Source organism: Protopterus annectens, chromosome 11.part0 (assembly GCF_019279795.1).
Source record: "Protopterus annectens isolate FY-2018-M chromosome 11.part0, PAN1.0, whole genome shotgun sequence".
Classification (NCBI taxonomy): domain Eukaryota; kingdom Metazoa; phylum Chordata; order Ceratodontiformes; family Protopteridae; genus Protopterus; species Protopterus annectens.
In genome coordinates, this window is record NC_056745.1 from 1,108,230,052 (window position 1) to 1,108,302,140 (window position 72,089).

Consider the following 72,089-nt stretch of genomic DNA (forward strand, 5'->3'; position numbering starts at 1 on the left):
TTTGTGCTTTTTTGCATTAGTTCAGTGCATATCTGCAAGTTGCCACTTAGATTCTTAACATAGCTAAAGAAGGCTTTGTGGTTATCTTTTGAATTCTTGGCTATTTTTCTTTCGAAGTTAGCCTTGGATGATTTCATGAGGGACCTCAGTTTCTTAGTGATACTGATTAAGGATGTCTTTCCTTCTTGGGATTTGCTTTTTTTCTGAACTAGTTTCCTCCTTCTATTGTATAGCCTGTTAATTGCAGGGGTCCACCAAACTGGTTTCCTTCTCTTAGAGGAGTGAGTCTTGGTTTTGCTAGGGATGGCACGATCCATGCATCCTTGTAGGTGCTCATAGAGTGCATTTGTAAAGGTTCCTGCATCTTGGGCAGCATTATCATTTAGTGTAGGGGCTGTGAAACTTACCACCTCTGTCTTAAGTAAGGTGAAGTTTGCTTTAGAAAAGTTTTTTTACTGTGGTTTCCTTAGTTGAGGGTGGTGATGGGGTGTGGACACCTAGAGTGATAAGTTTATGGTCTGATCTAACCAGTGACGGGTTGACCTCTGGTGTGGAACACCTGTCACCCATGTTGGTGATGGCCAGGTTTAATATGTTTTCACCTCTGGTAGGGGAGTTTACCAGCTGATCCAGGGCGTTTGAGTTGATGAATTCCAGGAAGCGCTGGTCCTGGGAATTTGTACTGGAGTAGTTTTCCCAGTGAATGGTAGGGTAATTGAAATCGCCCAATATCAGGGTGTTTGGTATGACCTTGATGTTTTCCAGTGTCTCCAGAAAGGTGGAGTGGTGGTCCTGGGTTATGGAGGGTGATCTGTAACAGGCCACAATTTGCATTGCAGATTTGCCCGATGTTAGCTGCACATGGATGATCTCAGAGGTATCAGGCTGTGCCAGCGAACATATGTGGTGCAATCTTACTACTCCTGAGCAGTCAGACTTTTGCTTAAAGAACCCAGCGAACATATGTGGTACAATATTATTACTCCTGAGCAGCAAGCCTTGCATGACTTCTGCTGTGACAGCAATCTATGCATCATGAAAGCAGATAAAGGGACAGGTCTAGTCCTAATGAAGCAGGAAGTTTATATTGGAAAAATAACTAACCTACTGCAAGATCAACATTTTTACAAGACAGTTTCCTTAACAGAAGTTAACAAACACTTCTCAGCATTAGACAAACTGCTCAAAGCTTTGGAAAGAGAACAGCAACTAACACTTGAAGAATACATCATTTTGTCAGTACAAAACCCCAGTCTAGGAAAGGCATTTGGCACCCCCAAGATACATAAAAATCCCACTGACCCCCCCTTCAGACTGATTATCTAATAAACGAACCATGACCGAACCTATTTCAGGGTACTTGGACAGTGTTTTCAATCCACTAGTACAATCTACTAAATTCTATATAAAAGACTCATGGGACTTTTTAAATGAACTGCATAACTGTAAACTTGTTTGTCTTTCGACTTTTTCCCGGTAAGGGGTCGCCACAGCAGAACTCCGGTCCACTAATGATTGGCAGTAGATTTTATTACGAAACACCGAGGTGCCAGCTCGATGCCCAACCTTCAACGAAACTGAACTTTACAAAATGTATCTTGGTCACACTTGACATCATAGCCCTGTACACCAACATTCCTCACCATGAAGGGTTACAAGCTGTAGAATTATTTCTGAACAAGTATGCCCATTACAGTACATTCAGAACAGAAATTTTGATTTCACTAACCACTGCAGTATTAAAAAACAACTTTTTCCATTTCAATGGCTTGATCTATCAGCTAATAAAGGGGGTGGCGATGGGGTCGAAAATGGCCCCGGCCTTTGCAAACTTGGTGCTCAGTACTTGGGAAATGGAGACATTAATTCACTTAAGAGATTTCAACAAAGTCCACCTTTATCGTTGTTTTATTGATGACATTTTTTTTGTGTGAGAAGGGCTCAAGACAGAATTGGAACTTTTTATCAAAGCCCTTACGGACAGCATCCCCTATCTCAAGTTTGTCATCTCAGGCTGTGGTTCGCATATTAACTTTCTGGACACGCAAATTTCAATTGATGCTAGCATTGGGTTACTTAAGTCTAACGTCTACCATAAGGACACATACAGAAATAACTTTCTGGACTTTGGCAGCCAGCACCCCTTCTCCACCGTTAAACCTGTGAAAACTATAACCTCCAGAAAGCATATGATATGTTGTTGTTGTCTTTCAGCTTTTCCCGGTTAGGGGTCGCCACAGCGGAGCTCCGGTCCGCTAATGATTGGCAGTAGATTTTCACATTGCCGAGTTGCCAGCTTGACGCCCAACCTTCAATGAAGGCACGCCCATTTTCGCATGTCTTTTGGAACGCCACTTGACCCTCAGTGATGACATGCAGACTCCACAAGGCACTCCCCGCACACTAGCTGAGAATCGAATGGGAGAACCTCTTGCTGTGAGGCAACAATGCTACCGCTACACCACCGTGGAATCAGAAAACATATGATATAACCATTTAAAAATGTCAGGACTTGCAATGCCAAGTCTGGGAATGTGGAGAATGAATTAAAATGCAGACTTACATACACTAAGCCCAAGGTTACCATTTCTCAGAATATTCCCTTTTCTCTGAGGTGTAGTGATTTTGGAGTTGGTATGTATAAGTTTAGAGGTATAGGGGTCGCTTCAACATTTGGGGTACAGGAGACCTTGCCCTCTGCAAAAAACAACTAAAAACAGCTAAGATCAAAAGACAAATCTCTGCTTGCCATAATGAAATCTTACAGTTCTGCTGGGGATGCCCTATATTCAAAAAAAAAAAAAAATGTGAACTTCAGGGTCTATATTAGATCAGCGAACACTTATACAAGCGAATGCTGATTGATCAACCTTATTTTAGCGAAAGTTAAAAATATCGAAGCAACAGAAACTCAATTTTTTTCCTAGGGAAACAATTCGGTTGTCCGTTTCTGTTGCTTTGGTATTTTCAGTGCTGTGATGGAAAGTTACGGGTTGGATTCAGGTAAGTGTGCGATTGTGTGGATGTGAGTGTTAGGGTGGGTTAGGTGAGTTAGGGTTAGGGCTCGGGTTAGGTATGTGTGCGATTGTGTGGACGTGAGGGTTAGGGTGGGTTTAGGTGCATTAGGGTTAGGGAGTGGGTGAGGTGAGTGTGCGATAGTGACGGACCTTAGGGTTAGGGTTTGAGTTAAGGTTAGTGGATAGTTAGTGGTGTGTGCATAGTTTAGTGTAGGGTTAGGTGTCAGATTTTAGGTGTATGTGTGTGGATTTCTGTTTGTTTGGTGTGCTTGTGTTGTGTGTATGTGTTTTGGATCAGCGATTTTTTTCCCTTGGAAAAGAAATCGCTGATCTGACAGTTCGAGATTGTAAGCTTTCATTTACATAAGGTCGATCAATCAGCGTTCGCTTTTTTAAGCGTTCGCTGATCTAATATAGACCTGAACTTCATCCCTCTAACAGTAAAAACAGATCAAAATGGATATTCCTTCAAATACAATTAAAATATCACCAGAGTCTAAATGTTTGTACTCCTACATTTCAGCAGGTTTAATACTAACATATTTAAATCTTTTCCCCTCCCGAGAACTATCCTGACTGCAGTCCTTTACTCATTTCTCATTTATGATTTTTCATTTCAATAATTTCCTCCTACGTACTCTCACTCATCTGTATCTTTCTTACCATTTACTGTCTTTCTAAAGTAATTTTCTGTCCTCATCTAAATAACTTTTCATAAAAAAAATTATTTTACTACACCAAGGACCTATACAGAGACTGAAGTATTTCCATAAAGTAAAGTCATTGTGCTCACAAACTGTTCCTCTGTATAAATATCTCCTTCTTATATGCATGTGGTTCATAAGTTAGATGTGGATTCTTGTACTGTATATGTCTGACTTGTTTTATACTTAATCTCTTTAGTACGTAATTTTATGCTGTATATAATTTTTTCAATTTCATTTAAACTTCATGATTGCTTTAATGATTGTACAATATAGGGAGCTTTTCTCTCTGGGCCTCCACTGAAAAGGGGTTCATGATAAATCCAGTCAGAATATCATGGTAAACAAAGGCAAAACAAATAAAATAAACAAGTTTAAAGAAGAAAAGCAATGCTCAATATTTACTCTTCTCATCTATTTTTGGCCTCTTTTTCTGTGTTTCAAAACGGCATTGCATGTCCCCACATTTCAACATGTAGCTGGTGTAAACCTCTGGAATGTGATACATTATCTTCTGGAATGGCTGAAACTGCATTCTGTTACTGTGCAATTCCTAATCAAATTAATGCAATATCTTAACAAATGGCAGAAGACTGCAAGGACTATTAGACATAGGAAATATAATACCACTTAAAAGAGCAATATGTAGGTAAGAGGAAAACTACTACAAACAAACTATTAGAAGTAGTACACATTCGTGGTGAGAAGGCATGGCCTATTAATCAGGTACAGGGGCAAACTGAGTTTGGAATAGCCCATCCACTTGCCATCATTCCCACTTTAACACATGGTATGATAGCTGGGACAGATTTTGTCTGCTTCAAACAACTAAACAGCTGTGGAGGGAATGGGAAGAAGCAACTTCTTTTGATAACTATCCTTGCCATTGTGAGGAGGAGAATTATTAGGTTAATATGCCTACATACGTGCCTCTGCATAACACAGGAAAAAGGGGTGGGGCACACCTGCCAGATGTATTCATTATAATGTAGGAATCCAGCTAAGATCAAATTGGATATCAGTCACATGCTGGAAGGTCACGCTGAGCTGTCCGAACCCTGCATTCTGACTCTTGTAATGTTGAATTCAGGCACTAACGACTGAACACCCCCCCCATGGAATTATATTAGCACTTGATCCTGGGTCCAGTATTTAGGGAGTTTGGCCATTAAAACTAGTTTTGGGCTTGCTGGTATTCAGCATGCTGACTTTCGAGGATAGGTTTTGGTGAATCCTTCTGAGCATTGAGCATTCAGTAGTAAATCAATCAAATCATAATATCACAAAGCCGTAAACATTCAAAAATTGACTAAGATTGCAAAATACATGTCTATGAGAAGCAGTAGAAAGAACGGTCTTACACATCAAAATATTGCAGCTTAAAAAGTGTTGCAAAACAAGGGGAAGAAGTGTTTTTGCTCCTTAAAAATATTACAAAAAAAAGAAAAGGAACTGAAGTGACTGTCAGAACTGAAGAGAATAGAATACATATAGAAAGGGTTCATTCTAAGGAAATTAAATAAGGAAGCATAAAAATGTACCACTTCAGCTAAAGCCTAAGCTTTATGTCAAGCTAAAAGGGAAATAACCAGAAATGGATAGCTCTATGCAGCAGGTGGGATTGAGATGGAGAAATGTAACAATAAAAAAAAAATGCAACAAAGGTCTGAGGATTTGTTCAATTTTTTAAAAAATTGATCATCCACTGATACCAGTTGCTTTTGGGATACCGAAAGCTCATAAAAATATCCACCAAATCCCTTACAGAGTTATTGTGACAGCACAGAATAGTATTACTTACACTTTGGGGGGTTTGTAGATAGAATACTTCAGAATTCTATTCCTGAGATTACTTATTCTTTCAAAGATAAAAAAAGAATGGTACTGTCCGACTTATAGTTTTACTACTATAGATGTCACTGATTTATTCACCTCAATTCCCCACGAGGAGGGTTCACTATAATTTTCTAAAGCCATTAGAATTTTGACAAGCCTTAATAGCACTATGGTGAATTTCATCATTGAAGTGATGAGAATCATTTTACATCACAATGTTTTTTCTTTTGAAGGTGAATTTTTTTAAACAAATAGAAGGTGTGGCAATGGGGGAGAGTTGTGCCCCCATTTCTGCCAACCTAGTTATGTATGCATGGGTCTAAAGGTCTGGTATATATTGCAGTTTGTCATAAATGCCAAAGTTATTATGTAGGTAGGAGGAAAATGAGAAGGTGATTTACACTAAGGTACAAAATAACCTTGAGCAGAGCCGCCATGATATTTCTGCTGCGCTAAGATAAAGGAGTTGTAAGCAGCAAGAAAAGGGTTCTTTGCATCCTGATCACAAAGACAAGAAAGAAATAAAGATGCCAAAGACAGCAACTGACTCTAAAGAATACTAGAATGAGTTGCATTTTCCAGGAGGAGAATTAGATACTGAGACTCTAGCTCTTGCACTGGTAGTTGAGGAGGTGGTCCCTCTGCCTCATAAAGGAACAACCTTGAGTAAACCACAGGGTTAGCCATACTTAAGGTAGACCACTTAAAATTTAAAAAGGCACAGTGAGAATATGACACTTTGAATATAGCATGGAAAACTAAGTAGGGTTTTGGAAGAAAAAGCATTATAAGATGTTACTACTTCTTGCCCCTAATTTGGGTTACAAATATAGAGATGGTTATGTTCAGGTCTCCTATCGTAGCCATGTTATTACGTGTTCGAGACATGGATGCTAAGAAATTCATCTTGGGAGAGAAACTCAAGGAATGAATCATGGCATCCATGTTCAAGACACATAATAAGTTATGATCAGTGAGATCCAATCCTAACTTTTTAAAGTCCGTGCAGCCTTATCTACTCCATGTACTATCAGTTACAAAAGTAAAAAATGTTAATTGCTTTACATGTATTCAAACCCAGTAAAGCACTTACTGAGTGCTCTCACACAGACAACAAGTAAAGAACAATCAGGGACAGTTTTTAAATACTGCCCTAATTTAAATAGTTTGCTTACAGACTAATGTCTGTAAACTTCCATGGACATAGGAGAAAAGATATTCAGGGACCAAAGGCACATCTCTTCCCTTATACCCAACTGTTTGTCAGCTTTTGAGAGGTGCCAAATTCTGCTCTTCAATTTTTCCCTTAGATCTGCTAGTTCTCTCCTCTCCTGCACTTTTACTAGCTTATTAGTCTAGCACTTTACCAGACTTCTTGTAGCAATTATTGTAGCACACAAAACTGGTACCAGCACTAAACATTATACAAGGAAACAGCTCAAGTACTTATTATTAATGCCCACCCCTCCAGGCATATCTAAAGGTCAGTTCCATGTGCTTTCTCCTATTAACCTGGTGAACTTGGGCAACCTGAGGCAATGTAACTGCCTCATGTTCACCAACAACCTTCTCCTCTTACCTCCCAACACTCAGACTTGCGAGAGATGCACTTATATATCCAAATTGGAAGCCATGCACTCTCCAGACAAGACCAGAATAGCTGGTCAAGAGGAGAAGGTCAACACTTACACCACACCACATGGAACACATATCTCTCCAGAACACACACCAGCACTGCCTTCACATAAAAACACAAACCACACACCCACCTTCGTGGAGGCTCTCAATAAAAATCTACCCAAACAGCAAAGACCTCCAAGGCAGCAAAGACCTCCAAGGTAGAAATGCACTCAACCACCACAACATAACACTAATTACGAGACACATAACTCTCCTAAACAGTGTGCCACTCAACCAAAACCCCCTAAGGCAAAACAGCATGCCCAACACACTAGTCATAGGTGACTCAATAGTGAAGCACACTGATGTCCCACTCACTAGGCTGAATAAGGAGAAAGTAACAGTCAGCTGCCTGTCAGGTGCCAGGATTCACCACATAATGCCTGCTCTCAGGTCCCTCAACAACAGATACAAATATGACTCTGTCATTGTACATGTGGGTGTGAATGACCTGAGACATATCTCCCTGTACTACATGAAAAGAGACATGGAGGAGCTCTCGGATTATGTAGCCCAGGTGGGTATGGCCCTAGCCCTGAGCAGCATCTTACCATCACCCAGAATGATACCACAGTACAAGCAGAAAATGATTGATTTCAACAATTGGCTAAGTTTCTGGTGTCATTCTAAAGGGATCCAGTATCTGTCTGCCTGGGATGACATGATTGACAGACATTGATGCTTTGCCAGAGATGGCCTGCATCTGTCACCCCTGGGATTCTGGATATTGGCCAAGGCTCTTGCCACCCCTATAGTGTCTTTTTTAGACAGCGTTCCAATGACCAAATTACCACCGTAACAAATGCAATCTGAGGGTCATGCTGCTCAATGCTAGAAGTCTAAATCTCAAAATGCACTCACTTGAAGCACTCATTAAAATGGAGAACATTGACATTTGTGCTGTAACAGAAACCTGGTTCAAGGCTGCAGAAAGCACCCCTGCACTACCAGGCTATAACCCATTCCACACCTTTCAGCCGCAGAACTTGGACTGAAGTTCCATAGGCGGTGGTGTTTCCATATTCATAAAGGATGCACACACCTCCAGACTGGTAGCCCAACATAATGCATCAGAGATACATCAGGTGCAGCTAAAATTGGGTAACACAAGTGATTCAGGTCGTAGCCTGCTATACGTCCCCAGCCATGTCCCAAGAATCACACTCCACATTCCTAAGCTCCCTGGAGTATATCAGCATCAAACCTAACACTCTCATACTGGGCAACTTCAACTAACCCTCCATTTACTGGGAAAACTACTCATGTACCAATACACGTGCCCAGCATTTCCTGGAATTCATTAATTACAATGCCCTGGGCCACCTCGTTCTTACCACCACTAGAGGTAACAACATCCTTGACCTGGTCATTACTAACATGGGTGACCTATGCTATAGACCAATAGTCATCTCCTCCCTGGTTAGATCCAACCACAAACTAATCACTTTGGAAATCCACCCCCCCCCCCCTGTAAAGGTAACCACCATGAAAAACTTCTCCAAAGCTAACTTTGGGCTCCTAAAAACAGAGGTGGCTAACTTCATGGCACCCATGCAAATGGAGAATAGTTGCATGACCGCCGAATCATACACCAATGCACTGTACGAACACATGCACATATGTATGGATGTCGCCATACCCAATAGAACCATGATGCTCTCTTCCAAAAAAAGAAACCCAATCTGGTGGTCTCCTGCAATAAACAAACTCTACAACAGAAGGAGGAAACCGATGCAGAAAAAGGTGAAGTCCCAAGACTAGAAAAGCTCCCTTTCAGCCTCAACAAAAAGTTGAGATCCCTCATCAAATCCTCTAAAGCTAGCTATGAATACAGAATTGCAGCAGATAGTAAAGACAACCACAAGGCCTTCTATAGTTATGTAAAGAATCTCCACCGCAATACCCAGATATGTTCTGAGCTACTGCACAGTGGTACTTCCTATAACAAGCCAACAGATATTGCCAATATACTGGCCGACAGATTCAGTGCCAACTTTACCCCCCCCCAAAGGATCAATCACAATACCAATAGATTGCCATGCAGCCAGTATTACTGCTGCACAGGTTAAAAGAGCACTGTCCAACTCCAAGAATACAGCTTCAATGAGACATGACAATATCCCTGGCTGTGTTCTACATGAACTACAAAGTGAACTGGCACCTCACCGGTGTGCCCTGTTAAATCACAGCTGCACCTCAGGCTTTGTCCCTACTGAATGGTGCACTGCTACAGTCATCCCTCTCCACAAAGGAGGAATGACTGCAGACACTGGGAACTATCGTACCATTAGCCTGATGAGTCTGATATGCAAAGCTATGGAACGCATCATCATGGACCTAATTAACAAGTATATAGGGAATCTCCAAACTCTGGATCCCACACAGTTTGGTTTTGTGAAGGGTAACTCATGCCTGCTCAACTTGGTCGACTTCTTTGAGTCAGTCACTAGAGCTGTAGATGAAGACAAGGTAGTTGATGCAGCCTACCTTGATCTGGCCAAGGCCTCTGATACCATTCCCCACTCAGGAATCATAGAAAATCTCACTAAGCTAGGCTTCAACCATTATATCACTAGGTAGGTTGCAAACTGGCTCACAGATAGAACCCACAGTGTGAAAGTAGCTGACTCCAAGTCAGACTGCCAACTAGTCATGATTGGAGTCCCACAGAAAATATTCAAAAGATGGTAAAACTGGTAAAAATCCCACAAATATTTATTGTTAGCGCTTTCATACAGACAATACCTTGCACTTCTTCAGATTTTTACCAGTTTTACCATCTTTTGAATATTTTCTTCAGTTTGGTTTGTTTGGACTTTTTTCCTGAAGTCCCACAGGGTTCGGTCCTGGGTCCTCTCTTGATGGGTATCTACTTCTCTGAAGTCCAGGCCAACACAAAGGGGCTCTGGCTGACAATGTTCATAGACGACTACAAGTTGAGAGCTATTATTAACTCCTCATGTTATGTTGACATCCTACAGAATGGCCTCACTGAGACCAACGACTGGTGTCAGAACCATGACCTTAAGCTCAATGCCAAAAGATGTGTCGTCATCCCCTTTGGGAAAAACTCAGTTTCCATGAATTACCACATCGATGATAATCCACTGAACACAGAAGGCACTATAAGAGATCTGGGAACACAGGCTGACAGCAACCTCTCTTTTGATCACCACATTGCCACTGTGGTCAGAAAGTCCTTCTATGTGACACATCTCATAACTAAGGGTTTTGCATCCAGGAAGAAAGAGGTCATCGTCTCCATCTATTCTTCCCTCATTAGGCCAATCATTGAGTACAATTCCCCATTTGGCATGTACCTTACTAGACACCTGCAACAACTGGAGAGGCCGTAAAAGTACCTCACAAAGAGGATCCTAGGCCTTAAACACTTGTCCTATATGGACAGACTCAAAAAACTCCAGCTATTCTTTGTCTCATATCACCTACTTAGAAGTGATCTCTGCTTCACTTACAAAGCCATGTCTGACCCAGCTCTGTTAGAAATGCTACATTTAAAGAAAACCCAATCCCCCTAATCCACACACTCCAGAGACCTCAACCTCATTACCACAATCAACAGAACGTACTGGAGGGGCAGGCTTATAACCCAGAGACTGCCCATGCTAAGGAATAGACTTCCCATACATGTCAAGCAGTGCACCTCACTGACCCTTTTCAAGAGAAATCTTGATCATGGATGGGAAATAGAAAATTCACCCTGGGAATAACTCCAGTGGCTCTACTTGACAGAGGCACTGGGAGCTAAGGTTGGGTGGCATGATGCCAGGGTAATCCTATGGCTAGGCTTCTAAATGCCCCAGGGGCATTAGCCTAGTACACACCTATGAACCTATGAGTCTAAATTGGAGATGGTGGGATAGGATGATGGTTCACATAGGATAGAGTGCGCAATATGTAGCTGGGGTATAAGTAGCTGTTTGGAGAATTCTGGACATTGGAGTAACTTTAAGGCAAGACAGTGATGAGATTTGTAAGGAAGGCTGGCAGCAGGTCTGGCAATTTTGTTATACGTTTGCTCTAGTTTAGTGATAAGCGATGTTTGAACATGAGTAAGGATAGGGGCAGCATAAAGAAGGCAGGGTAGAAGTAGGGCCTGAGTGAGGGAGGGTTTGGAGGAGGGTGACAGAAAATTTTGATTACGAAAGAGAAGTCCAAGTTTCTGGTGGGTCTTTTTATACTTTGTTGAATATGAATATCAAATTTTTATTCATTGTCAGTGATAACTCCAAGTAGTTTAGTATGTGGTTCAGGTTTAATAATGGTGTTGTTGAGAGAAGATATAGAGAAAGAGGCTTTGTGCTGGGCAAGTGTTTTAGGGAGCAAGAGCAGGAGTTTGTTTTTTGGGGATTTAGTATGAGCTGGTTATCAGAGAGACATGTTTCAACAGAGGAAAAGGTTTATTGAGTGAGAGCTAGTAGATGGGGGATGTTCTGGACAGAGGTAATGAGGGTAGAGTCATCAGTGTACTGTAGAAGTGTAGAGAGGTTGGTAGCAGAGTGAAGTTCATTAGTGAATATTATACAGGAGGGGGCCCAGAATTCATCCTTGGGGAACTCCAGTATTAACAGGGAGGAATGGAGAGTGGACACTTTGCCAGCAGACAGATTGCTGCCTGCCGGAGAGATAGCTAGTGAGCCAGTTGATGGAGGAGGTAAAGAGATGTAGGTCTGAGTTTAGTTAGAAACTTGGAATGAGAGACAGTATCAAAGGCCTTTGAAAGATCGAGGAAAAGACTGGAGACAAGGAGGTTATTGTCACTGACTTCAGCTATTATTTGAGTAAATGACAGTAATGCAGTAGAAGTGTTATGGTGGGGCCTAAAGCCATGTTGGAAAGGAGTAAGGAGACTGTTATCGAGAAGGTGTTTGAGTAGCTGAACATGGATGCACTTTTTCAAGATTTTGGATAGGGGGGACAGGATAGCAATTGGTCTAAAGTTAGAAGGATCTGTAGAGTTGCCGCCTTTGTGAAGAGGGATAGTATAGAAGGATTTCCAAATGTCAGAGACCAGGGCTTCTGAGATGGAATGATTAATAAGAATAGACACAGGGAAGGCAATGGATTATGCAGCTATTTTTAGGAAATGAGGGGGTAGTTGATCTGCTGAGGGTGAGCAGGGTTTAAGTTTGTTAAGGAGAGATTTCTGGTTGGGACTGGTTGGAAAAAAGAAGCACTGGGGATAGTTTTATTATGAGGTAGTGGAGGTGTTGAGTGAGATGTACTGTTTTGTGTATTAAGTGTGAGGTTTTGAGTAGTTTCTATGGAATAGTTAATACTTATAGTTAATTTATTTTTATTTTATTTTACATTTGGTGACCGGGAAAATCCGGCTGGACACATGTCCATTTTCAGTGGAGGCCCGGGGAGAAAAGCTCTGTATACATCCAATACACTATTGTACTACCACAGACTATTTACTATTTAAAATACAGAGATAACACACTTCTAGTACATAACGGTAAATAACACAGTTCTAATACATTATGGTAAATTGTAGATTGATAAGGTTTGTCTTGCATTTCTTTAGAATTTTATAGATACAATATTTTGCAGTAATGCTTTCATAGGTCACATTAGGATTTATGACTTGGTGGGAGACTTTGGTTTGTGGCTATGTACACAATTGTTACTTGTATCCTTGTCTTTACCCAGGGGTATTACAGGAGCATAGCCATTTCTTTTCAAGGTGGGTTTTCAGGAGTTTTTTAAATTGTGTAGTGGAAGTGTTGGATATAAGGGTGGCTGGAAGAGTGTTCCAGAGTTTGGAGATGTAGTAGCTAAAAAGAGATTTACCTGCTTCATTGTTATATTTGGTGACTTCTAGAAGATTGAAGGTGCTGGATCTCAAAGTTCTTGTTGTGGTGTGGGGTCATATAAGATGTTGGAGGGCTGGGATTTTATCTGGGTAGTAGCATAGCTTATGTGCTAGTGACAGTTGATTGAGTTAAAATAGTAGAGGGAGTTCTAACCAGTTTAGTTTTTTGAGTGAGGTGCAATGATGTGTCCTATATGTGGATGCTGTAGTAAATCTAGCTATCTTATTGTAGCAAGTTTCTAGCTTGTTTAGGTCTGATTTACGAAGGTTGATTAAGACTGTGGATGCATAGAGGAGGGTAGATAGCAGATGTGACCTGGCTACTGTGGTTCTGGATTGGTTTGTGAGGAATTGTTTGTTACAATAGAGCAGGCCAAGTTTTTTATGGACTTTCTTGATAGTTTGGGCAGTGTGCAGGTCAAATCTTAGGTTGTTGTCTATTTCAATGCCTAAAAGTTTGGTGTGGGTAGTTGGGGTGATTATTGTTTTGTTTTCAGAGGTATTGTGAAGTTATCTTTTGGGGGGGGTTCTATGAGAGGAAAATAGCAGTCATTTTGTTTTATTTGGGTTAAGAATAAGGTGGTAGTTAGAGAACCAGGTTTCTGCTAGTGAGAAGGACTCTTGTGTTTGTGAGTGGAGATGGTCTAGGGTGGGGGCTTCACATATGATTGTGGTATCATCTGCGTATTGAATAACTGAGGCCCTTGGGGGTGGAGGCCCTGGGGGTGGCTGTTTTTCTGATTTTGGAGTGTAATCATGGAGCTCCGTGCATTACAATCATATTACATATGAAAATAAATAATTATATTATCAAGTTTGTAACTATAAGCCCATTAAACTATCCATAGCCCATATTCCCAATTTTATATCTGAAAAGAGTAGTACAAGAGGTGGACCAAGTACAGAGCTCTTTAAAACACCATTGGTAACCCCTGATGGTACACTAAGATAGATAGCCCCAACCCTGAATTGCTGCATCCTGTTGCTTATCCAGTGTTTTACAGATTGAATTACACATGAATTGGCATCAGACATTGAGACTTTAGTGTTGATGTCTGCAGCTTGGTTATTTTTATTCTTTAACAGGGATGTTAAGACTTGTTCCAAGGTAATTTCATGGAGGAACTAAATTTTGGAGGAACTAAATTTTTAGGAATATTGCAGACAATAATGTGGATAGATGAGGTAAGGTTAACACTAAATTAAACTATATGGATTTTATCTGAGGGAATGGAATATGTGATATCATTATAGATGACCTCAGTGCATTGTTGGACATTATTTCTTAATTTCCTGACATAAATGAAGAAGGATTTGTACTTTCCTTTGGTATCTGTAGAGACTTTAAGCTCATACTCTGCTATACAATTTCTAATAGTACTCTTACATTCCTTGATGATATGTTCAATGATGTCCTGAGATAAGGAGATGGGAGTCTCTTTTCTGTTGACCATTTCTTAATGCAGGAGTGTGACCACAGTAGTTATTCTTGAATTTACCATTATATTTAGGGCAGGTAGATATTGAATTTTCTATGAGATGTTTGGGCATTTTTAAAAACTGGAGGTAAAAGTGGCAGCCCTCTTACCTGGGTACATTTGCAGGGGATTATTGGTAATTTTGCATTGATCTTCTACAGGCTGAAGCAGGTTTTCATGGTAAAGTCCTTAAAATGGTTTCAGTTGATGGTGGGGTAGTATTATTAGGCCTGAGAGAGAGGATGACTGATCAATTGTCTTCAGATTAGGGTGTGATGCAGGCAGGGGCTAAGCCAGTAAGGAAAACATCATGGATGTTAAAGCCCATACTGGGTAGTTTTATTTTGTGATCTATCACATTGGCATAAAAATAGTCTAGGAAATGCTGAGCACATCCAGTTTTAGAGGTGCAAGTGCGCCAATTAATGTTTGGATTATGGAATCCTATAGCAATAAGGTTTTTACAGCAAGAAGATATTTAGTTGGATAGTTATCCTGTTAATGGTGTTAAGGTAATTTCCATAATCTTTGGGAGACATTGACTGGGATCTGCAGTTAGCAATGAAGTTGTAGTTGAATCTGTTGATGGTGACTTGGATCTCCCAAGATCTCCAAATCTGTGTCATGGGTAACTTGACATGAGATGATGGCATTTCTGACAAATACAAATCCACAGTTTCCCAAGGGCCTAAAGGAATATTACATTTTAACTTCCAGTACAAATGTACTGTCACCAGTTTAAAACTATGTTTCAGTAATGACACCGATATGCGTCTTGAATTGCAGGAGGGCCTCAAGTTCAGAAATATTTCAGTTTGACTCCTTGCATTGAGTAGTTCCACCATGATGTTGTCCAAATTTGGTTTTGAGTTTGCTCTGTAAGAATATCAAGTAGGATATCTCTGCCTGAAACAGACACTTTGTGGGTAACAAAGAATTTAATCATTTTATGTATGCCCTGTTAAAAGGGGTATAAGCCACCCCTGACAAAGCAACACGTCTTATCTATGATCTCATCCCTGATTGACACATATTGGATCCCTTTAGAATGACAACAACAACTTAACCAATTCTTAAAGACAATTATCTTGATATCAAATGGTTCAATGATTCAATGAATAAACTAACAATCTCAAGGCCTACATTGGCCAGTTTAAATTCTGCCTAATAGACATCACTAGATAATACAGAATTTTATAAAAAACAGTTATATAATGTCCATTTAAATATAGATAAATTGTTTGCCAGATATGTAGACATCATTCTTGCTGAAGGCAAGATACTAGTGAAAAGTAGTGCCCTTCCTGCTTCTAACAGTAATACTGGCTTCCATCATGTCTCGGTGTATGTCATTCTAGGTAAAGTGCCTCAGGCCATTCTCTCCCACATCAGCAACTACCAGGTCATAGTCATATCTGTCGTGTTTAAAGGCCTTTATGGCCCTTGTGATATCATGAATTCTGTCACCAGAAAAGCAGTCTACAGTTACCTTATTTTTTTCCAGTCTTTTGAGAGTGGAGTTGGTATCCCTAACAACATCTTAAACAGCTCCCCATACAGAAGTAGACATAGTGGACTTTATGGCTTAGGTATGCTTTCCTGGTAACTTTTAGTTGAGCTGTATGGATCTGCGGTATGTGTAAGTGGAGAAAGATTAGGCATTTCCCTATGTGCTTGGGGCTGGAAGCTTTTAGAGTATGTTTTGGGATGCTTAAGCAGAATTTTCTTTACAGCCTCAGCATAAGTTATGGGTCTAGTGATGCATTGTTACTGATGTGGTATTTTGGAGGTGTGACGCTTACCAACACTGAGTTTTAGCTAGAGGTTTGCTTCCATGCTTCTTAAATATCTACATCTGTTGCAGGTTGTAATATCAACTGGTCAAAGCAGTGAACAGGAGGTAAGTACAAGGCAGCTGCTATACTACCTTAGAACACCTTGTGTGACCAGACTAGGAATAGCATACATGAGAGCAGACTAATGAGCCATGGTGACAGTGAGTGGAGCACTAGGGCTTGTTACAGTAACATTGTGCATGACTAGTGAACAGATGAAAAGGGTTGGGAATGCACAGGCAGTTGGTGACACAGCAGAGGTAGTGAGCACACAGTAGTATGATGTTGCAATGTTCATCTTTGCCACATGTTCATAGGCAGTGCACCATACCACTCTCTGACATGGGGAAAAAGTGTCTCAAATGGTTACTATGACATTTTTAAACCTTACAATATCCTTCAATGATCATAAACTAAGTCAGCAATGCTGAACAAAGTAATATGTTGCCCTCCTGCAGAACCCATGTTAGTACACATTCCTGGGTCAACACAAGTAAGGAGATTTGATGCTTAAGATTTTTAGTTGTTGTAATCTTTATCATTGCTAGTTTATGATACAGTTACCAAGGTACTACTGTTCTAGATATTGTATGGCATGAAAATTTCTTAGTAAACCATATTAAACACCTGCAAGATGTAAAGCAGGGATTCTTTCATTCTGTCAAATCCAGTAGCTACCACCCACCTCTAATACACTACGAAATTCTGATAGCTCCAAAATAATTTTTCCAGTGAGGCCGCTTATAAATTTAGTTATGACTGCTGCTGGGTGATGCCATTATAACCTCCTGACCTCCTCCATTATGCTTTGTAACAGGAAAGTGTGGCCTTCATGAGCATATTGCTTAGGACCAAAGTACTATGGCTGATGTAGTTAGATTGTTTACAGCCACAGTACCAAGCTGGCATATTTAGAATGCTCAGGGTCAGACTATCATGGCTGGTGTAGTTAGATTGTTCAGGGCCAGAGTACTATGGCTGGTGTGGTTAATTGTTTAGGGCCAGAATACCATGACTGGTGTAGCTACCTTGTTAGGAACAGAGCATAATGGCAGGTGTAATTATATTGTTTAGGACCAGAGGCCACGGCTAGTATAATTATATTCATGTGAGCCAAAATTCTGTGGTTGATTACATTGCTTAGGGCAGGAGTACCATGGCTGGTGTAATTACATTGTTTAGGGACAGAGTACTATGGCTGGTGTATTGTTTACAGTTAGTCCACCAACCAAGTCAGTCTTGTTTCATTGCACTGAACATCACTTTGCTAAAGGATGTAACCATGCCAACCACACTTTGCAACTAAACAGTTTTGTGAAAGAATAGCTTTTGCCTAACAGTAACAAAAAAATAATCTGTGAGCAGCTTCATGGGAAAAAAATATTTGAAGGCAATTAGGAGTCTTTGGGGCAGCACTGAATGATTTTTTGCTCATCAGGTGGGAAACTAATACTCTCTGGCCACAGCACTCCTTTAAATGATACAGCCAACACTGCACTGCTTTGCTAGACTTACCTTATAACTCCACCATTTTTACCCAGCTGACCAATTCATTCCATCCGGGGTGAGGGCCAAACATCTCTAAGACAGGTAAGAATCCTGCAACTCATTCATTCCTGGCCAGGGTCAGACCATTTTTCCCCCTGTGCAGAAAGTTAAATAATAGGAAAATCTACTGTCCCCATTGGTACCCCCTCCCCCACACACACTTCAGCAGATCTCTCGAGTTTCATTCTGTGCTACCTGTGGTGGGAGATCATAACATGCAGTCACTGAAGTCCTAAGCCAAAAACCACAGTTACCACCCCCTTCAGGATGGGTAAGCCAATCAGCAGCTCTGCACACCCACTCATTTCATCCTGGGTATTCCACCATATGTTTATCATCTCTTTCACTGACCATTTGGTGAACCAGGGACTCAGAAGGGGCTATTCCAATTGGTTGTCAGCCTATCAGTACAAGAGGGATGTGGCTTTCAGACTTCACAAGAATCTATCTCTCTCTCTTGCTAAGATAAGTTTTACCACTGTAGCATCTTACATGGGTCAAGTTCTCTGCCTTTTTGTCATATTCTAATTAATTAGTAACTTTTTTCACATGGAAATGCCGATGTACTATGTCTTCACAAAAGAACTTTCAAGGTATGTGGAACTGGTTTGACAAGGATAAACATCAGCTGATATTGGAGAAGACTAGTGTTAGCACACACAGAACTTTACAGGAGGACTGTTATAGAACAGTGTACTAGTTTGATCAAAAGAATCTAAAAGGCAAAGACTAGCAAAACCTGTATGATGCTGCTTAGTTAAGTTGAGTACTAGATGAAATATCTCTTCCTTCTTTTACGGACATCCACAACTCTGTTGTGACACAGAGACACAGTTCCCATAACTCAGGTGCTGGGGTACATGGCTTACCTCATCTTGTCATCTAATACAGATGAAACTATTAAAGTGTCAATGAGATTTAATAGGCAGGCCTGTGTTTGATTCCCTTAATCTACATTTCATACTGTATGAATCTCAACAAGTTACACGATCAGTTAGTGCCTCAAGGCCATCCCTCCTAATGTGCTTGTATATCATGAGTTTACCCAGTTAACAAACATAAAAGACATTTGTCATTGGGTATATACTGTACAAGCTATGCAAAATATTATTTCTCAAATTCATCTTCACCATTAACAGGCTCTTGTCTGAGGCTCATAGTGAAGTTGGGAGAAAGTCTTCATTCCAAGGAAGGATTATGGGCCTCCATTGCTGTCCACTGCTGGACTATGTTACTATACAAAAATGTTGGCAGGTGATTCTTAGATGAAATGTGAAGGTTATTTATTCTTTCCAGTTCAAGTCAATACCAATTTCCAACCTTTGAGAAGGTCAATTGGTTTTCATTACTGAATATGCAAGTTTTGCTTGGTATCTTTCATTTACAAACTTCTGTATAACAATTTCCACCCATCCCTGGATTAGAACTTCATATTCCTTCATGAGATCTCAAGGCAATTGAGCAGTTTTATTAACTGGACTACATATCATTCAATTCAGTTGTATTATAGGCTTCATTAAGTTAGCTCCATTTATCTTCAGTTCTTTCCCTTGCCTCACTGCAAGAGGTTTTCTGGTTTGATTCTCGGCTGGGGTGCCTTCTGTGTGGAGTCTGCATGTCCTCAATGTGGTCGCATGGGTTTCCTCCAGGTGCTCTGGTTTCCTCCCACATCTGAAGACATGCTGTAGGTGGATTGGACACTCTAAATTGGCCCTAGGTGTGAGTGTGTAATGTGTGTCTTCTGTGGAAGGTTGGGATCTGGGCTGGCAACTCGATACCATAAAACTCCACTGCCAATCGTTCTGCGGACCACTGTTCTGCAGTGGCAACCCCTTACCAGGTAAAGCCGAAGGAAGAAGATCTTCAGCTCTTTCCCTTCTGACCTCAGAATTATTGAAATTCATACAGAATTTCAGGTGAAGGTCACTAACTTATAGGTTCATTGGTGTTTACTAGGCTAATGACCACAATGGACTTTTTAAGCCTAAGCCATGCATCCAAAATCTCTGACAAGTTCTGATACCCTTGATAAGTGTAAGCATGGGCCTGAGAGATGAACCATTTACAGGTTACCTGTTTGCATATGAGACATAGGTGCCAAACCAGAGATGAATTTCCGGTTTCCCATTCAATTGTCCAAGTTGCACTTGAATTGGATTAGGGAGGAACTCTGCTTCACATGGATGGGGAGCCTGTTCCATAGATGGAGTAGTCTCTGGGATACATACCTATCTCTCCAGCAGGTCCTATTTATATCACAGGGAAGGTTTAAATCTTTAGAATGGGTTATTCTGATACTGTTTGTTTTGTGGATATGCAGGAGGCCCATCAGAGTGGGGTCTGACAATGCCCTGTATGCCAGGGATAGGTCTCTCCTCAAAAGCCTGTAGGAGACAGAATACAGAGATAGGGCCTTGAGGTGGTCTACATAGGACATATTACTTACACCTTGAATTCTTTTAGTGAGGAACCTCTGTGGACATTCCAGTTGTTGGATAAGCCTGGTTAGGTACATATGAAAGGGGGCATTGCACCCAATGACAGGACTGATGAATGCCGAATTCAGTGGAACAATGACCTCCTTGGATTTAGATGCCATACCTTTATTTATAAGATACACAACATAAAATGATTTCCTCACCACTCTAGACACATGATGATCAAAGGCTAGATTACTATGTATGTGTGCCCCTAAGTCTCTGACTACTGGGTCAACTCTAAGGGGTGTGTTGTCAATATGGTAGTTAGCAGGGATGGATGACTTCCCAAAGGATACTATTATGCATTTCTTGGCATTTAGTTTTAGTCTATGACTCTGACACCAGCTGTTTGTCTGTGTCAGTTCCTCCTGGAGAACATTTGTGTCAGTGTGAGATTCAATGGCAGCTCCTAATTTGCAATCATCTGCAAATTTAATCAGCTAGAGACCGCTGACAATGGCCTTGACTTCTGAGAAGTAAATGCCAAAAAGGAGCGGTCCAAGGACTGATTCCTGGGAGACTCCACTTGTGACTGGCCTCTTTGTAGAGGTGAACTCTCCAACTCTAACTTCCTGGGTCTTCTCTGTGGGCCAGCTGGCTATCCACCAGGTGACATACGAGTTTGTACCTAACCTCTTGAGTTTGTCAGCAATGCCTGAGTGGTGGCATAACCTTTAAACACTCCCCGTGTTAGCAGTTATGGACAGTTACAACCATTCCCTTTTTACTGATATCATGTCTAACTGTTCTAACATCTTGATTACTTATTATCTGTACTGCTGAATGTTTGCCATTAAATCCTTCCTTTCCTTACCTTGTCTAATCATTAATGTTTTTGCCACTGAACTAGTATTCCTCGACATTTCCTGCTGAAAGTGTAGTACGTGGTGCCTATATCCCACTGCTATCGTCTTTATGGTGCTGTAGAGATGATTTTGATGACTTTGTATAACAGAATTTAATGTAGATATCTAATCAGTGCATTTGAATAAAGATGTAATGTTTGCATCATGTATATGCCTTTTTATATTTATGTAATATTTTATATTATATGAGATGTCTGCCATTAATGTGATTTTGTGGCAGCAATGTTGCTAAAAAGAATTCCTGTACTTGTCCACTGACTTGGTTAATAAACGCATTTTGAAATAAGCCTACTGTGGTAAAATGTGCATGCAATAATTCTCAATTCTGCTCCCCCACCCCCCAACATTCTGTAAAGCAAATTACAGTATGGTGGTTTGCTGGAAAAAATCAGGTATTTAGTGCACAGAAAACTAAAGTCATGATATTTGGAGGCTAAAGATTATTGTCTACCAAAGGGTGTCAACTAAACATTTGACAACAGCAAGGGTGAAGCATTCAAAACTGTCCTCTGATTCTAGCACTGTGGCTTCTGTTTTGACCGATAACCAAACTACTTCTGAAACATAAAGAATGTTGTTCCATCTCTCATGCAAATGTTATGTGTTATATTCACAAAAAAAAAAAAAAAGATTGTTAGTGGCCCCCACTTACTTATTAAAGATTATCATTTCAAAGAGGCTTTTGGCTGAAGAAATGCAGGTAAATGTTCTAATGCCTATTAAAAAAAAAAAAAAAAAAAAAAAAAAAAAAGCTTTGTTTTCCTCAAGTGGAAAATAGAAAATATAATTAATTTCATGGCTCCCAATAAATTGGGAGTAAGGAAATATCCCTTTTGCTAGTGACTTTGATGAACTCCCCATTTGCTCCTGTATTTATGAACTGCATGAAATGCATGCAGTGGGAAAACAATGATCAAGACTGTGGTTTCCCAGATTGAGGCTCATTCATTTAAAATCTAACGTTATTCAAAGATACTCTATAAAATTGGACATAACTATTTGTTTATCTCTAAAACTAGGGTCATATTTATCAAATAAGTTAATTTAGTGGTACTCACCTTTATGCAGTACTGTCCTGGTCATCCTATATAAAAGAGACTGGATATAGCTTGTAAACATATAATGCACAAAGTGTAATGATAACTCCACTTTTGTGGCAGTGGACAGTACTTACTGCTGTCACCTGTTTGATACCACATGATCCATGCAAATACCATCAGCTATTTGATGCCTGCATACAGGCAGACAGACAAACACGTGCTAGAATGGGATGTTGTATGTCTTTTCAAAGTCCTTTTCTGCAGAAATATGGAGTTCCCAACCTGAGTACCTAAGGTGTACTGAAAATGCTCTTCATTTGCTTGCTGTTAGAATGAGACAATATGTTACATAATTTGCCCTTTAAGTGTATTTATTTATCTAGTTTTTTGACTTGGTGGATTAGTCCAATGAGGACTAAGCTTTTGCAGCTGCATATAGTGCAGTATTTTCAGGGAAGATCAAAGGTGGTATTTTTTGCAGTTAACATTTTTCCTTTCCTGTATCATACTTCAATAAGTTATTTTGTAATGAGCAAAGCCTTAATCTCCTGACTAAACTCTGAGCCTTCACAACTCACAAGTAAGGGACATTAAACCATTCTCTACAGTTCAAAGAAATGGGTTTGGATTTGTGTATTCTACATTAACAATTTTGTACAAGCTGTACATTTCCCACCAGGAGTTTATACTTCATTCTTGACCTCCTGATACTACTTACCTTGAACTGCATTACCTTACAACAGCATCACTTTTGGCTGTGTGCTATATTTACATTGTTGCTTAACGTTGCCATTTATGGGCACTAACCGACCATGCAGTTATCTTACATAAATAGTAGCAAAATGAACGAACAAACCCCAATGGCACCATAGTAAACTATAAGAAATTTCCCAAAGTACTAGGCAGAAAAAAATGCTGATATTAAGGAGGCAAGCACAGCCAACAAATCTATAAAATACAGAAATTTTAAAGCAAAAATACGTGACCGCTTTCATGGTATAACCTTATCGCTTCATCAGACAACTATAACAACACATACTGGAACCTTTAAACAAATGACATCACTCCAATTGAATTCTGCACCAATAAAATCAAACAACATGGAAGATATAAGCACAAAATCATCCCCTAATCACATAACTTAAAAGTGCAAACCCCAAATAAAATTCCCTATTCTAATATGGATGTAAAAACAACAGTATATAGGTCTAACTGTCTAAACAATAAAACTATAATGCAAAAATATAATGCAAAAATAAACATTTCACGAGAGCAACCATTTATACATAATAACACTGTATCCTATAAATAGGTAGCCGACCGTTCACTTAAGCCATTTATTTCTCAATAACGGCTTCAATGGGATGCTGTCATTCAGCCTCATGGCCTGATGTGCCCCCAATCTCAAGATCCATTCTACCTCAACCACCTCAGTGCGAGTTACTATATAACCCCCACATAAATTGTGACTAGTGACATACAGTACTTGAAAGACAAAAATGTGATCAGGACATGTAGACAAGACATGCTTGACTAAAGCACTAAAGTCATGCCCCTTCTTGATACAATACATATGATCCCTAACCCTTTCTTTCAGGCTGCTGTTGGTCTTTCCTGCATAAAAATGAAAACAATGTTGACAGTGAGCAAGATAGACATAAATTCATCTGGACATAAATTCATTTTTCAAATCAATTAAACTTCTATCAAAATCCAGTGTAGCACAAGACAGTCATGAGACTCTCAGAGCCTGTCCTTTGACAATGATGCCAAATACATGGTGAGGATGCATGCTCTGCCTATGAAGATAAGATGGTCTATAGCATTCTTTCCTGTGCATTTTAGTTAATAAACTCCCACCTTCCATCCAGATATGAACATCAAAAAATCAATACTCTCCACAGTGCAAGATAATGTGAATTTCAAGAAATCACTACTGCTGTTCAAATAGTGAAAGAATCCATCAAGGTCATGTCTGTTACCATGCCAATCAATAAACATGCCATCAACAAAGTGTCTGTATATGACTATGTGATCTCTCCGTTGATTCACTACATGTTGTTGTTCCCATTCAGGCATGACCAAGTTGTCATATGAAATAACACAACTGGTTCCCATTGCTACCCCAGTTTGCTGCCAGAAACACTTGTCCTGAAACATAAAAATGGTATGCTCTAGAACCAACTCCAGCAACAGACATGAGACGTCAACCCGCTTAATGTCAAACTTGTTGCTTTTGATCAAAGCTGCTCTAACCATGCCAATTCCTTCCTGATTAGGAATGCAAGTAAACAAGGATGCAGCATCCATTGTTACTAAGAGCTGAATGGTAGAAGCATTCTTGTCACTAGTCATCCTATAAAGATCTCTTAGAAAATTCTCAGTGTCCTTAAGGACAACGTCACTCATCTCAAGGACTACACGTAGCTGTTTGTACAAATATATGGACATGGCTTCAGTGAGCCAACCACTACCAGCTACAATGGGTCTAAATGCTGGTAAAGTGGGGTGCTTATGGATCTTGGGCAGGCCATGCATTTGTGGAATAACTGGATATTCAGTAACAAAATATTCCAAAAGTTCCTTCGTGAACAAACCTAGTTTAAAATATTCAGATAAACAATTATCCACATGTGTTTTCATAGAGCCTACGATATCTACATCAACCTGTACATATACATTAGTATCTAATAACATCTCATTCATCCTGTCATAATAGTAATCAAAATTTAAAATCACTATACAACCGCCCTTGTCAGCTGGGTGGATAACTATTGTTTCATTCTTAATCAGATCACTTAATGCTTGTTGTTCTGATCTTGTCAAATTATTACAACTCATTTTAACTTGTTCCATAGCTACATACATTTCTTTATCACATACAGATAGAAATACATTAAGGGCTGGTGAAAAAGCAGGTGTAAAGTTGCTGTTTTTTTTTAAAAACCTTCGGCTCACTCAGTGTTCTCTCATTCATTCGTGATTGATCATGAAACAACATTTGTAAAGATAAATTATGTGCAAACAAATGCAAATTAATCATTGAGTCAATAAAGTCTACCTTGGCTGTGGGTATAAATGTCAGCCCCTTGGATAAAACTGAAAATTCATGCTCTGTTAGCCTATAGCTGGAAATATTCCAGACTAAGTCATTGCCTCCATTCTCCACATCTTCTTTAGTGAGCGATTTTGATGAGTGGAGGGTGGGTCTTTGTGTTTCTGACCCTTCTGTGAATCATTTTCGAATGATTGTTTCCTCCCTATCCGAAAAGGGAGAGGTAACCCTGGAAAATCTTGCTGAATCTGCAACGGTAAAATTTTCCTTCTCACAACAGGACCCAAATCAGTGGAGATTACTGGTTCATTGATTTTATTATATCCCGAGATCTCTGTAGTTGGTGTAGAATAAACAGAGGTTTGAGGTTCCGGTGAAACCACACTGGTATGCTGATCATCAAGCGTTGCAGCAATGTTAGACGGCTCGCCATTGGTTCCCTCAGTGGAATTCGAACATCAGGCAGAAGATACCAATTCCTGCTGAGCCATTCCCTTATTACAGTAAGCAAGGAATCAGATGAAACCCATGATGCTTAATGGGTGAAAGCGCTTAGTCAAAGTGTATGTTTGTCATTTGTATTAAAGGAGTTCGTGATCCGGTCAAGGTTTCCTGGTTTTTTATTTTACAAGTTTTTTTGCCTCATTTGTATAAAAGTTCCAGTATGGGTTGTTATAGCTGTCTGATGAAGCGGTAAGGTTATACCATGAAAGCGCTCATGTATTTTTGCATTAAAATTTCTGTATTTTATAAATTTGTTGGCTGTGCTTGCCTCCTTAATATCAACATTTTTTCTGCCTAGTACTTTGGGATATTTCTTATCATTTACATAAATAGTAGTCAAAACAAGAAAATATCTCAATATGTTCATCCATATTCAAAACCTCTCTCGGAATGACCATGTCCATAATCCAAATCAGTTAGCTTTTAACATCTCTGTAAAAAAAAAAAAAAAAAATCAACTTACTCACCCTGATAACTGTATATCTCTCTGGTAGCTGCATATCTCTCTCCCTCAGCCAGCTGTAGCAAATTCAATTCCCTATTCAGTGATACCATGCAGCACTGCAAAAAGAGCAAAAACACATACTTAAACTAGGTGATCTTAACATAAATATTGTAAGCCCTGCAAATATTGATATTTCCTACTGCCTTACTAATCAGGGGCTTACCCAAATTGTCAAAAGTCCTCAGGACCCAACTTTACATCAGGAAATCATTGTTGGCAAGATCTAATAATTACAAATAATCCCTACTCATTGCTCATCTGTCAGTCCTGCCTCATCCATTGGCAGCCACTGCTCAGTCATCTGCAGCCTAAATCAGGTAAACAAGAATCTTGCTCCTTCTTTAACATTCTGATGAACAATACAGCAGAAGACTGCAGTTCTGTAAAATGAGCTCAGCATTTCAGGCTGAACATTTGAATTGGCTGAGCAAAACCCTGCTATTGTACTTACTTGTCTCATCAACACTCTGCTTACTCTACAAGAGAAATACTTCCCCAGATATCCAGAATCATTAAACCTTTTCAAAATGAATGTCTAACTGATGAACAAAAAACCCTTTACAAGATGAGAGATGAAGCCTGGCCAGTGTGGAAAACAAATCTCTCATGAGAAAAATAAGGGAATGCTTCACACAAGAAAGAAACCTAGCTCAAAAAGCAAGCAGAAGACCCAAATCAACTTCCTGAATGCAACCCAAAATGTATTCCATAATATCCAGAAAAAGTTTTGGAACATAGTCAACAAAATTGCAGAGCATGACCACATAAAAAAATGTATATACTACAAGACACTACACTTACAACAACCTAATGGTCACTGACCCCACTTGACTTTCTTAATGAATTCTCTGCTCTTCCAGCAGTAGATCGTCAGCTCCCAGTATACATACCATCAGAATCTACACCTGCCTCCCCCATGGTTTTTCAAGAAAATACAATCAAAAGAAGAAATAGAAACACTCCTGGAAAAATCTTATCAGATATTCCCATGGGTGCTGATAGTTTACACCTATAATCCTTTCTTCTATACTACAAATAAATGCTACAACCATTCACAATGTTTGCAACCTCTGCTTAACCAAGGCATGCCTAATTAATGAAACACTCCAGTCATTAAGCCAATACTAAAAATACTCAAACTGGGCAAAGCCACTAACTTCAGTCAAATATCTTATTTATACTAGTAAAATATTAGAAAAAATAGTTTATAACTAGCTGACAGAGCATATCCAAAATATGTCATTCTGTCATAACACCAAAATAGAGTTTGGACAATCAGCTGTATTATGATAGAGATGTACACTCTCAGGGATAATATTCTTCACAGCTTGAGCAAAGGGCAACTTATAGCCTCCCTATTCATAGTTCTAACAAATGCATTTGATGCAGTAGGCCTGATCAGCTCTCTGCTCTCATCAGGAATTAGTCTCTAAGAAATGCACGGCAAGTGACTGCTCAAACACAAATAGAAGCCTCCACCCCCCCACCCCCACCCCACCCCCTGCATCTCTGCATACAGGAGTACCTCAAGTCTCAAGGCTCAATTGTGTGCTCAGCCTTGTTCTTTCTCTGTTCATTAACCAGCTCAGAGACAATCACCTAGACTCCCCAATCAACCTTTATGTGAAGGATATGGTCATATGCAGGTCTAAGTTTTGACCAATGATTCACAAAACACCTTAGAGAGTAACCTTCTCAAACTGCTTAATTAATTATTGGCTTCAAAACAACAACCTCATCCTCAGCACTGAAAGAAAAAGGCCATCATTTTGGAAACCACCAAGAATTAAACAAAATCACAAACAACTTGGCTATCAAGCAGCATAACCAAAAACCTAGTGAAATAGTCAAACAAAACAAGTAACTAGGAATATGGCTTAAGCTTTGCTTCATATATAACATATGCAGATTCATAACTCTTCCTTCATAAAGGCAACAGTAGTGTTCCACACCTGCTAAGATCAACCTACCAAACACATATTTTCCCTGCTAATAGCCTCCCAAATATTTAAGTTTTACAACTTAAACACCTTCTCCTTCTTCAATGGAAGACTCTCAGAGAAGTTAATACCTTACAATCTCATATTAATCTCTTCACTACCACCAACCTGCATACACCACATAATGAATTACATTCAACTTAGCACACATTCTTGGTTCTAATTCTAGAAGTATGGGAAGCTCCGACATAGCATTTCAAATCCAGTTCACCCTTTGACTAGAACTATCTGTTCAAACTGACACAATACAAGTGCTTTGCAAATGGAGAAATCACTTATATATACTAGCAATGTAGTCATCTATAGTCAATTAGCTCCACATCTATTTTTTTCATTTCCTAGTTCACAGGCATGCACCCTTCAGCCAAATCTGCATAGTGCAACCATTCTACCTGCTAAACTCTACTTACTAATATTTCTCCTCCATATTACCCTCCTTCCTACTATTCACAAGGGTGTCCACAATTACATCTGCCTTGTGCATGTACTGTAAGTATTTTTAAGTATGTTTTATCTTTATATTTTTCTTGCATTGTCTCTAAAGTTTTGCACAAACACTCTCTGTACAGAACTCCTGAGACTGATGGCTTATTCTGTTTGCTTTCATTGTACCCTCAGGATGAACCTGAAAATGCTTTAGTCAAATATGGTTAACAAATATAAATAAAAAAGAAATAAGAATATTGGAAAGGAGAGAAGGAGGTTGTTAAATGTAGGAGAGGAAGGACAAACAGTGATACAAAAGAATAGGAAATGGTAGGTTTGTTGGTTTAGGGGGATGTCCAGGACAGGATGATAGTTGCTGTGTTATCAAGGTAGAGCGTCACTGTATTGGGGTAACACAGTCCCTGCTAGAGGGCCTGAGTTGTACCTTTCTGGAGGCCCCCAACTGTTAATACCAGGCTTTCTTCTTAAACATTACATTTAGCTATATTCACCAATATCCCCTAGTACTCCCAAAGCTCTTTGTTGCCATTTTGCTCCCACTACCTGTTTTGTTTGTTGTTTTTATATAATTTAAAGGTACCTTTCTTGGCTTTGCAGTTACATTTTACATGCCAAATGTCTTAGTCTTAATACGTACTTGGATGGTCACTCATTTAAATAGACTCAGTAAGTGCGTATGTGTGTTTTTTCAGCTTAAATTTGTAGAATTTGTTAATGAGTAGGTTTAAAATTCATGAGTTCTTCTTTTATTCTTCTTTTTTTCTGCAAAATGCATCTCAACAAAAGCCTGCATGGTATAAAAGCATTTTGAGGGGAAAGAGCAATTCACAACCATCATTCCAGCTGCAGCAGTTTTGTACTACTTAAACAGGTGTATCAGGATTATTTCTAGTTAAGCTGTACAGGAATGTTTAGCAGAGTGTGATGGAAATGAACATTCTGCCAGGAAACACATGCACTACTCCTAATGCTAAAAGACAGGGGCCAGAGAAATGCACAGCACTGGAGTAGGCTGCACATTTTCTAGTTTGACAGTGTGACGCCAGCAGCTATGTGTCTCTCATCTGCTTCCATTGTAAATGCAATAATTGTTGGTGGACAGCAGTACAGTCTCAGTGCCAAGTGTACCTCCATGCAGTTCTCTGATTGTGGCCCTATGTGATGTGTAGTAGTACTACACAGCATTCAGTGCATATCATTAGGTCACTCCCAGCAAGTGGCACAGACTCATCGTAGCATGCTTTTGCATTGCATGTATAATGTTGTTGTGGGCCAATGTGATAACTGGTAGTACTACACAGCATTCAGTACATATCAATGGGTTACGCCAAGCAAATGGCACTGACTCACTGTGGCATGCATGATGATTATATGTATAATGAGGCATCTTTCTGAATTGCAGCTGGAGTAGTACGGTGCAGACTTCATTGCTGCAGTTTAAGGGTTCAATGCAAGAGAAGATGTGACCCATCAACAGGATTGCGTGATTGTTTTATAATTTAATGTACACTTTTTATTTATTTATTTGCAGTTTGTTAACCAGGAAAGTCAATTGAGCCAAAATGAGCCCGTTTTCAATGGAGGCCAGCCGAGAAAAGCTCCATATACAATTATTACACAGCTAATATCAATAAAGTTAAGTACAGTATAATTTTCAAAACTGCTAAAAACACAGTCATTATGGGAAGCATCACAAGTCAGGCATGTATATGTAATGCTAATGCTGACTGCAGCCATCCACTCTGGAAAATCACCCTACATAATGACAAGTATTTTTACACCTTCTTGTAGGAAACAGTAACTTGCAAGCGCAATGGCTGGGGAAAAGTAGGGTCCCACATATCAAAACATCAAAACATCATTTCATTTGAAAACGGTATGCTGCAGAAAGTATTCTGTTTTCTACTAACTAAAATATACTGCATAAATGGGATTTCTTTTTGTAGACTACATTCTGAGAAAGAGGGACACTCCATGCTCTGAAACTGTGGGAAATTATGACTGCCTCATGCTTAAATTTTTAGAGCTTGTGTTTCATAAAGATGCACATTCACCCCTACAGCATCTGTTCAGTCAGTTAAAGGAATTGTCAGAATAAAAATTAAAAATGTGTAGATTAAACATACAAATAAATGGTAAAACAATGGTGAGCTTCAGGAATATAGTAGAAAAGGTACAGAAGTCAAACACTTGTTGCAGTTGCTGCAGAAATGGTTGTGTAAAGGGATACCTACACAATTCTAGCCAACTAATAATGAGATGAGTTAAAACTATGATAAACCGTGTCATTTCATAGATGGAATAATTACATCTCTGGAAGAAAGCACTCCTTGGAGTGGATATGAACCACTCTCAAGACAAACTTTTGAGATCCAGATGTAACAGTTTTAGATGGAACTGTCAAAGAACTTTGTCTATAATTACTTTAGTTGTAAAATAGTCATATGTATAGGTTTTATGGCTGGGTTTAATGGAGCCAAGTGACCTTTGGGACGCTCATATAATTTTCTGTGTGGATCTACAATTTCTGTTTATCTAACTGCTTATAATGCAAAGTATCATTTAGGTGTGATACTAGTTCCCACAATGTATGGAATTTTGTTTAAAGAACTATTACTAAAATATGGGGAAATGCCCACTTTGGGTAATAAACAGAAATAAGAATAAAAAGCATACAATCTGGATACAATTGCATGAAATGAATCATTCTTCTTCCTTAATTTTCTGACATCTAATTTGTCCTAATCAGTGTTATCGGGGTGTGTGGCATATGCACACACACACACAAACACACACACACACACACACACACACACACACGCACACACACACACACATGCATGTATACATACGTATGTGTAGTTTTGCAAGACTACCTATTCAGCCATCTGCAGCTCCTAGTAAAATCTCATACAGACACAGTGATGATATGTAAGCTCCAAACAAGGACCCTTAGCTTGGAAATGAAGTAGAAAACACAGTGCTCTGTGACTGCAATGCTACCTGCTGCACTACTGTGCTGACCTAAACCAACTTGTTTGCCTATGTTGCTGGCAGTTAAAGTGCTGCAGTGAACAGCAGGAATGTTTCCTGACTGTCATTTTTAGAATTTTTATAGATACCAGTTAAACTCTGACTTGGAAAACCTCATATGCTTGGCAGAATTTAACTGAATCAATAATAATAACAGATGCAAATGTTCAGGATTTAATACAGTGCAGAAGTAACATGATATGGATTATACTCACCCAGTCATTTGAAGTGCAGTATTCTATACAGACACAACTTGTGGTATTAAAGTAGAATTTGGTGAATGTCGTACGAATGACATTACCTGTATGAAAGTTGGCTTTTATAGAAAGGGAATTTAGCTTTCCACTAGATAGGATATTTCACTACTTCTAAGGTGTAACAACCTCGGTGATAATGTGAGTCTGTTAGGTTCATAGGTTCATAGGTTGGTACTGGGATATCTGCCCGAAGGCATATATTAGCCCAGCCATGTTGTGCGGCATTCACTGCCCCTTTAGTAGTTCCCTAGACCTTTGTACTAGCAGCTAGTACCCTTGGCCCCTATCTAGTAGTGCTGTTGGTGTGATCCATGGTGTGAACTTTCTGTTACCCATCCACTCATCAAGGTTCCTCTTGAAGAGTGATAGTGAGGGGCTCTGTCTTATGTAGATCGGGACCCTGTTCCATAGTAAGGGAAGACTCTGCGAAGGGAATCTATCCCTCCAGCATGTTCTATTCATTGTTGTGTTGAGGTTTATATCCCTAGAGCGTGTAGCTCCAGTAGATTTGGTTTTGCTAAGATGGAGCATGTTCAACAATTCTGGGTTGGACATGGATCTGTACGTTAGACAGAGATTGCCTCTGAGAAAGGGGTATGCAACAGAGAACAGTCTTAGCTTTTTCAATCGTGCTGCATAGGGCAACTGTTTGAGGCCAGTAATCCTCTTGGTTAGGTTAATCTATCTGTCTATGTCTTTATTTATCTGTTAAGGTGTGCATGTGGGGATACTGTGGGGTCCAATGGCTTGCAACTGCTATAAAAACTGAGAGATTTTGCAGCCATGTCTTTTAGCTTCTTTTTGTTTAACTTGCCACTTAAGATTAAAGCTCATTCAATTAATGTCAGTTAAATAAATTGAGCTGCAGCCTTCTACACTGGCTTCATCTTGCATTATCTATTACAACTATTTATTCAGCTGGTACCAGGTACACAGAGTGTTCAGCAGAATCAGTGTAAACTAAGTCCTCCTCTGAATATTCTGAAAGATGCCAGGCTCCTAAACATATGGAGATATCTGAAATGGAGATAAGTCTTAACATGGTGTAAATGTGTATCTGATAAGTGAAGAAAAACAACAGTAAGAAGTTAAGGGAATGCTCTGAGAACAAGAGGTTTGAATCTAACTTACAGAAAGATGCAATGTAATTGTTTTGCAGCTCAGAATTCATTATCCACTGCCAGAAGCCATATGAGAGGTAACTTCGGGGGTGGGTATGGCAGGTTGTGGCTCGTGGAAGCTGTTGGAAACAGAGGACAGGCAAGGGACAAGTAGCTGCTACAGCTTAAGGGCATGTTAACAAGAATCAAAATAAATTCTCAGGTCACATCGCTCAGGCCTGCTCAACCACAGGCTCAGATGAAGTATCCAATTCTGTTACAAGCCTTAGAGCCACAAATGATAAACCCAGTTTATTTCCAAAAGCTAACCAAAAACTCATCTTAAAATGTATTAAATGAAGCCATTATAGTTTGCAGACTAGCAGCATGATTTCTGCTCCAAATTCAAGTGGTCAGATCTCGCAGACCTATGCTCGATTTCCACAGCCTCACCTTCTTTTATTGTGTGACTGTACAAAGCACTCCTTCTATTAGTCCTTAAAATAGTTGTTTACGTCTATTAAGATTTTATCTAAATAACAAAGGTCAAGACAAAAATAAACATCAGTCAGTAATCCAGGGATGTTTGCTTCATCTGCTAGCATAGCCCTAGTTATCAGAAGCATCAGGGGAGATGAATACTACAGTATTGGTACTAAAATAAAATGTAAGACTTAATCAAAAATGTACATAATAAAAAACAAGTTACAACCGATGCAAAGCTTGAAATTTGTCAGTGACAAAAGTGCAGCAGGATGGAAAGATAATAACAATGACTCAGTTTGGGGTTCATCCTATTGTATGGCAATACAGAGGATTATGGCTATGAGTTCTTAATAAGCTTCATTGTGTTTTTCTCAGTTTTATCCTTTCCGTCTCTTTTTTTTGCTAAATATTTGTCTCTGAGCAAGTCACTTAACCATAAAATGCTTTCCCAGGTCACTATGAAAAGAGACACTTCTGCCTGGTTAAGAAATGTATGCGAAAATAAGGTTACCAAGTATGTTTACTGGTAAAGAAATGGATGAGAAAATAAAATAAGTGGTATATTTAGAACACAGAGATTGTCTGATGTCAGAACTGATAAGTGGGCTTCTACAAATATGCTCACTACATTTTGCAATCAAAAATACCCTTAACTAAATGTAACCCGTCCCAATAAAAACCAAAAAGGAGTTACCCCAAGACAAACTAAAAGAGATACAGTCAGTATTAGGCTTTGTATTAGAAATGTACCTCACAGGATGTGCAGTAGTAGGTCCTGCCCAAACCCCGCCCACCATCCAACAATCACTGAAAGTAAAGTAATATTCATACCGATGGTGGCATGAATATTTATTGTCTCTCCATAGTTTGTCCTTTTCCTCAAGATAGTGAATCTCAGAGTTGGTATATTTAATTTGCAGGGGGGGGGGGGTGCAGGGGGGCTTGCCCCCTCCAAAAAGGAAGGAAAAAGAAATACTTGCAGTCTTTTCCATACCATTGACAATGACACACCCATTTCAACTGTCAGTCACTGAGGCTACACCCACTTCTGCTCAGACCAGCCTGCGAGGTACTTTTCTAATACAATACCCCAAATTAAACACCACGACTATGCCACGCAATGCCAAAAGAAGACACAGGAAAAAAAAGTACTGTGATTGAAAGGACAAGGAGAAGATCTATGGCACAGGTTTGTGGAGGCTAGAAATGTTAATGGCAAGCATTAAAGTGTTAAGCTGGGAAAAGGAACAAAGTAAAGCAACATATATTAAAGGAGGGAAGAAGGCGTTCATGTATGTTGAAAAAATGAAGAAGGTAGATGGGAAGCTGGAGAATTAGCCTGGGAAGGGCGGATACATATGAAAGTTAAGGTATGGGTGATAAATCCTAAATGAATACTTTACATCCATTTTAAATATGGAAAAGAAGGCAGGGTATAACTCTGGAAAGATGAGAGTGTTGTTTGAAGGTTGTGAGTAGACAGATGTTGAGATAACAACCGAGGATGTAAGAAGGCAATGAACGCACTGAAATATGATAAGGAACAGTGTCATGATGGCATCTCACCTAGGATTCAAAAACATACCAGTAATTTTAGTTAAACCAAGTCCATTAGGGATGGGATGGTCTCAGGGGGGTTTAGGTGCACACAGTGGTAATGCCCATCTACAAAGACAGACCAGAGATCAGACTAGGAAACCACAAGTTAATGAGACTGACTTCAGTGGTGGGCAGAATGATGTTGGCAGTTCTGAAGTCAAGGTTTACAAGACCTCTTATGCAGGATGGACTCATAAAATGAACTCCAACCTAAAATCATAGGGCATAGATCCTCTTAGACTTATCTGATCCTGCTCTGTGATTGCCTAACCAGGAAGATGAATGGAGACAACACATGAATGTGACTTCCCTGGTTTCAGCAGGCCTTTGACTTAGCCTCACACAGCAGACTCCTTGCAAAAATGAGGCAGATACAAATGGCTAGCAAATTTTGCAGATATGTGGAAAAACATAGGGTTATAGTTGGGTGACCTCTGAGGTTAAATATTGACAAATGGTGCTTCACAGGTGTCAGCCCTGTATTCGAGCCTATTTGATAGCCTTATGTCAGACCTCACACAAGGTGTTGAGAACTGTATCAGTCTATTTGCTGATGGCAATAAGACGGGGTAAATGAATTTGGTTAGGAGTAAGCCTGAAGCGGGATGTAATGAGATACATGTCTAGGCTAATAAGACACAGTTTCACTTCAACCCTTCCATGAGTATGGTCCTCCACCTGGGCAATGACAACTGTATCTCTCCTTTGGAAAGTCAAAATGCAAAAAAACTCCAGAGCAGAAAAAGTGAATAGGGATTATAATTACAGCAAACCTTAGGAATAAAGGAAGAATGAGATAACAGTGCAAAAGCAGCTCCTGTACTGTGGTACTTATCTGGGTAGGGGAGACAGAAAGAGGCACACACTGCGAAGAAGGTGATAATGTCCCACTATCAGTGACTGGTAAGGCCATAGTTAGAAAGCTTTGTGCAGTTCTATAGGCCATATAGAAAGAAAGCTACTGGGTATGATATTGAAGAAGTCAATTAGGATGGTGATGGGACTGGAACCCTGAAGAGTTAAAAGCATGTATGATCTGACCAAGGTTAAAGGATCTTGTTTTTTCATTATTAAACAGGAGAGATGGGGACATGATATGGACATGTAAAATACCAAGATGGGAAAGGGAAGGGATTATTACTGAAAGTAAGAACAGAAAAGGAGGATGAGGCATGCCCTGGCCAATGGATCAAGCAGCTGCATTGTAAACTAGAGATGAAAAATATTTTTTTCATGGAGAGGGTGGTAGACAAGTGGGCAGCTGGAATCAGCTGTCAGGATGAGTATTTGAAAACAGGAAGTTAAGTCCTCTAAAATGCTTGGAATTCCTGTGTAATAAAAGGGATGTGGATGAGAACCTACTTTAGGCTAACTGCAACACTTGGGCAGGAGTTCTGTTGTCTTATGTAATACAACAGCTAAACAATATGCTATATGAATAGATAGTCCATATGTGTATATTTGGTGTATACTTTTTTTCTTCTGGCACCTTCATATGAGGTGTGTGCCATAAATATGTGCTTATACCAGATGCAGAAGCACTTCAATTATAGAAAAGTAATGGCTAATGCAGAAAGAAATCATAGCTAACAAATTATACTCAATCTATCTAAAAATAGCCAAAGGTGTTGTCTTAGAACACATCAGTCTACAATATTAAAAACAATGAAGAGGATGACCCCAGAAAATAAATTAATTAATTTTTGTTCATCTAGCCTACACACGACTCCTACTTTTACATAGTAAATTCCCTTCACTTGCCAGCCTACTCTCCTGGTATTTTACCGCTGAATGCATTCGATATAGCAACACATTCATACTTCACATTAGTAAAATGTTTGACAAGGGTCCTCCTAGTCCTCATCAGCCAGTGAAATGAAACTCACTACCATCAAACACAAGATCAATCCCAAACTAGTCATAGTTAAGAAATGTGAAATATACCTCAATGCACCAACTCAATTTAATTTATGTAGCAGCAGATGATATTAATGAGCACAGTCTAGGTCGCAAGTATACTGTAAACTGTAAGCAGACAAGTAAAATGTTTCAGCAGCTCTATAAAACGTGAATCATTTGTATGTAAAGAGTATATTTTGTTGCTATTTAGACATTATAAATGCCTTTGTTTTACACCCAGTGTGTAAAAATGTACCTGTCCATTCTTGTTCCCTGCAATATCTAACCTTTTCATATCTGTAAGTATCTATAAGTAATACTATTGAACAATAACAGCTCCGTACATTTTGTAATATGTGCTTTTATAAAATGATATGCTTCAACATTAAAAAACTGAATTGTCTTAAAACATGTATCTTGTCATGTATGTTATAGAATATGTTTAAGGGGAAATTTCTGGGTCCATCGGAAATAGGCCTGACCCAGCAGGGTTAACCAAGACATCAAAGCATAAAGAAAGAATTCAAGAAATTACTTATTTATTGTTATTTATTTACTGGGAAATTCCAAATGAGCAGTGTTGTTTTTCAGTGGAGACCCACAGAGAAAAGCTCCATTATGTAGACATTATGGACATCATTTGCATTGTTTCATCATTTACAGTCAGTTTCATTCATGAGCAGCAGTTCCATTATTCAGACATCCTTGACATCAGTTTAATAATTTAACAGTTTCAGTTAAAAATAACAGTTATATTGTTTGTATATGAATACATTTTTAAATACAGGCAGGTATATACAGTGGAATAATTATCTATGTATGTATCTATATATCTTTCTCTCTATCTATCTATCTATCTATCTATCTATCTATCTATCTATCTATCTATCTATCTATCTATCTATCTATCTATCTATCTATCTATCTATCTATCTATCTATCTGTTTATATATCTATCCATCTATCTATCTATCTATCTATCTATCTATCTATCTATCTATCTATAGATGTAGGTTCATAACCATTATGCCAACCCATTTGTAAAGCCCCGAGTCCATCAGTCTGCATAGATTGTCAGGTTTTATGTAGGAATATTTGTTATTATAAAGACCTATTCACAATCTAGGCTATAGGAAGATAAAATAAAAAGATAGAGCAGTCCAAAGAAAAGAAGGAGGGGAGGAGGCAGAAGGAAAATAAAGGAGATGAGATGATGGAGGAGGGTATGCTTGTGATAATGGTACATTAAGATCTGTGCAGCAGAGAGTCGTGGCACACATTTATATAGATATATTAGTACTAGTTTAACCAGGGGTGGTGCAGTCGCAGAGCCATTTATCTGTCAGTGGGATGGTATTCCAACTATTACTAATGCAGTGTGAGTACAGGCAGCATCCTGCACTGTTGTTAGATTTAGTTACAGAGAGTAATGGTTTGTCAATGGAGCGTAGAGGTCTCGTAGTAGTGAAAGATTGAATGATGGAGTGAAGAGATGGGAATATTTCAAGAAAGAATGAAATGAGCAAGCATTTAAGAATATGAGTGATGAACTCAACAATGAAAAAAATCCTCCAGTGCATGGCAATATTTTCATATAATGTGTCAGGTGAAATAATGATAGATGTGATTCTTAGTATGTCCTCAAAAATGCTGAGATGCTGCAAGTGGCAGCCAGCTCTGTGACACAGAGGGATGTGACTGCAAGGGAGACAAACTCAAAGCAATCAGCTAGCCAGGTGCTGGAGAAGGCATTCAGGAGAGAGAATGCCAAACAAGAAAAGACAGTGCGCTGCAGGCCTGGCACCTAGCAGATGCTACATGTGCCAACATGTACCGTTAGGATATAGTAGAAATTCCCATAAAGCAATTTGCATGCTGTAGCCTGGTGATATGTGCATGCACAGAAGTGACCATCAGTCGAGTGGCCAGATACTGTGGGAGTTCCACTCATACAAACTCTTGAAATGCTTAACTGGAGTTAGTCTAACTGGAAACCCCCATGGCTGCCTGCATAATACCCTCACTCCTAGAATCTGGAGTAACATGAGTAAAGGGAAAGCAGATAGTCATCTGTCAATAAGGAGAAAAGAACCAAGAAAAAAGATGCTGCAAAGTGACTAGTATAGTCATAGGTTATTTATTTTTTCTTTATTCATCAGTTTTGTTTTTATTTATTGTAGTACCAAGCAGTGGTAGCAGTAAACTTGAGTCATTGCAAAGGGTGCTTTTAGCTCTGATGGTGTAAGAATCTTTTAGTGATACACACATCTGTGTGTTGCTAACTTGAAGTACATCCTTGTATTCCAGCTATATTCACTGGCATTGCCTGTATTGGCACAGGTGCCAACTGTTTGCTATCATTATGAGACATATGGAGGAGCAACAAGTAGGACACATGAATAAAATTATTTTAAAAAATTATCCATGGTATATTTCCAGTTATTCTGATTAAAGGTACTGTATAATTATTGACCAAGGGATGAGCAAGGTCAGTCTATAACCAAATGGGATAGGTTATTTTCAGCACAAAAAGAAAAACTGGCTAAGCTTAAAATGGCCTGCAAGGGCAACTAGCCTAGTACTTACCTCTGAACCTATGAAACTATAAATATACAGTAGCACCACTGGCTCCATATGGTGGACAGGCATTATGAACCTACATATGGCACTATATATATATATATATATATATATATATATAACTATATATATATATAGGTGAATGCATACATGTTCTGATTCACCACCAGGAATAAAGTTCTGTGCTCAGTACTTTGTGACGTTTTATGTCATGTGCTGATGTGTGTATCTATGTGTGTTTGTGTGCGTGTGTTTGTGTGTGTCTGTGCACACTGTGGTGCTCTGTGTGTATTAATGCACACCAATATATTTTGCAGGTTAATGCCAAAGCTGATCTCCTGCAGGATCAGTAAAGTGATCAAAATGTTTTATTGAAAGCTTAAGATCTAAAACATGGTATTCTTTAGACAGCAAGTATGTATGGCCCAAAGACATTAGTGTCATCTACTGAATAGAAAAGATGCTTACTACCAATAGCAAATGTAACCATGGCAAATACATACTTTATCCTAATATTATATTAAAATTCAAAAAGCAACAGTTTAATTAGAAAATGGTATAGGTAAAAAAATACTCAGCCTTTTTCAAAATAGACTGATTTATAGCCGAGAACACATCATTGCACAATATTAAACAAACTGAAATGGATGACCCCATAAACAGCTGGTGTACAATATATTCTCTGTATTTTATGACCTTCAAAATTAATGCATTTCAAGAGTTCTAGAGTCCTCCATTTAATTTTGTAAAAAATACTGCCATTTTATTGCTAAACTTCTATGGATTTTTTTCTTCCACATATACCATAAACATTGCATTTGTTTCAGAACAGAACATGTTACTTGTACCCCCAACACTTTGTTATTGGCTTTGTCACATCATCCATGGAGGATGCTAACATGTTAAAAAATAGGTTTTCTATTAATATGTGCATATTATGTTAAAATAACATTTGGCTGCAGCTGAAACATCATGAAACAAATAACATATCTTCTAATTTTCAGACTAGCTGGGTATCCAGCAATAAGTCAATAGTCATTCTAATCATTACTAACAACCCCCCAGTGGTCTAGACCTTTACTCATATCCCTGCTTCACCTCTGTAAAACCCCTTTCCTCTCAGTTTCCTTATCTACATTGCATAATAGTCTGAATCGTCACAAAATTCACTTGTTAAACTCTATACCTAACTAATTTCTGAAGCCCTCCACTCCTATTTCATTTCATCTACCTCCTCTCTATTTCATATACTCAGTTTTTCTCTTAAACTTTTCCCCTTTATATATCTGTCTCTTCCTCTCTCTCTTCTATATATATTTTTATATGGGTCCCCTTCTAAATAACAACATTTCAAAACATCAAACCTTTGATTACTGAAGACAAGAGGATTGAAGTTTTGAAGTATTGGACCTAGTCAATGGAGATTGCCAGACAGTGCGGAATGGGAACTTTACCATTGCCTTCACTGTAGTGCAATCTCGGAGTTGATATATTTAAGTAGCAGGGGGTGTAGAGGGCACAGGGTGGCTTCAACCCTGCAAAAATGTGAAATAAGACATTTCACATTTTAGACTTCTTTTTTTTTTGGTTCGATATTTCAAAACTTTGATCCTCTGGTCTTCAGTAATCAGAGGTTCGATGTTTTGAATTGTCAATATTTAGAAGGGGACCTCTCATACACACACACACACACACACACACATATATATATATATATATATATATATATATATATATATATATATATATATATATATATATATGGTCATATAGCTATTACAGCAAAACTGAGAAGTAGGAGACTTAGGAAATAATGTAGATTTTATTTGAGTTATTATGTATTTTTACAATGTTTTTTAATATATTTCCGGGTTATATTTTAAATGTGTAAGTACATCTTTAATGTGTAAATGTATAATTGGTTAGTTTAAATTTAATTGAGTATAAAAGGAAATGACCTCATTTGATCAGTTAGGTCTGATGAAGCAAATTTATTTGTGAAAGCGCTTACCATTTGTACAATAAACTCGGTGGATTTTATACAAATTGTGGCTCCTGCTCTTCAGCTTGCTTGTTTGTTCACATTTTTACTTGCTGTGGTGACTCTTGTGTTGTTTGTATATATATATATATATATATATATATATATATATATATATATATATATATATATATATATCTATAGGTCACCTTCACATTGTCGACATTTCACAAAGCTGAAGACCGAAACCATATGATCTACTTTTGAGATATCAACCATGCGGAACGGGCATCTCCATACATTGCGGAATGGAAAGATTTACATCTTCCACACTGTAGTATGATCTTGGAGTTGGTATATTTAAGCAAAATGAAGGTTAGTGATTGTTGTGTTTTTCTCTGTTTTTATATGATCGACATTTCAAAAGTTGATCATATGGTCTCGGCCATATGGTCTTCAGCTTTTTGAAATGTCGATCATGTGTAGTATACCTATATACAGATATATCTACAGTATCTATCTGTATATATATATATATATATATATATATATATTTATATGTATTCCTTTTAAACTGTAGCAAACTGCTTCCTACATTCGTAACATGCAGATGCTACAGTTTATACCATGCGCAGAGTGCTACAACTCTCAGATTTTTCCTAAAAACCCTTTTTCCCTTTAAACTGTAGCAAGCTGCTTACTACATTTATAGGAAACAAATGCTACAGCTTATATCATATAGCATTTGGATTTGCCTCAAAAAAATAAAGCTATTTACTACTACTACCCACCACACACTTTTCATCACGCATCTCTTGATGGAATTAAACTCAAAAGCTTTTGTAATGGCTGTCCCTAAATCTTGGAAGTACCCCCTTTTGAAAATCATGGGTTACCCCTGCTTTCTTTCCTTGTCTACACTGCTTAACTGCTTCCCTCACTAAAAATGCTGACTGCCATTGCTGCATAACTCTCCATATCTTTGCTCAAGAATTTTTGACAAAGCCAAAATTAATGGGAAGACAAAGGCTCAAAATAAGGGATGACACATTTTTTTGAATATGAAACTCTAATGTTTGACATCCTCAGGGATTTACTAGAAAAAAAAATACAAGGGATAGGGCAACATTATGAGGCAAAATGAGGGATGTTCAGTGTTCTACAAAAGTAGGGAAAGTTGATAGCTATGGATTGCTGCACTGTAATCAAACACTCTTGAGTATATAACAATACAGCTTTCTGTTAATACATTAATTTGCATTATTATTATGTCATCCTGGTTGCTGAATGTTTTATTTATGCAGTATCTTCACCTTAGCATACCTGTGAAATGCCTGATTTATTGCAACTAGGTTGCGACTGAAAAGGGACCACTTGGTTCATTCAGTTCACCTGCCAGATGAAGAAAAAATAAATGCATACCACAGTACGTAACAGCTGCTGCATGTGACAGGTACAACAGATGCAGTATAGGTGCTCCATTAGAATACTTTACTTTTAATAATGGAGAACACTGAACCTTGAGAGTGTCCAATGTTCTGTGCCATAACAAAAAAGGCCTGGAAAACAATGGGCAAGCCTGTTCTCATATGCATACTGCATGACTGTCACCAACACTTTTAAGTGACAGCTTTTACTTTAACTCCATGCTTTTGACACTTACAGAAATGCAGTAAATAAGCTTTTCCATGGTGTTTTCAGCAGCAGCACAAGACTGAAACATATGCATTTCCAAGCACTCTGAGAAAAATAAATAAATAAAACATTTTACTGCTCTTTTTCTGATTATTACAGAAAACACTAGACCTTGTATAATGACATCACTTGCTATATTTGACACAGACTTATATAACAGCTGATGTTCTTCATTATTGTCAATTTACTTACACATATCCAGTGAAGTTCACTAGCTACTGACATCAAACAAAACTATTTTCTGACTTGTGTAATACAGCGGTGATAAAGTAGCAATGCTATTGCTGTTATTCTATAGTACCCCTCTTTAATTTGTATAGTGATTTCTACACCTCCACATGCGTGAGTGGCCATAAGGCCATAACATGCACTGCATTTGTTAAGGTGAGTTATATGCTGCTTCTACAGATATTGATTCAGAAAATATTGTTTGGTGCCTCAACGGGTTGCTGTACTGCACTTTCTGGCATTACCATTAAAGGTAAAGATGGTAGCATTGTCCATGCATTATTATTCAAGATGAACAATGCATTGTAGTTTGTGATTTTTGGAACCTGAGGAATATCTCAGTTGTTAAGCACCTGTACATATTTGGACTAATGACTGTCTGTGCCCAATAAATGCAAAGATAACATTTATTTTGTAACCCTTACATCTTGGTAATACTTTACATATATATATATATATATATATATATATATATATATATATATATATATTTTCATTGCAGCCATTTGCCTCTGTTGGAAAAGGTTTGTCCCACATAAACATTGCTGCTTCTAACTCTAATGGGTTACCCTCCTTACTGCAGGAGAATGCGTAGTCATAGCCTAATTTCACATCCCTTGGATCCCCTCAGGATAACAAAGGAATTAATAAATCTATAGGTGTCTACCTGCACGAAGTCTTTGACTTTGTTTTTATATGATATTCTCTTTCGCGTTTTTTATTTGAGTTCTTTTGATACTGAAGGGACTAACCTCCTACCAGGGGCATCGGCTGCTCTTCTCTCTAGTTTGTCGTCCCCCACGAAACATACTGTCCCATTATCCAAGGACATCATATAATTTTTTTTCTCTGTTCTGTTTTGCAGGGTAATTTTTTTATCATGTATTATTAGCTCTATTTTTATAGTCCTTTTTCTGGTATTTAGGACTACACTGTCCTCTTATTTATATCTCCCCCTCTAAAACACTCAAAACATGATATTTGTGTTGAGCTAATTACCTGTTCTTTGAGGGAGTTCTGATTGTTTTTTTCTTACATCTCTCTTTCATTTCTTGGTTAGGGAATTTGAAGCTCTTGCCATTTGGTTATCCTACTGTCATTTACACCCTCCCCTTTTTGCTCCTGTCCTGTAATGGATTTCCTGAGGCTTTAAGTCCTTTGAGCACCATTTCTGAATTTCATTGCAGATGTTTGTCCCTGTTGGAAAAGGTTTGTCCCACAGTAAGTGTAGTATATTGCCTTAATAATTTTAACACTTTCTTTGTAGTTTTAAATAGTTTATTATTTCCTCATTTGTTTTTGTTTTTCTACCTGGTTGGAATCTGTAATCCATTCTTGTTATGTCCATTATAACTTTGTTAGCTGCACATGCATTTGATAGTATTCCTCTGTATGTGGACTAAGTAACTTATGATATGCTGGTTATACCTTGACTATAGTTAATGCCTAAATGCTATTGCAGTGTAGCGGTATCCATTGTTGTTAATAACCATTGGAGGACTCTGCCAGGAGTCTTTATTTTATTTTATTTTATGGAAGTCCATTCAACTACAGTTTTCTATGTCTCCATTCTGCTTAACGCTAACACAGAGTGAGTGTTTTAATCTCCAATGGCTTGTTTAGATTTTGTAGCCTTTTTGTAAGGGTCTTTTATACATGCTATAGACACTTGACCCTCATATTTGGGTTTTGTTTATGCTGTGTATGTAATATGTTATTTTTTTCTTATTTTTGTTAGATAATGCAGCAATTGAGACATGTTTTTTCTGTGTTTGAGCTTTCACTCTTTTTTTCCTTTCCTTTCTTCTCAATTGTTCCTTCATCATTAATACTCCTCTAATGTATTAGCATTTTAATTTGCTTAAGTTATCTGCCCATTTTACTTAATATTTATTATAATTGTCTATGCCATGCCATATTTTATATGGGTCTAAACATCAATTGATTGTTTGTTGAGCATTACATGTGCTAACTTACTTTTTCACTCTCTTTCCTCCTTAGTAACCATTGCCATTTCTAACTCTAGAGGGATGACCTCCTTACTGCAGTACAGCCTAACTGTACATCCCTTGGATGCCCTCAGAATAGCAAAGGAATTAATAAATTTGTAGGTGTCTACCTACACATAGTCCTTGACTTTGTTTTTATATGATATTCTCTGTCATGTTTTTTATTTGAGTTATTGTGATACTGAAGGGACTAACCTCCAGCAGGGACATTGGCTACTGTCCTCTCTAGTTTCCCCCCCCCCCCCAAAAAAAAACATACTGTCCCATTATCCAATGACATCATATATTTTTTTTTCTCTGTTCTGTTTTGCAGGATCATTTTTTGCCATGTACAATATGCTCTGTTTTTATAGTCCTTTTTCTGGTATTTAAGACTACACTGTCCTCATATTTATATCAGCCTCTATAAAACATTCAAAACATGATATTTTTGTTGAGCTAATTACTTGTTCAGTGAGGGAGTTCTGATTGCTTTTTTTCTTACATCTCTTTTGCACTACTTGGTTATGGGGTTCAGCCCTTTCCATTTCGCCCTCACTGCGCTCAGGCTCACTCCACTTCCCTGCCCTACCCCCATTTCCACCCACCCCCACATTCATTTGATTCAGACCTAGACTACCCACACCCATACCACACCCCAGCCAATCCTCAATCTTCCCAAAACCCCCTGCAATACTTTCTACCAACTCCTCCCCTCTGTTTCTCTATTTTACCCTTCCATCCTCTACCCCTCCTAACTACCATGCATTCTCTCTACACCATTCCCACTAATACTTTTTTTCTATATCTGACCTACAACTCCACCTTCCCCCACTCAGTCCATGTCAAACACTGCCAATCACCTACACTCCCACTCTCCTCCCTCCACTCTGAGTTCCACACATATAGTAACATAAGCCCTCAACTATTCAACCACTCAACCTCTTTCCTCTCACCTCTTAAACACTTTTACACCCACCATTCTACATTTCCATCACCCAAATACCTCAAACTAACAAACAAACTTAAACTTTTTCTCCTTCACTCCATTATCCCAATACAATTTCAAGCAGACAGCCATCCCAACCCAGGCTCCAACAACAGCAATACACAACATATACTATTTTCCACAAGCCCCACTCCCACCACCTGGACTCAGTCTATTTCTCACACAAATACCTATCCCCCATTCCATTAAGCCTCTGCCTCAGACTTACTCCTGTTAAACTTCAACCCCTGTAACATCATAAACAAGAACAGAGAATTCCACACTACCCTTTCCATCTACTCTCCAGATATAGCTGTGTTAACAGAAACTTGGTTAAAGCCCCACATTAAGGACAGTGAATTCTAACAGTAGGCTATAACATCATAAGAGCAGACAGAATCAATAAACATGGAGGCGGTGTTGCAGTTATGTTTAAAAATACCCTCAATGTAGCCCAACTAAGCTGTACTCCTCCTGATCTACCCAACTCTGAAATATTAATTGCTCACCTTGAAATCAACCAATACAAAGCAATGTTGTTGTGTCTTTCGGCTTTTCCCGGTTAGGGGTCGCCACAGTGGAACTCCGGTCCGCTAATGATTGGCAGTAGATTTTTATGTGCTGGCTTGCCGGGCCTAATGCACAACCTTCAATGAAGGAATGCCCATTCACGCATGCCGCCACACAGAAGACGCTCTAACTGAGAATCGAACGGGCAATGTCTAACTGTGAGGCAACAATGCTACCGCAGCACCACCACCGCTGGTAACCAATACAAAGCAATAATAATAATAATTGCCACCTATCTCCCTCCTGGCAATAACCTTCCCACTATGGAATACCTACTATTCTGGGCAGCTACTAAATTCACCCAAGAAACTATTGTTCTGGTGACTTCAGTTGAGACTGGCACTCCTGCACTACTGATAACCCATCCAACTTTTTAATCCCTTCAACTTCTCCTAAACAAAAAACTGCCCAACTCGGGTTGACAAACACTCTAACAAGCAATCAGCATTAGACTGGATCCTAACTAACAAACCAAACCTAGGCTTCTTGGCCGGGTGCTGTCCTGACTCCCTCAGTGACCACTATCCAACTTTTCTTTACAGGAAACGTGTATACCCAAAGCAACATCATCTATAAATACATCATTTCCAAGTAAAATTTCTCCCCCACTACTTTCAACCTTCTACTACAACAATGTAACTGGTATGCACTTAAGCACCTAAAATTAGATGAGGCTGTTCAGTACTTCAATGAAACCTTCCTCACAATTCTTAATAATCTAGCCCCCACAAGAAAAGTTCATACTAGGACCAAATCCCTTCCATGGCTAACTAAAGAAACCAAACAACTAATGAAATGTAGAGACAAAGCTTGGTCAGCTTATCATACATCCAAAGACAACTCCGGCCTCCTTAACTACCAATAATTAAGAAACTCAAAAAAAAAAAAAAAAAAAAAAAAAAAAAAAAAAACCAAATAAAAAGTATACTTCCTATCCTATCAGCAAAACAACCCTCAAAAATTCTGGCTTTCTATCAACCAACGTCTAAACCTAGGATGTACATCTACCCCCTCTTGCTACCTCAAATGACCCTATCTCTATCTTGACTCAATTTAACACCCACTTCATCACCACTGTCACCTTTCTTCTACACAACCAACCAACCCAGCCGCTCACTGTCCCCACCCCAGCCATAAACTATCACAGCCCTTTCTCCTTCTCACCCATACAAACTAAGTACATAAAAACTCTATTGTCCAAACTCAAACCTTGCTGCACTGCTCCAAACTCCCTAATGAATTTCTAAAACTTGCAGCCCCTTCAACTGCTTACCCCATTTCAATCCTGATCAATCCCTCTATTAAAGAACAATATGTTCCACTCATATGGAAAATATCTCATATTATACCTCTCCACAAAGGTGGCCCCTCCAAAGAGCTAACCAACTATCATCCCATAGTCATACTTTTTCCACTAGCAAAAATCTTAGAAAAATGCATCCACAACCAACTCATTTACTACTTTCTTACCAATAACCTCCTTTCCAACTCTCAGCATGGTTTCAGGCCTAAGCATAGTACCAGCACTGCCCTCCTAACATTCACTAACACCATCCACCACCTCATGAATGAAGGCTTGCATGTCTCTTCCATATTTCTCAACATGTCTAAAGCCTTCAACACAGTCTTCCTATGGCTTTAGTCTGTCCTCACTAACTTGGTCCCACAGCTACCTCTCTAACTGTCAACAGGTGACAAAGTTGGAAAACTCTCGCCCCCCCTACTCCCCATCACCGTGGGTATACCCCAAGGGTCCATTCTCAGTCACTTCTCTTCATCATATTCACAAACAATCTTAGTACAGCAACCCAACATGCCTCCATAATACAGTATGCAGATGATGCTACCCTTATATGTTCAGCCCCCTCACCCCAAGAACTCCAACTAAAAATGCAATTTCAGTAACAAAAAACCCAAGACTTCCCCACCCCCTGTATCAATTATCTCTGCAAATGGTACCAATATCAACCCTACTAACCACACTAAACTTTTAGGTGTTACCATAAATGACAACCTCAAATTTGACATACATATTGCCCAAACCATCAAAAAGTCCACATCAAACTAGGTACCCTTTACAGGCCCAAATTTGTCTAACTCCCAAAGCCAGGCTAGCTACTGCTTGCACACACCTTCTATCTACACTTCTCTACAGCTTTCTCATATTTACTAACCTTCAAAAATCTGACCTCAACAATCTAGAATCATGTTACCACAAGATTGCTAAATTTGCCACTAATCTCCCACACAGATCCCACCACTGCTCAGCTCTCTCAATATTAAACTGACTTGAGCTTCCCAACCGTCTATCTCTCAATCAACTATCCTTAGCTCATAAATTAATCTATTATCCCAACAACTGGCCTGCCATCTCCTCTTTAGTTCAACCTAATACAAATAGCAGATAACTCAGATCTTCCAACAAACTCCTACTAAAGGTAACCAAGTCCCACAACCAACATGGCAACTCCCTCTATTCACACAAAATAGCCAAACTCTGGAATATCCTTCCAGACAAAATAACAAATAATCCATTACATGACCAGTTCAAATCACTCTTAAAGGAACACCTTATAAGACACTGGCTGTGCTCCTGCCTCTCCTCAGGCTAATCTATTTTCCACACTCTTTTTACCTTCCGCACCTTACCTTCTAACCTTACCTACATACTATCTACTGTTTTGCTCATTCTATACTGCAGTTGTACAGTTCTACAGATTATATTATAGCTACTGTCTCTTGGCTGTTTCTGAAACAGTATTTTTACAGTTCTACTGATTGTATTACATATACTGTTACTTGATTTTTTTGTTGTATTTCTGGGTGTTGTGTACTACAGGGAAGTTTTTTCTCCCTGGATCTACTATATTTATCAGGACCTTGCATTGTCTCTTGATGCTGTATATAATTCTATTGTACTAATGTTGCTGTTACTATGTTTGTTTGATGTTTGTATGTCTGTGGAGTTTTTCTCCCTGGGTCTCTGCTGAAAATGGGCCTCTGGCCCAGTCGGACATACCTGGTTAACAAATGTAATAAATAAATATGTATTAATGTTAATAGGACAGAAAGAAAAAAAGTAAGATATCATAAAGTACCTCCCTCAAGGGGTGGTTTGAAAGAAGTGACAGGGGATAAATTAGACATTCTGCATACTTCAGCCGGAATTTAATGCACCCCTCATATGAGTTATATCAGAGAAGAAAATTCATGCTAGTAACCGATACAGACTAGTACAGAATACATTTGCACTTAGTACTGTGTTCATTATTGGGGATGCTTGAGTAACAATATACCATCATGTTAAGAAACAGTGGATGTCTACAGGAGATGCACCAGATCCAAGTGAAAAACAATATTGTATAGTACTGTCATATATTTGCGAGAGTATGTTATATGCTGCATCATATGCAAGGTACAAATTAGCTGTATTCAAAATGTGTTTTGAGAAATGGAGTATCACTTCAAAGAACATTACATAGTACCATAACACACAGACTGCAATGGATGTTGTAGTTTCCGAAGAGTGAATGATCGTACAATTATAATATAACATATAATATGTTTGACGTCTGAGATAGATGCAAAACAGAACTGTGAAGTGCCCTGTACAAACAATGCTTGTGTCCTTGCAATGCATCTGTGCTGAGCTAATGTTTGTGTATTTATTAAAATTAGGATATCAGAAAAGATGCACATTATAACATATACCATTCACTTAGGTTATATATAGAGGAAAGCACAACAGGTACAAATGAGAGAGAGATTCTGTTACTTTAATCAGCATAGACATTTGCCACGTATACATGGTCTTTGAGTAGCAAATGTTGCACTGTAGTAAATAGGAATAGTGCAAGATCTTACCAGAACTTTATCAAAGAAAGCTGACAAAAACATCCTGAAGGGACTGACAGATACTTGTTAGGTAAAGGTCCAAAAATTAAATCTTTATATCCATGGCTGAAATCATCTTGAAAATTCTCACCAAAATTGCAAAACACATTTCTCTAAATGTAAATTTTTGTATTTACTGCAGTTTGAAACTCAGTACCAAATGAAAAATACTGTGTATAGCTATTTTTTTACTCAATTCTTTCTCCAAAGCATTTTTATAGGCTGTAGTACTAGCAAGCTAGATAAAGCGGAGCAGAGAAGGCTTTCTCGTCATCAGTAAAAGTGCCCCTTTCATTCTGTGGGATATTCAGGCATTCCCAAAAGAGCTGAGTGTTATAAATTCTACTTTTTCCTTGGTCTGCCTAAGGTCCTCCTCTCATCAAGCTGTCCTCTTACCTTCCGTGGAAGATACCCAACCTCATTAGTTGTCCAAACCATCTCAAACGGTTCCAGTCAGTCAACAGGAACACTGGGTCTTTTCTGATTACAAAACTCCCCATCTGTTATGGAGGATAAACCCAGCAACTTTGCAAAGGAACATCATTTCTATTGCTTGTATCTACAATATTGTGCATTTGGTCACTGCCCAAAGAACATATCCAAAGTAAGGGTGGTTACATAGAACGACTGAACCCATTCCAGTACAATGCATGTGGTAATGCTGCCACTGTACCTGTCTCCTTTTCAAACTACTTATGCTGTCTCCTGTGAACAAGACCTCAAGGTAATTAAACTCCTTCACCTGAGATAGCTGTAGAGCCTCATCTGTGCACAGAAATCCACACTTTTCAAGACAGAACAACAATCTCTGCTATTGTGGTACTCTTTTTTTATCCCTTTTGCATCACACTCCACATCAGACTGCTCTGATGCATGCTAAAGATCAGTCGCATGTCGAAGATCAGATAGTATAGGCAAAATACATTCTTGATGGAGTCCTATGCTGTCATTAAACACATCTGATTTACCACTAAGAATACACTAAATGCACTTGTGGCAAGATAGATGGGAGTCAGTGAAATGACTGATAGCAGAACAAGATTAGTCAAACATGTTATTGTTACATAAATCAGCTTAACTTCATCAAGATTGCAGAACGTTGGAATAAAGAAGGTTCCCCTTATTCCCATGGCTGCATGATCTTTGAGTTTGTATACTTAAAAAAGTAAGGGTGAAGTGAGCCTTGTCACTATATTAAAATGTGTTTGTCGTCTTTTCATTTAAAGCTTGCCTTTTCCACTGTCAGCTTTACTTTTCTAATCTTTCTTAGTGTGATATAATTTAACTTGTTGAGTCACTATGACTCAAGACACAACTCGTGCTTGCATGCTATAAGCTCAATGGCCACAGCAGCAGCAGCCTTGGGACTTCATATTGTTACTGCATCTCCCACAATACATTCTTGCATATGTGATCATGTGATATCACCAAATACATTGATAGCATTGGCAAACATCCCATAACCCCACTCCAATTCCCACCAATCCATTCCCTCCTATTCTACATTTAAACTATCCCAGCTCCACCTCTACACTTCTCCCAACCTATCTCTGCTTCAACACAATGAGAAAATAACCCAACAGCAATTGTCCTACAAATAGCATTTCTAACTTATTCACTTAAAGTATGTCAACCCCAGCATGTCCTTTTAGAAGTTATGATGCTGTAGCTATAACTACTCTTGCCCAATATCATTTTACAGTGCAAACTAACATATTCAGCAAAATCTCACTTATGTCATAGAAATTTACTTTGACTCCAACCCTACTTCTATGCTTCCTCAGTATATTAGCACTCTTTACCATCCAGCACATCTCCCTAATAAATGTAATTAATAGCCCTACAAACCCTTATTTACTACACCAACAGTTACCAAGTCTGTAATTCACTATACTAAATCACCACAGCACCCACACTGTACCAGCAAACCTTCCAAGAGTTTTCCAATCACATGTAGCTTAAATCTAAGTATATTAACATATGAAATCTAACAAAACTAAAGCACAAATGTATTTGGCTACATACTTTCCTGCATAAAATTTTCGCTGAAAATATCGATGGAGACACTCACTCAAATCCTGACCTCATATAACAACCAAAAAAAAAAACTACATAAACACCACAGTATTAATTGTACCATTCTGTTTCCCTGTCTTCTCCCTCATTTCCAGCCCTCTCATCCTAAATATCAATCTTAGAAGCATATGCAATAAAATCCAGGACATACATGCATATATTGCTACATATTCCTCAAATGTAATCATAGCTACAGAAACTTGTTTCTAAAAAGACATAGCAGACAATGAAATTACCAACCTGGTATCAGTTTATTTAGGTATGACAAGACAAATAAACAGGCAGACAGATAGAACTGTCATCATCTACAACAATTCCCTAAACATAACCACATATACACAGGAGATACTACAGTTTAATAATGCAGAAGTACATATGTCACACCTCAACATCAGTAATTGGAAAACACTTTGTTTAGCAGCCATATATTCCACCAGATAAAAGAATTACCATCGAGGGAAGATATCTTATACTGGATATCCCACCATATACAACACAAAGCAATAATACCTGAAGACCTAAATATAGACTGCAAGCTTATCAATAGCAATACTCCATATGATTCCATAAATCTGTATGGCTTTACAAAGTTAATTAAATCACTTACTACAGTCTACAAAAGTATTGATAGTCAATCAACCGTAGACTGGATTATTATTAATAAACCCACCAAAATTAGAGTAGCCTTCCAGACAATTTAAATGACCATCAGCCTACTTACACTCTCAAATGTTACAATATCCAAGATAAACATATAATTTACAGTCAAGCCCATAATTCAAAAAACTTTGATAGGCATACTTTTCTCAAGTCCTAAAGAGAATATAACTGGAAAATACTAAAATCTGTGCCAATAGACTCTGCTGTCATACAGTTCAATGAGATATTCCTAAAAAATTCTCAATAACCTTGTCCAAGTACATACCAAAAGGGTTAAATCCAATCCTGCACTATGGCTAACAAAAAAACTAAGAAATTCATGCTTCAAAGTGACTACGCCTGAAAAGATTGGCTAAAAAATAAAACACATTTCAACTTTGCAGGCAACTATGGAATAGGACAAAATATCAAATAAAACATGGCAACCAAACCTGGTGTAACACACTCCGAGATAAACATCTAAATAACAGAAAACTCTTCTGGACATGCATAAACAAGCATTTACATCCAGGCCAAACTACAACCCCACCCCCACATCCACCAATACTACTGATTCAGTTCCAACACAGTTTAACAACTAAATGTAAAACACTTGTACTCCAAAAAATGGCAGGTAGTTCCAGTGTAAAAAACTCTTCTTTATTCAACCACAGATGTATAAGCACTTACACATGTAACTTCTTCTTCTTCAGATACAAATATGTATCTGAAGAAGCAGAAGTTATCTGTGAAAGTGCTTATATGTCTGTGGTTGAATAAAGAAGAGTTTTTTACACTGGAACTATCTGCCATTTTTTGGACTACAAGTGTTTTACATGTAATTGCAGTTTTCCTGGTGGACTGAAGCCTCTAGTAAGGAAGGTGTGTTTTTTTACTTGACAGTTTAACAACTATTTTATGCAAACTATATTTCTCCTCACAAACATTAATACTTCCACTATTCTCTCAGTACCTGCAGCCTCTACTTAATAGCTTCATCTTTTTATCTTCAGTCCAGTACCTACCTCGGCCATTAAAAAACTCCTACATAATCCAAAACCAACTACCTTAGCTGCTGATCGATTCCCTTCTGAATACTTAAAATGACTGAAGATGCAATTGCTTTTCCAATCTCTATATTCATAAATAGAGCTATATCTTGAACATATACTCCTTCTATCTGGAAAAATCTTCTATTATACCTTACACAAAAGTGGCACATCCACAGAGTTTAATAACTACAGGCCCACTGCAATTCTCTTTCCCCATGCTCTACTTTTACATCACCTAAATTCAAATAATCTGCTTATGGAAACAAAACATGGCTTCACACCCAACCATAGCACAACCACCAGTCTCCTTCCCTTTGCCAACACTATAAACCAGCATAGGAACAATGGTAACTAGTGTCAACTATGTTCCTAGACTTATCCAGAACTTTCAACACTGTATCACACCAACATTTACTCACTATCCTCTCTTCTATATGTCTTTCTCAGGCCTCTCTGAAATGGTTTCTTACTTATCTGTTTGGAAGGCAACTAGCAGTCAAATAGCAACAGGACCTCTCTTCCTCTCTTCCAGTTACCATAGGTGTCCCTCAGTGCTCTCTACCAGGATCCCTTCTCTTTATTACTTTTATAAAGAAGCTTCACCACACCATAGATCAAGTAAATATATTACAATATGCAGATACTTCAATTTTAATATGTTTAGCCCCTACAATATCCAGTCATCAAGAAATCACTCAAATGTCTTCCTCTTCAATCAAAACCTAGCTGAAAAATTCAAACCTATTGCCTTAATTCCAATAAAATAAAACTGATACTCTTCACCCCAAAACATTATCTCAGCCAAAAACAATGTTTCTTGATTGTACCTGCAAATAATACATAAAGTGAGGTACTACCACATACTAAATCAGTCAGCATTGTAATAGATGACAATCTAAATTTGATCAACATATTCAATTGAAAAGACCCCTCTGAAACTTGGCTCCTTTTAGAGGGCAAAACAGTACCTTAAAGACCCAGAAAGAAAAAAACCCTGTCCTCATCCTATTTGCTTCCAAACCCTCTTATATCTTTTACCTATCCTTACAAACCTTGTCCTCATCCTATTTGCTTCCAACTCTCTTATATCCCTTACTATCCTTACAAACCTGACCTCTAAACTAAAATCCAAATTAGCCTCTTGTTATAACAAAGTAGCTAAATTTAACAGCAACACTGCATACCAAACACATAACTGCCAAGCCTTAAAGCAGCTACACTGCTATAGCTTAACAACTATACAACATACTCTTAGCTATATATGGCTACAAACTGATATATTATCCTGAAAAATGCCCTGCATGATGAACATATTATTGCCCTACACCCTGACAAAGGACCTCTGTTCTGATGATAAATTTCTGCTAAGTACTACTAAAGCAAATAATTCATCAGGGGATTCACTATACTCCTGTTACATATCAAAACTCTAGAACACATTTCCTACACAAGTAAAAATTATTAACAAACTCCCAAGCTATAAAATCCATTTCAAACAATACCTTACCCAATCCTGATCATACTCATGTTCATCACCAGGTTGAGTCCTCTAGTGAAAGCACAACATACTGTGACAATGTGAGGTATTGCCAGCTATGCCAGAAGTAGGGCAGTGGATGTGTAATGCAGCATATGCCAGCAGAGCTAAATGGAATTTTATAAAGAATCTTCTTCTTCTTCTTTTGGCTTTTCCCGATTAGGGGTCGCCACAGTGGAACTCCGGTCCACTAATGATTGGCAGTAGATTATTACGGTGCCAAGGTGCCAGCCCAATGCCCAACCTTCAACGAAGGCACGCCCATTTACCCATGTCTTTTGAACACTTTTCAACCATGGGGAGGACATGCAGACTCCACACAGAAGGCGCTACAGCTGAAAATCAAACAGGAGAACCTCTTGTTGTGAGGCGAAAATGCTACCGCTACACCACCATGGCTTACATTGTATATCAATCTGATTTGTATAAATGCTTTTATTGAAAATGTATTACAAAGCTGCTTGTGTTAAAAATGTACAAAAAGTGGGTCCTGAATGTACTGTAACTGATTAAATTTATATATGTTAACAGAGGATACTGGAAGAGAAGAGGTTAATCTCAGTCCAGCTAACTTTGAAAAATAGTAAGACATTAAATTATTTAATTTAGGCCATAAAGACTGTATCTTACAGTTCTGATTGCAACCAGAGATTAACTGCCTGTACCAGAGAATGGTTTATTAGCTCCTGTAGGAAGAGTGAAAGTATTGTATGGTTTTATAGCTTCTAGATGCTATAACACATCTCAGCAAAGCTCTATCTGTGCGTATGGTAACACATATGTGTTAAATTTTGGTCAGTTTCTAGCAATGGGGGCAGCATGGGAACCAGAAGTCAGATGACCAGATGTATAGGATGTCATTCTATAATATAGGCTAACAATTATGTTTTAATACCAGATGAGAAAAAAGTCTCAGGGCACTCTGTTTTTGGAACCTAACAAGGAAGGACCGCTCACCTACTTCATCTTGTCTTGCTCTAGGAAATGAAATTCCTTAGATCCATCAGGAAAATACAGTAAGATTTAGTTAAGTTCTGTTTTTCTGTATCTGTGTGAATCTATTCATCTGTTTATTTTTAATATTTCCTGTAATTGAAACTCTGGTGTTTATTGTAAGTAGATATTTAGCATTTTCGTGTTCTTTTATCTTCTTCTTCTTCTTTCGGCTTTTCCCGGTTAGGGGTCGCCACAGCGGATCACCTGTCTGCTCATGATTGGCAGTGGAGTTTTACGGTGTCAAGTTGCCAGCCTGGCACCCAACTTCCACAGATGGCACACACAAGCATGCACTCATGCCTAGGACCAATTTAGAGTATCCAATCCACCTATAGCATGTCTTTGGGATGTGGGTGGAAACTGGAGCACCCAGAGGGAACCCACACGACCACAGGGAAGACATGCAGACTTTGCACAGAAGGCACCCCAGCTGAGAATCGAACCGGAGAACCTCTTGCTGTGAGGCGGAAATGCTAATCGTTGCACCACTGTGGCCGCCCTTATTTTCATGTTCTTTTATCATTTATTATTAAATATATATATATATTTAAATTGTCATTGTGGCTGGTCCTTTAGAGAATATTTTAAACTTTGAAAGGACTTATATCTATTTGGTGACATTCTGGCCACTCCTGAAAGCCTTACTGCATTGATCAAACATAATCATTCTTATTAATATTGATTTCACTCAGTATAATTGGGTACTCTTGTAAGAGCCTTAGAATAGCTGTCTTTGGCATGTCTGGTGGCAGTGTAGCTACCTTATAGTCTAGGCAGAAGGGGGTATAGCTAGTAAATCTGTGCCAGCCTTTCCCAGGTGTGTGTATGTGGGTGTGAGTGTTTGTGTATGTGGGTGTGAGTGTTTGTGTGTGTGTGTGTGTGTGTGTGTGTGTGTGTGTGTGTGTGTGTGTGTGTGTGTGTGTGTGTGTCAGCTGCTTGGAGCAGGGACACGTAGCACAAATTTCACAGAGGGAGTGGTGGAGGACATGGCTTGAATACTTGGCTGAGGACTTAACTCTGTAGCTGTGCCAGCAGGGGAATCTTATTGTGGACCTGGAGAGAGACGGAAAACCAGCCCCCCCCCCGGACTGAGTGTGTTCCCTGTGTGCTCTTAAGGGAAATTGTGCTTGATGCAGAGAACTGCATCTGGAAGTACTGGTTGTATCCATTTTTGCTGCAAGTGAACATCCCTCTCCAGTGACAGTGGTGAGGATTCAGGCTCCTTGTTACTGGTCCAAAATGGGGACATCACACTTACCGCTAACTTTTTGCTCTCCTATATTTGAATCATTACACCCCTAACAACTTTCCTCCTGTACATAAATCAATACACCTCTTTTCACCCCACTGTTAAACAACACTTCTTATCTTTCTCTTTTTCTAATTGCCCCAATCCAGCACTCTACCCCTCTCATACATTTCCCATATGCCATATGTTATAAACCTTCTAGTTACATCAGTTTTGAACAGGCAGCCTAAATAGAAACAATTCTATACTATGATCTCTTATGCTCTCATATGCTCTCATATGATCTCATATGGTATTGCCACCATCCTCCTGTACATGACTACAATCTCCCCTCCCTTATAATTTTATAACTTACTTCATTATATCTCTTGAACTCTTTACAAACCTATACAGTTCTGAAATCTCCCTTTCTACATAATTTTATTACTAACTTCATTATGTATCTTGAACTCCTTGCAAACCTTTCTTTACTGAAATGTAAGAACACTAAACTTCTTTACAACAATGTTTTCTCTTCAACAGTATCAGTTCATTTACTTCCTGAGGGATTTAGAGCTACAAGAACTGTATAGACTTACAATTGTTGATTTAAATATTTTACAGTATATACCTGTTTTGTAATTGTTTTTTTTTTATGAGCAAAATAACTGATGTTTTTTCTGAGAACTGTTCACTTGTTAATATAAGAGTATTGTGATGGACTTTTTCACCCCTGGCTTCTGCTTAAAATGGGCTCTGTTCATTCGGACTTTACTGGTCAACAAAGATGAATTAATAAATAAATAAATAAATGTCCATGGAAGGTCAAAGAGCTGATACACACTTCCATGTGGGGCAGCTCGAGTGCTACTGCTGAATCAGAGAGTCAGCTAAAGGATGATGCCGCTTTTTCATTTCTTCAGCATAGACTAACAAAAGTATGCTTAACATGTTATTTCTTTATAACTGGAGCACATCCTACTGACTCCTTTTTTGAAAATGGGGGTCATCATTCCAGTTTGGCAGCCCATACAACACTGAACAGGCATACTATCAACAATACTCCAAGGATATCCAACACCTTCAACATTTCAAGCCAAATGTCTTTTGTAATTGTTTAAATGTAATGACCCTACCTTCAGAATTGGTTAAATCCTATCAGTTTCTTATGGCTTTATACATCCAGAGGAGGCCATTACCATTGGGATCAAGAATCCCTCAAACTGATATTTTTACCTGTTTACAAAGTCCACAGGCAATGTTTCTTCACTCATGCTAAAAAAATCATAGACCATTAACCTGAACCAACTCCCAGACCCACCAAATAGTTTGCCAAGAACTTCCTTGAGGCCTTCAGAAAGTCATTCTCTGTGGCCTCAACAAACTCATTCCATACCCCTAGCTTTAGACTTTCTGACCTGTCAGTCTTTTCCACTCATATACAAGCATGCACATGATCTCCTTGCATAGAAACCTCTTTGTTTAACTTCACAGCTTTGCTCAGTGCTAGTATCAACCAGGGGGTCCTAGGGTTACCACCGTCACAGGCATTGACCACTTTATAACTATTACTTCTTGCTGCCATCTCAGCTGAGGTCTTGAACAGGGTTCATTTAAACTCTACAGTCCTGATCTCTCCTTGTGTATGGGAGAAGTTTTTCTGGAGGTGGGACTTGCATTCATCCAATAAAGAAGCATCTGCTAGGGCTTTGCAGGACATGCATATTACATTTTTAGAGTTTCTAGATTTGTTCAGCTGCAGTTTTGCTTGCGTGTCCTAAGTCATCTGACAGTGCATTACTACTGTTCGCTCATGTATCTGGAACACATTGCCCCAGATATAATAATATATCTACACAGCTGATCACAGAAGTTCAATCAAGGTGCCTAGGAATGAAGTGAACTTTTGACAAAGCTTCTGTTCTACTCTAACACAGTGTTTGCTATAGATATTAGTCCTGTAACAAATATAGACTGATTAACTCCATGTAAACTCAAACCAAAATAAAAGTAAGTGGAAAAATGCTCTCCAGAAACAGAATCAATAATACCCCAATATAATAAAATCCTCCTTCTAGGAGACATTCAGCTTAATCCTGGCCCCAGCTATCACAACCAACATCGAGACAATTCTGTTCCACACACTACTCTAACCCCACAATGATCAACTCCCAACCCTAGTAATCTAACATTTGCTGCCATAAATATTAGATGCATAAGAAATAAAATGAACGAAACAACTCCACCACAGTGTAAGTGAGGAAGGCACGAGCACCAAGGCACAAACGTTATAAAAATTTATTCCAAAACTGAGAAGACTGAGCGCTTTCACCAGCAACCTGGTATCATCAGAGTCATAAAACACAATCAAATCAGTTATCTTTATATACACTCCCACTTTACCTACAAATTCATTAATTAATTGATTAATTGCTAAATTGATCAAAACTTTTTGTAAATACCCAATAAAAACAATTGTACATAAAATTAATGTAAATTTACATACATATATATAAATAGTAACCATTTCAAATCACACTTGCTCTATATTTTAACTGGGGTTTTAAGGATATGTGTTCATTTAATCCTGGGAGCTTGGTGGCATTAAGCCTAATCTGCCATTCCATTTCAAGTAGCGCTACCCTATTACTAATGTTGCAATTTGTGTGAGGCATCACCCTATCAATAATGAAAAATAAAAATCTGGTGAAATGATCACAGGCTTTGGTATGCAAAAATAAAGCATTATGTTCATCCTTCCTTTTTATACATCTGTTATGCTCACCAATTCTATCTCTCAATCTTCGGGTAGTCATACCAATATAATATGCATCACATGCCATACAAGATGCAATGTAAACACAATTCTTCGTATTGCAATTACATAGACCTGGACATGCTATTGTACGCCTATAACCAGCCACGCAGACATAGGGTCCCTCAGCAATATATCTGCATCCAGTACATTTACCACATTTACTCATATGGGACCTAGTGTATCTTGTTTTTTCTTTTTCCATGATGTTTTTCATATTACTTCCCCAACCAAAAACTATGTTAGGACTTCCACCCAAAAATTCTTTGGTCTGCCTACTTAAACAATAATCCCAAATATTCTTTAGACTGTTACAGAGTTCTGTAGCCTTATCATTGTATTTCAATACAAAATTAGGCCCACTCCTCTGTGTATTTGTATCTTTGTCCCAACTAATCAACGATGTCATAGTGCTATTACTTCTTAATATCGGAGTATATATAGTTTTTCTTTTCTTATAAATCTCTTTCTTAATTTTAAGCAATAGTGTTAAAGGGTATCCCCTCTCCAGGAATAACCCAATCAAATTATATATTTCTTTCTTAAAAATTTCATCATTGCTAACCAGTCTGGACAAACGAACCATCTGCCCTTTTATCACCCCTTTTCTCTGATGTAAAGGGTGACAACTCTTGTAGTGTAACATCGAATTAGAATAACTGGGTTTCCTATATATGTTACTAACTAAACTTCCTTCCATTTTGAATAAAGAAATGTCCAAATAGTTTATAGCCATATTATTCCAAGAATGAGTGAACCTGCTGTTAAATACCTTTAAACCTGAAGAAATCCCTGCGGTGTAAGCCCCGCTCCGCCACACGCTCGGGCTCGCTCCGCCTCCGTGCGCCCTATTCCCACCCGCCCCCAGTTCCTGTACATTTATTGGCCGCTAAGCCCATCCCCCTTACCACCATCCACCACGACTGTCCCTCACCCGGTACCACTTCCTCCCTTTCTCCACCAGTCTTCAATACAAAGTCTACTCCCCCAGTCCGCCCACCCCTTTTCCCTCCCACTGTCACTTCCTCCTCCCTCCTCCTTCCTCCAGTACTCACCAACTTGCAGCAAGGTAGTTCCCACAGCTAACACTACCTACCTACCCCCTCAACATGAATAAAATCACTATTAGTATGTTCTCCTCACAACAATACTACTTACCTTATCTTATCTGGTAACTAGATATGATACCCTTGACCCAGGTAGCACCTACTTCCCTTATGGTCAGACCTCCCTGCACTCCCATGACTCCTCCAAATTCATTCAACCCTCTCATCACCCTGCTATTAATGTGTGCTCCAACAATATCCACCCTACCCTCTGGTACCCGAAAACATCCTCAATAAAGGGACATCTTAAACTTCTAATGAAACTCCAAAGATTTCTGGATTATTTAAAAATCCATAACAAAAGATGGTGACATCCACCCTAACCCAGGCCCCACCACTAACATTGACCCAAACCCTCTGAACACTGCTATAAGTCCAGCAGGCTCCCTACGTATGCTTCACCTTAACCTAAGAAGTATTAATAACAAAGTACACAGCTTGCATGCTCTACTTGCAACCCACTCCCCTGACATCATGTGTCTCTCAGAAACTTGGCTCAAACCTAGCACTAAGGATGAGGAAGTCATCCCACCTGGGTATAACATCCTCAGAGCCGACAGAACCACTAAAAAAGGCGGTGGAATAGCAGTCATGTTCAAGAACTCCTTGAATATCATTAGGAATCCACTCCAACCTCCAAAATTCCATAACCAGGAATTACTTGCTCTGAAGCTATCCCTAAACAACCAAAAAAGTATTAATCTCCTAGTCATATATCTCCCTCCAGGCAACAATTCCGAATCCCTTGAACAAACTCTGAGTTGGCTTTCCACCTTCTATCCCCAGGAAACGATTATTTTAGGAGATGTTAACATCGACTGGTCTCTCTACTCCTCCCAACTCAATCCACTCCCCATTAACTTACATGGATTTTCCCAACTTATTCATTCCCCCACTAGAATTGGAAATGCCCAACAAAAGGAGAGCATCATAGACTGGATCCTTACTAACAAGAATCCTTCCAACTATACCTCAGGGACCCTCCCTAACAACCTTAGTGACCACCTTATCACTTTTATTATTAAAAACAAATGCACAACTACAAACCCCCCCCTCACCAGATTAGTCAGAAACAGCAAGAATTTTGTCCCTGATCAATTCCTTGCTGACCTCCGTGCTTGTAACTGGTCCATCCTAAAAACTCTACCCTTAGATCAGAGCGTGTCATACTTTAATGACACCTTCCTTAAAATACTTGACTATCACGCTCCCAAGCGACTCATTAGAACTAAGGAACGATTGCACCTTGGCTAACTAATGATTCTAAAACTAAAATTAAACTCAGAGACCAGGCCTGGAACAAATGGAGAACCACTAAAACCCCTCTAGATCGCATCAAGTTTCTTCAGCTTAGAAACTCAACCAAAGCTGCCATTATGTCTGACAAAAAACAATATTTCTGTCACCTACAAGACAAATATCAAAATAATCCCAAAAAATTCTGGGCAAGTTTCAATCACCTCCTCCATCCAGGCAAATCCACTACCCCCACACCAGAATCACTCATGGACAAAAATCCCAGTGAAATAGCTAACACCTTTAATTCCTTTTTTACTGAGACCATCCAGTCCCTTGCTAGTCAGCTCACTTCACCCCCTGTGGCTCCCACCCCAACTACCTACCCCACTCAAACTGCCTTTAATTTAAAACCCACCTCCACCTACTACATTCGTACTCTCCTAAAAAAACTTAAACCAACCACCCTAGCGGCTGACTTACTTCCAGCCAAATACTTACAAATAGCTTCTGATGCCATAGCCTACCCTGTATCAATCTTAATCAACCAGTCAATTGCTGAAGCCTCTATTCCCTCAATCTGGAAAATCTCGTATATCATTCCTCTCCACAAAGGAGGGTTATCCACTGCCACAACAAACTATAGACCCATAGCCATTCTCTGCCACCTATCTAAAATTTTGGAACGCTGCATTCACAAGCAACTCATCACCCACCTCACACAAAATAACCTCCTGTCCAACACCCAACACGGTTTCCGCGCCCATCATAGCACAACCACGGCTCTCCTCTCCTTTGTTGATTCAATTAACCTCAACCGAATAACAAACTAATTTCCTCTGCGCTCTTTCTAGACCTATCGAAAGCCTTCGATATGGTCAACCACAACCAGCTGCTCCATACATTGGAAACTTTTAATCTTAGCAAAACTACCATAAATTGGTTTAATGCATACCTCACAGGCAGAAAACAGGCGGTACAGTGGCAAAACAAGATTTCAGACCTACTCCCCACGAACATCGGTGTCCCCAAGGATCTATTCTCGGTCCCCTTCTTTTCTCCGTCTTTATTAATGGTCTACACTCTATCCTCCCCAAAGCCACCTGCATACAATATGCAGATGACTCCACTCTTATCTGCTCGGACGACTCTCTCACCAAACTCCAAGTCACAACCCAAAACTGCTTTTCTATTGTCGAAAAATGGTTCTCAGATCTAAAACTCCTACTTAATCCAACTAAAACCAAATTGCTCCTATTCTACGCCTCCCCAGCGACTTCTTATGGCACGGAACCTCCCCATACCCCCACCTCAACCTTCATTGTGTCCTCTAATAACGGTACCAAAATTTATCCTGTCACCCACACTAAACTACTTGGAGTGACAATTGACCACAAACTGAGATTCGACATCCATGTAAACCAGGCCATTAAATCACTTAACAAGAAACTTGGGTCCATGTATAAAATAAAGAAATTATTAACCCCCACACCAAACTAACCATTGCCTACCCACCTCCTACCCACACTCCTCTATGCCTCCCCAATATTCTCCTTCCTTCACAAGAAAGAGCTTAATAAACTATCCACTACCTATAACCACATAGCTAGATTCATTACCGGACTACCCTACCGCACCCATCACTGCCTAAATCTAAAAACACTGGGATGGCTAGAATTGCCCAACATCCTCAAATTTAACCAACTTACAGAGGCATTCAAAATCATAAAACACCCTGAAAAACTCCCTCACTGAACAATATACTTACCCCTACTCTAATCTAACATCCCTAAGGTCATCCAAAAGTATTCAAGTATTAACTATTAAATCTACTAACTCGGTGGTGATGCACTGTACGCCAATTCCATTGGCAAAAACTGGAATGCTCTCCCAACAACCTTAGACTTATACCCACTCTCCACCAATTCAAAATACAACTTCGAACTCTATTAAAATCTCAATGGCTATGTCCATGCTCTAATCCAGACTAATAGCTCAGGCTCCCAACTCAACCCGCCTACATAGGCCTCCATCCAGCCCTTAACTTAAGGGTCCACTATTAAGCCCTAATTACTCATCTTTACTAACTTATATCACTAATTGAATTTTTCTTTTTACCTACTGTTATATTTTTGTATTTTTAATGTTGCCTGTCTCAATTTCCTAGCTTATGTCACTATATTTTTATATTTTATATTTTTTATGTACCTCTGTGCTTTGGAGCTTTTCTCCCCGGGTCTCCACTGAAAATGGATATGTATCCAGTTGGACTAACCCGGTCAACAAATGTAAAATAATAATAAATAAATATTGGGTATTTACAAAAAGTTTTGATCAATTTAGCAATTAATCAATTAATTAATTAATTTGTAGGTAAAGTGGGAGTGTATATAAAGATAACTGATTTGATTGTGTTTTATGACTCTGATGATACCAGGTTGCTGGTGAAAGCGCTCAGTCTTCTCAGTTTTGGAATAAATTTTTATAACGTTTATGCCTTGGTGCTCGTGCCTTCCTCACTTACACTGTGGTGGAGTTGTTTCGTTCGTTTTTGTTGTCTGGATCCTGTTTTTGGCATTCCTTCACTGTGTTCGACATAAGAAATAAAATGGCTGAACAATATTCCTGGATTACCCAACACATGCCTATTATTCTCTCTATAACTGAAACTCGGCTTAAACCTAGCATAAACGACTCCAAAATTATATCCGCAACTATAACATCATCCATAATGACTGTATAAATATGAAAGGTAGTGGCACTGCTTTAATGTTTCCTATCACATTTTCCCTTAAAGAAATGGCAAAATTCAATTCAGCAGTGCTTTTCATTAATTTTCTGAAAATAAAAAAAATGTAAAAAAATGGATATTACTGTTCTTTACATTCTTCCTGGTGACAATATTGCTACACTGGAAGATATCGTAGAGACTGGATATCCATAACAATTCGTCAAGAAAATTACTATCAGGTGTTGTCAACATCATTTGGTTGGACATAACCCCTAATTCCCCTACATCTAACATGAACGTATATGGTTTTGTACAAATAATTAATACCCTACACATTATAGCAAGATATGAAATTCCTTTTTAGCCTGGATCCTAGTATCAGACACTAGCAAATTCATCACTACAGGTGCAATGTCAGACTTTCTTAGTGACCATCTCCCAGTCTATACAAGCAGACATCTCACACACCCACTTAAATAGCATGCTTAGAAAACAACATGCAGTCTGTATAAGTTTCATCTGGAAATATTCATTATTACCCTATTGGTTACTAACTGGAACATCATAAAAATCCTCTCCTCAGATGATGCTGTAAGTTAATTCAATATAACTTTCCTAAATATCTTAAATAGTCTTGTGACTCCTAGAAGGAAGAGACTACAAAGAAATAATGCAATTTGGCTAACCAAAAAGACAGAATGCTAATGCAGGGTAGAGAAAAAGTGAAGTAAGAATGGCAGAAATATAAAACAGCATAATATCTTGAAAACTTCATAATGCTGTGCAATTGTACTAAAAATATGAATGAAGACAAAAAAACTATACTATAACAACTTTCAGAACAGTAGTAAACACAGCATTAAAAACATTCTGGTCAGCCATTAACAAAATCATACATCCTAGCTTAAAATTCACCCCTAACCCCTCTCCAAATAACTCACCACTCAAAACTGCAATAGAATTCAAATCTTACTTCACAGATAGTACAGCATTCCTAACCAAGGATTCCCTAACATCCAGTTCCTATCTTACCCAACAACCACGTATCACCGCATCTAATTTTATGTGCCCATATCTTATATAACACTACACTTAAATTCAAACCCTGCTGTACTTCATCTGATTACCTTCCAAAAGAGTACCTTAAAATAGCAGCCAATAGCTTTGCCTATCCTGTCTCAATCCTTAAAAATACATCAGTCCAGGAATCTCACATTCCATTTCTCTAGACAAAATATCACACATTACTTCTTCTACAAAGCAGGAAACTCCTCACCCATTACTAACTTTAGACCTATAGCAATATTATCCCTCTTTCCAAGATACTTGGAAATATATTCAAAAACAATTGCTAAAATATGTCCTGCAGGAAGAACTCCTATCTCCTATACAACATGACTTTTGTCCTTCCCATAGTGCTAGCACTGCACTTCTAACCTTTATAGATAATGTCAATAAAGCTAGAGATAATGGCAAACTAGTCTCCTCCTTACTTCTAGACTTGTCTAAAGCCTTCAAAACAGTTTGTCACAGCAAACTTCTTCAAATGTCCTCATTAGGTCTTTCTCAGACCACAGTTCTATGGTTCAGAAGGTATCTGTCCAATAGATATCAGTCAGTAAAATGGTACTCCACCGTCTCTCTATATCTCCCAGTCACCACTGGTTGCCAAAGGCAATATCATTGGCCAACTCTTCTTCAGCATTTTCACCAGCTCCCTCCATACAGCCAGAAAATAGACATCCTTAATACTTTACACAGATGACCCCAGTCCACATTCAAATGCACATCTGACAACCTGGAACATCTCCAAACATTTACTCAGAAATCTTTAACAGCCATTGAAACATGACTTTGTAACACCTCACAGCTCATGCTCAGCTCCCAAAACCTACTTCTTTTCCCCAATCACTCTCTCATGAGAAACAAAATTTAAAATCCTCTCGCTTAATAAACATAACTGACTCAACCAGCCTTGTGCTGGTCCTACAAACCAGCACCTTAGCTCTTCATGTGAAAAAAAAAAGACCTGCCCACCAACTCCTGCCCCAGCCATTCAGGTTCCATTGCTATGCCCTATCCACAACACTCCTTATTTATAGAAAAGAAAAAACTGTAAAAAAATGTTATAGTTTATACCCTACATGGAGTGATTTGGCACTCAGGTTTTATTTAAACAAATATATTTTTTACATTTAAACTGTAGCAAACTGCTTCCTGCAAATGTACCAAACATAGTTAAAAAAATCTTTTCTCTTTTAAACTGCAGTAAACCACTTGTTACGAATGTAGAGCTCATTTGATACAGTTAGACCACACATGGAGCACTACAGCACTCAGGTTTGAACATGAATGTAATTGTAATGCCCTAAGAGCAATCAGGATGATGGATGACCAATCAGATTTTGCCCTCAAAAACTTTGCACCCAGGGCAATTGCACCCTTCACCTCACTCTTGCTACACTATTGTACCTGCCTATACAAAATTGCAATAAAAATCACAAAAAGCTAGGGATGTTTTACAAAGCCAAAAACCTTCTCACCAATGCAACTAAAACTACACTTGCCACTACCTCCCACCTCACTACTTTGTGGTGCTCTTACACTTACTAACTTCCAGGTATCACAAAATCAAAACTTGAACAATGTTATAATAAAGTGGCAACATTTTCAGCAAATACCTCTTTCAGAACCCATCGCCGTATAGAACTCAAAAGCATAAAACTGGGTAGAACCGCCCCATCAAATAACATATCCGCAGCTTCTTAACCAACTACAAAATTATGCAGCATCCAACTGCTTATCCAGCACTAAATATCATTCTATAGAACTATGTTCTTAATCAAGCATTACAATCTAATGAGCAAAAACTCTCCTCTGTCCAGAAAGCTATCAAATCTGCTGGGCATGGTCTGTACTCATACCTTGTTACAAAGGCCTGGAATGCCTTACCTGTATCAATCAGTTCAATACCCTCCCTCCAGTCCTTTAAAATCATTCTGTAACACTTCTTAGCCAAAATGTGGCTCTGTTCATGATCAATCCAGGATAAACTATATCCTTAAATATGAACAAGTACCTATTCATATCTTACACCTCCTTACTCTCCATTCTTCACTCACTTCTTTACTTTAATCAATTTTTCTCCCTTATTCTGCTTCTTAATTTTGCTGCAACCCTAATTTCATGTTTCAATTCCTGCTTGTATTACATTAATTTACCTTTAATTTCTCTATGAACTGCCTAAAATTTCTCTAAATATGAAATAATTGTCATACAAATTGTAACTATTCTTAACCAATGTTTTCCCATCATGTCTAATTTGGTATAATTATATAAAACGTAGATTTTTTTGTATTATTTTTGAAGATTGAAAAATTATTATTCTTAAAATGTTTTAGCAATACTTCGAAGGTTTTCTAACTGGGCCTCCACTGGAAATAGGCGCGTACCCATTTGGACTTTCTTGGTAATCAAATGTCAATAAATAAATAAATGCATAAATAATCATTTCTCCCTTTAGTGTCAGATGAGACAAAGCTGTCCTTCCAGACATCTTTCTCTTTGTGTCCCCGTCATTTCTCCCCAGAAATGTCAAAGGCTGCTAGTAGGACTAAAGAGTCAGCTGGTGACACCCTGTCTGGCAATGCCCGTTAATCCCAGGTAGTAAGAATATTCTGGATACGCGTTAGGTTAAAATGCACAAATTCCTTTCCTCAGCTCATGATGGAGGTGAGTTTCTCCCTTCTAACACACAAACTCATTCTTAAAACTTGATCATACAACCTGGCACATATTTCACAAACCACCTCCAAATAGGTCACCTGCAACAAAACTACTCTGCACTGATCATGTATTCTTCACACTGTCTCCCAAACTTTAGAATTTACTAGCAACCTACCTAAGAGAATTCCCTAGTACCCAGACTTTAGAACTGAACTCAAAAAATTCCTAGTCACTCAAGTTTCATTACAATGTCACCTATCTGATCACATCACTTAACCCTCACTACCTATCCTCCTGGAAATAGTCATCCTGGCAGCTCAGCTGAAATCAGGTCTCTTAGTGGAGGTAACTTCCCCTATTTTGATTTCTTGTGTCCTATCTTGGAAATCCAGCAGGTGACACAGGGCTTTATTCCCAGTTTGTTTAGCTTTTCTACTAGGCTTGAGTGGGTTATTGTGTCAAAAGCATCAGTTAAGGTATAGGGTGTGTATTGTTTTTCCTTCATCCATTGATTTGTTAACATTAATAAAAACAAACAAACAAAAAAACACTAGCATGAAATGCTATTGACAAATCCAGATCTAGGAATGTCATTGTGCACCTTTTCTCAGCATTCATTAGACCAATCATTGAATGTAATGCCCCCTTTAGCATGTTAATGTCCAGACATATGCAACAACTAGAAAGCCCACTGTGATAACTTACTAAAAACATACAAGGCCTAAATAACATGTCTTACATGAATTGACTCAAAGTCCTGTCAGTATACTTGGTATGTTAAAGACTGCTAAGAGGTAACCTGCTTCTGGCATACATGGCATCCTCTGACCCAGTACTGATGGATTTACTGCACATCAGAAAGTCAAATGCCATCATAAATACTCAGTCTAGGGATCTAAACATCTTTTGCAACAACAACAGAACTGTTTGGAGGGACATGTATATCTCACAGAGGATACTACTGCTCTGGAACAGACTCACCATCCACATAAAACAAAGTTCATCCCTGTCCATATTCAAGCACAACTTGGATCTATGGGAAATAGAAAATGTAGCCCCTGTACTACTAATGGACAGAGACAGTTGCTAAATGCTTTATCCCATGCATATATCCCCTCAAATTATCTATGGTATGATTCCAGTTTTTCTCATTAGAGGCAATATATAATTACAGACTATGGGATAGGTAAAGCCAATCTCTAACCAAATGATATAAGTTAATTCACAAACTGCACAAAAAGGAAAATTGGCTAGGCTTAATATGCCCCTCAAGGATCGCTAGCCTAGTACTTACCTATGAACCCATGACCCTATAAACACCTACACACACACACACACACACACACACACACACACACACACACACACACACACACACACAGACACATAATATATAATTGATCCAACTTGCTATTGAAAAAGTCATTATTTATTTAACTTCTTAAAACTGACTCTTCTAAATTGCCAAGGTAATCTGTCTAACAAGGTGCAATTCTTTAATGGAAAATAATGCAAAATTATACATATAAAAAATGTAAATTATTGTAAAATGGCTTCAATATCTGTCATTATATTTGACGTCTAATAAGTTACTCAGAACTGACCACTGCATAGTTTATACGGGGATGTCTGATACAGTTAAGCTTGGAAGTGCTTGTCTGAGCATGTTGCTGGGAATGCTAAATAATTTCAAGGAACTTAATACCAAAAGTAAATATTAATGACAGAAAAAGTAACTAATATATAACAGAAAGGCATCCAAGATTATTGAATAAGTAGTCAGAGCAAGTTGGTCATTTACTTCCTTAATAAACA